The sequence below is a fragment of the Pristiophorus japonicus genome, chromosome 11 (genome assembly GCF_044704955.1).
Source record: "Pristiophorus japonicus isolate sPriJap1 chromosome 11, sPriJap1.hap1, whole genome shotgun sequence".
NCBI classification, from domain to species: domain Eukaryota; kingdom Metazoa; phylum Chordata; class Chondrichthyes; family Pristiophoridae; genus Pristiophorus; species Pristiophorus japonicus.
In genome coordinates, this window is record NC_091987.1 from 159,881,568 (window position 1) to 159,953,656 (window position 72,089).

Here is a 72,089-nt window from a genome sequence, read left to right on the forward strand (position 1 = left end):
TTATCCTCAGATTGTGACCCCTGGTTCTGGACTTCCCCAACATTGGGAACATTCTTCCTGCATCTAACCTGTCTAAACCCGTCAGAATTTTTATCGTTTCCATGAGGTCCCCTCTCATTCTTCTGAGTTCCAGAGAATACAAGCCCAGTTGATCCAGTCTTTCTTGATAGGTCAGTCCCGCCATCCCGGGAATCAGTCTGGTGAATCTTCGCTGCACTCCCTCAATAGCAAGGATGTCCTTTCTCAAGTTAGGAGACCAAAACTGTACACAATACTCCAGGTGTGGCCTCACCAAGGCCCTGTACAACTGTAGCAACACCTCCCTGCCCCTGTATTCAAATCCACTCGCTATGAAGGCCAACATGCCATTTGCTTTCTTAACCGCCTGCTGGACCTGCATGCTAACCTTCAATGACTGATGTACAATGACACCCAGGTCTCGTTGCACCTTCCCTTTTCCTAATCTGTCACCATTCAGATACTAGTCTGTCTCTCTGTTTTTACCACCAAAGTGGATAACCTCACATTTATCCACATTATACTTCATCTGCCATGCATTTGCCCACTCACCTAACCTATCCAAGTCACTCTGCAGCCGAACAGCATCCTCCTCGCAGCTCACACTGCCACCCAACTTAGTGTCATCCGCAAATTTGGAGATACTGCATTTAATCCCCTCGTCTAAATCATTAATGTACAATGTAAACAGCTGGGGCCCCAGCACAGAACCTTGCGGTACCCCACTAGTCACTGCCTGCCATTCTGAAAAGTACTCGTTTACTCCTACTCTTTGCTTCCTGTCTGACAACCAGTTCTCAATCCACGTCAGCACACTACCCCCAATCCCATGTGCTTTAACTTTGCACATTAATCTCTTGTGTGGGACCTTGTCGAAAGCCTTCTGAAAGTCCAAATATACCACATCAACTGGTTCTCCTTTGTCCACTTGACTGGAAGCATCCTCAAAAAATTCCAGAAGATTTGTCAAGCATGATTTCCCTTTCACAAATCCATGCTGACTTGGACCTATGTCACCATTTTCCATATGCATTGCTATGACATCCTTAATAATTGATTCCATCATTTTACCCACTACTGCGGTCAGGCTGACCGGTCTATAATTCCGTTTTCTCTCTCCCTCCTTTTTTAAAAAGTGGGGTTACATTGGCTACCCTCCACTCCATCGGAACTGATCCAGAGTCAATTGAATGTTGGAAAATGACTGTCAATGCATCCGCTATTTCCCAGGCCACCTCCTTAAGTACTCTGGGATGCAGTCCATCAGGCCCTGGGGATTTATCGGCCTTCAATCCCATCAATTACCCCAACACAATTTCCCGACTAATAAAGATTTCCCTCAGTTCCCTCTCCTTACTAGACCCTCTGACCCCTTTTATATCCGGAAGGTTGTTTGTATCCTCCTTAATGAATACCCGAACCAAAGTACTTGTTCAATTGGTCTGCCATTTCTTTGTTCCCCGTTATGACTTCCTCTGATTCTGACTGCAGGGGACCTACGTTTGTCTTTACAAACCTTTTTCTCTTTACATACCTATAGAAACTTTTGCAATCCGCCTTAATGTTCCCTGAAAGTTTCATTCTACACTTCATTCTACACTTCATTGTGCACTTTATTCTGCACTTCATTCTATACTTCATTCTACACCTCATTCTACACTTCATTCTACAATTCATTCTACACTTCATGATACACTTTATTCTACACTTCATTCTGCACTTCATTGGAAACTTAATTCCACACTTCATTCTACACTTCATTCTGCACTTCTTCATTTTACACTTCATTCCCAATTCATTGTACACTTCATTCTACTCTTCATACTGCACTGCATTCTGCACTTCATTCTACACTTCATTCTACACTTCATTCCACACTACATTGTACACATCATTGTACACTTCATTCTCCAATTCATTCTGCGCTTCATTGCAAACTTTAGTACGCACTTTATTCTAAACTTCATTCTACACTTCATTTAATACTTCATTCTACACTTCTTTCCACACTTCATTCTACACTTCATTCTACACTTCATTCTACACTTCATTCTAGACTTCATTCTACACTTCATTCTACACTTCATTGCAAACTTCATTCCACACTTCATTCTACACTTCATTGCAAACTTCTTTCTACACTTCATTGCAAAATTCACTCTACACTTCATTCTGCACTTCATTTGCCCATTATGTACACTTCTTCATTCATTCTACACTTCATACGACACTCCATTGAAAACATCATTCTGCACTTCATTGTGCACTTCATTCTGAACCTCATTCTACACGACATACTACACTTAATTCTACACTTCATTCTACACTGCATTCTACACTTCATTCTACACTTCATTTTACATTTCATTCTACACTTCATGCTACATTTCTTTCTACACTTCATTCTACACTTCATTCTACACTTCATTCTAGACTTCATTCTACACTTCATTCTGCACTTCATTGCAAACTTCATTCCACACTTCATTCTACACTTCATTGCAAACTTCATTCGATACTACATTGCAAACTTCATTTTACACTTCACTCTACACTTTATTTCCCCTTCATGCTACATTTCTTCATTCTACACTTCATTCTACACTTCATTCTACACTCCATTGCAAACTTAATTCTACACTTAATTCTACACTTCATTCGACACTTCATTCTACACTTCATTCTACACTTCATTCTAGACTTCATTCTACACTTCATTCTACACTTCATTGCAAACTTCATTCCACACTTCATTCTGCACTTCATTGCAAACTTCTTTCTACACTTCATTGCAAAATTCACTCTACACTTCATTCTGCACTTCATTTGCCCATTATGTACACTTCTTCATTCATTCTACACTTCATACGACACTCCATTGAAAACATCATTCTGCACTTCATTGTGCACTTCATTCTGAACCTCATTCTACACGACATACTACACTTCATTCTACACTTCATTCTACACTGCATTCTACACTTCATTGTACAGTTCATTGTACATTTCATTCTACACTTCATGCTACATTTCTTTCTACATTTCTTTCTACACTTCATTCTACACTTCATTCTACACTTCATTCTAGACTTCATTCTACACTTCATTCTGCACTTCATTGCAAACTTCATTCCACACTTCATTCTACACTTCATTGCAAACTTCATTCGATACTACATTGCAAACTTCATTCTACACTTCACTCTACACTTTATTTCCCCTTCATGCTACATTTCTTCATTCTACACTTCATTCTACACTTCATTCTACACTCCATTGCAAACTTCATTCGACACTTCATTCTACACTTCATTCGACACTTCATTCGACACTTCATTCTTCACTTCATTGTGCATTTCTTCATTCTATACTTCATTCTACACTTCATTCGACACTTCATTCTTCACTTCATTGTGCATTTCATTCGACACTTCTTCATTCTATACTTCGTTCTACACTTCATTCTACACTTCATTCTACAATTCTTTCTACACTTCATTCTACACTTCATTATAGACTTCATTCTACATTTCATTCTACACTTCATTGCAAACTTCATTCTACACTTAATTGGAAACTGCATTCTACACTTCATTCTGCACTCCATTCTACACTTCCTCATTCTACATTGCATTCTAGACTTCATTCTACAATTCATTCTACACTTCATTCTACACTTCATTCTACACCTCATTCCAGACTTAATTCTACACTTCGTTCTGCACTAAATTTTACACTTCATTGTACACTTCATTCTACACTTCTTCATTCAACACTTCATTCTGCACTTCATTCTACACTTCATTCTACACTTCATTGTGCACTTCATTCTACACTTCATTCTACACTTCATTCTGCACTTTATTCTACACTTCATTCTGCACTTCATTCTAGACGTCATTCTACATTTCTTTCTAAACATCATTCTACACTTCATTCTACACTTCATTCTACAATTAATCCGACACTTCATTCTACACTTCATTCTACACATCATTCTACACTTCATTCGACATTTCATTCTTCACTTCATTGTGCACTTCATCCGACACTTCTTCATTCTATACTTCATTCTGCACTTCATTCAACACTTCATTCTACACTTCTTTCTGTGCTCCATTCTACACTTCATTCTACACTTCATTCTACACTTCATTATAGACTTCATTCTACACTTCATTCTACACTTCATTGCAAACTTCATTCCACACTTCATTCTACACTTCATTGCAAACTTCATTCTACACTTAATTGGAAACTTCATTCTACACTTCATTCTGCACTCCATTCTACACTTCCTCATTCTACATTGCATTCTGACTTCATTCTACACTTCATTCTACACTTCATTCTACACTTCATTCTACACTTCATTCGACACCTCCTCATTCTACATTTCATTCGACACTTCATTCTACACTTCATTCTGCACTTCATTCTACACTTCATTCTACACTTCATTGAGAACTTCATTCTACCCTTCATTCTACACTTCATTCTGAACTTTATTATACACATCATTCCACACTTCATTCTACACTTCATTGTACAATTTATCCGACACTTCTTTCTACACTTCATTCTACACTTCATTCTACACTTCATTCTAGATTTCATTCTAAACTTCATACTACACTTCAATCTACACTTCATTCTATACTTCATTCTACACTTCATTGTGCACTTCATTCTACACTTCATTCTACACTTAATTCTGCACTTTATTCTACACTTCATTCTAGACGTCATTCTACATTTCTTTCTACACATCAATCTGCACTTCATTCTACACAACATTCTACAATACATTATACACTTCATTCTACAATTTATCCGACACTTCATTTTACACTTCATTCTACACAACATTCTACACGTCATTGTACACTTCTTTCTGCACTTCATTGTACACTTCAATGTGCACTTCATTCTACACTTCATTGTACACTTTATTGTCCACTTCATTCTACACTATATTGTGCACTTCATTCTACACTTCTTCATTCTACACTCCATTGCTAACTGCATTCTACACTTCATTCTACACTTCATTCTACACTCCTTCATTCTACACTTCAGTCTACACTTCATTCTACACTTCTTCTTTCTGCACTTCATTGTACACTTCACTTTACACTTTATTCTGCACTGCTTCATGTTACACTTCATTCTAGATTTAATTCTACACTTCATTCTACACTTCATTCTGCACTTCATTCTGCACTTCTTCATTCTACACTTCATTCCATACTTCATTATACACGTCATTCCACTCTTCATTCTACACTTCATTCTACAGTTCATTTTGCACTTCATTCTACACTTCTTTATTCTACTCTTCATTCTACACTTCATTCTACACTTCATTCAACACTTCCTTCTACACGACATTGTACACTTCATTGTACATTTTATTCTACGCTACATTTTACACTTCATTGCACACTTCATTCTCCAATTCATTCTGCAATTCATTGCAAACTTTTGTCTGCACTTTATTCTAAACTTCATTCTACACTTCATTTTATACTTCATTCTAAACTTCATTCTACACTTCATTTTACACTTCAATGTACACTTCATTCTACACTTCATTGCAAACTTCATTTGATACTTCATTGCAAACTTCATTCTACACTTCACTCTACACTTTATTTCCCCTTCATGCTACATTTCTTCATTCTACACTTCATTCTACACTTCATTTTATACTTCATTGCAAACTTCATTCTACACTTCATTCTACACTTCATTCGACATTTCATTCTTCACTTCATTGTGCATTTCATTCGACACTTCTTCATTCTATACTTCATTCTACAGTTCAATTTGCACTTCATTCTACACTTCTTCATTCTACACTTCATTCTACACTTCATTCTGCACTTCATTCAACACTTTATTCTACACGTCATTCTACACTTCATTGCACACTTCATTCTCCAATTCATTCTGCACTTCATTGTAAACTTTAGACCGCACTTTATTCTAAACTTCATTCTACACTTCATTTTATACTTCATTCTAAACTTCATTCGACACTACATTCTACACTTCATTCTACACTTCATTCTACACCTCATTCCAGACTTAATTCTACACTTCGTTCTGCACTAAATTTTACACTTCATTGTACACTTCATTCTACACTTCTTCATTCTACACTTCATTCTACACTTCATTCTACACTTCATTCTACACTTCATTGTGCACTTCATTCTACACTTCATTATATACTTCATTCTACACCTCATTCTACACTTCATTCTACACTTCATTCTACACTTTATTCTAACTTTATTCTACACTTCATTCTACGCTTCATTCTGCACTTCATTGTATACTTCATTCCTCACTTCATTCGACAGTTCATTTTAAACTCCATTCTACACTTCACCATTCTACACTTTATTCTACACTTTATGCTACACTTCATGCTACACTTCTTTCTACACTTCATTCTTCACTTCATTCTACACTTCATTCTAGACTTCATTCTGCACTTCAGTCTGCACTTCATTGCAAACTTCATTCCACACTTCATTCTACACTTCATTGCAAACTTCATTCGACACTTCATTGCAAACGTCATTCTACACTTCAATCTACACTTCATTTCCCCTTCATGCTACACTTCTTCATTCTACACTTCATTCTACACTTCGTTCTACACTCTATTGCAAACTTCATTCTACACTTCATTCTACACTTCATTCGATACTTCATTCTTCACTTTATTGTGCACTTCATTCGACACTTCTTCATTCTATACTTCATTCTACAATTCATTCTACACTTCATTCTACACTTATTTCCGTGCTTCATTCTACACTTAATTCTACACTTCATTCTACACTTAATTCTACACTTCATTCTACACTTCATTCTAAACTTCATTCTACACTTCATTCTACACTTCATTGCAACCTTCATTCCACACTTCATTCTGCACTTCATTGCAACCTTCATTCCACAGATCATTCTACGCTTCATTGCAAACTTCATTCGATACTTCATTGCAAACTTCATTCTACACTTCACTCTGCACTTCATTTCCCCTTCATGCTACATTTCTCCATTCTACACTTCATTCTACACTTCATTCTACACTCCATTGCAAACTCCATTCTACACTTCATTCTACACTTCATTCGACACTTCATTCTTCACTTCATTGTCCAATTCATTCGACACTTTTTCATTCTATACTTCATTCTACACTTCATTCTACACTTCATTCTACACTTCTTTCTGCGCTTCATTCTACACTTCATTCTACACTTCATTCTACACTTCATTATAGACTTCATTCTACACTTCATTCTACACTTCATTGCAAACTTAATTCCACACTTCATTCTACACTTCATTGCAAACTTCTTTCTACACTTAATTGGAAACTTAATTCTACACTTCATTCTGCACTCCATTCTACACTTCCTCATTCTACATTGCATTCTAGACTTCATTCTACACTTCATTCTACACTTCATTCTACACTTCATTCGACACTTCCTCATTCTACATTTCATTCTACACTTCATTCTACACTTCATTCCACACCTCATTCCACACTTCATTCCACATTTCGTCATTCTACACTTCATTCCGCACTTCTTCATTCAACACTTCATTCTGCACTTCATTCTACACTTCATTCTACACTTCATTCTGCACTTCATTCTACACTTCATTCTACACTTCATTCTGCACTTTATTCTACACTTCATTCTACACTTCATTCTAGTCGTCATTCTATATTTATTTCTACACCTCATTCTACACTTCATTCTACACTTCATTCTACAATTAATCCGACACTTCATTCTACACTTCTTTCTACACATCATTCTACACTTCATTCCAGACTTCATTCTTCACTTCATTGTGCACTTCATCCGACACTTCTTCATTCTATGCTTCATTCTGCACTTCATTCTACACTTCATTCTACACTTATTTCTGCGCTTCATTCTACACTTCATTCTGCACTTCATTCTACACTTAATTGGAAACTTCATTCTACACTTCATTCTGCACTCCATTCTACACTTCCCCATTCTACATTTCATTCTAAACTTCATTCCACACTTCATTCTACCCTTCCTTCGACACTTCCTCATTCTACATTTCATTCCAGACTTCATTCGACACTTCATTCTCCAGCTCATTCTACACTTCATTCGACACCTCTTCATTCTGTACTTCATTCTAAACTTCATGCCACACTTCATTCTACACTTCATTCTACACTTCATTCTACACTTCATTCTGCACTTTATTCTACCATTCATTCAACACTTCAATCTAGACGTCGTTCTACATTTCTTTCTACACATCATTCTACACTTCATTCGACACTTCATTCTACAATTAATCCGACACTTCATTCTACACTTCATTCTACACTTCATTCTAAACTTCATTCTAGATTTCATTCGAAACTTAATATTACATTTCATTCTATACTTCATTCTCTAGTTCATTCTACACTTCATTCTACACTTCATTCGACACTTCATTCTTCACTTCATTGTGCAATTCATTCGACACTTCTTCATTCTATACTTCATTCTACACTTCATTCTACACTTCATTGCAAACTTCATTCTACACTTAATTGGAAACTTCATTGCAAACTTCATTCCACACTTCATTCTACACTTCATTGCAAACTTCATTCTACACTTAATTGGAAACTTCATTCTACACTTCATTCTGCACTTCATTCTACACTTCCTCATTCTACATTGCATTCTAGACTTCATTCTACACTTCATTCTACACTTCATTCTACACTTCATTCTGCACTTCATTCTACACTTCATTCGACACTTCCTCATTCTACATTTCATTCTACACTTCATTCTACACTTCATTCTCCATTCATTCTGCACTTCATTCCACATTTCGTCATTCTACACTTCATTCTGCACTTCTTCATTCAACGCTTCATTCTGCACTTCATTCTACACTTCATTCTACACTTCATTCTACACTTCATTCTGCACTTTATTCTACACTTCATTCCACACTTCATTCGAGACGTAATTCTACATTTATTTCGACACATCATTCTGCACTTCATTCTACACTACATTCTACAGTACATTCTACACTTCATTCTACAATTAATCCGACATTTCATTTTACACTTCATTCTACACATCATTCTACACGTCATTGTACACTTCTTTCTGCACTTCATTGTACACTTCATTGTGCACTTCATTCTACACTATATTGTGCACTTCATTCTACACGTCTTCATTCTCCACTTCATTCTACACTTCATTCTACACTCCATTGCTAACTGCATTCTACACTTCATTCTACACTTCTTTCTACACTCCTTCATTCTACACTTCAGTCTACACTTCATTCTACACTTCTTCATTCTGCACTTAATTGTACACTTCATTTTACATTTTATTCTGCACTGTTTCATGCTACACTTCATTCTACATTTAATTCTACACTTCATTCTACACTTCATTCTGCACTTCCTTCTGCACTTCTTCATTCTACACTTCATTCTACACTTCATTATACACTTCATTCCACTCTTCATTCTACAATTCATTCTACAGTTCATTTTGCACTTCATTCTACACTTCTTCATTCTACACTTCATTCTGCACTTCATTCTACACTTCATTCAACACTTCATTCTACACCACATTGTACACTTCATTGCACACTTCATTCTCCAATTCATTCTGCACTTCATTGCAAACTTTTGTCTGCACTTTATTCTAAACTTCATTCTACTATTCATTTTATACTTCATTCTAAACTTCATTCTACACTTCATGTTACACTTCATTGTACACTTCATGATACACTTCATTATACACTTCATTGTAAACTTCATTGTACACTTCATTCTACATTTCATTCTACACTTCATCCTACACTTCATTCTACACTTCATTCTGCACTTTATTCTACACTTTATTCTACACTTCATTCTGCACTTCATTCTGCATTCTTCATTCGACAATTCATTCTAAACTTCATTGTACACTTCATTCTACGCTTCATTCGACAGTTCATTTTAAACTCCATTCTACACTTCATCATTCTACACTTTATTCTACACTTCATTCTTCACTTCATGCTGCACTTCTTTCTACACTTCATTCTACACTTCATTCTACACTTCCTTCTGCACTTGATTGCAAACTTCATTCCACACTTCATTCTACACTTCATTGCAAACTTCATTCTACACTTCATTGCAAACTTCATTCGACACTTCATTCTACACTTCATTTGCCCGTCATGCTGCACTTCTTCATTCATTCTACACTTTATTCGACACTTCATTATCCACTTCATTGTGCACTTCATTCTACATTCCTTCATTCTACACTTCATTCTATACTTCATTCTGCACCTCATTCTACACTACATACTACACTTCATTCTACACTTCATTCTGCACTTTTTTCTACACTTAATCCGACACTTCATTCTACACTTCATTCTATACATCATTGTACACTTCATTCTACACTTCATTCTACACTTCATTCTACACTTCATTCTAAAATATATTGTCCACTTCATTGTACATTTCCATCTACACTACATTGTCCACTTCATTGTACACTTCATTCTACACTTTATTCTACACTTCATCCTACACTTCATTCTACACTTCATTCTGCACTTTATTCTACACTTTATTCTACACTTCATTCTACACTTCATTCTGCACTTCATTCTGCATTCTTCATTCGACAATTCATTCTACACTTCATTGTACACTTCATTCTACGCTTCATTCGACAGTTCATTTTACACTCCATTCTACACTTCATCATTCTACACTTTATTCCATACTTCATTCTACACTTCATGCTGCACTTCTTTCTACACTTCAGTCTGCACTTCATTTGACACTTCATTCTACACTTCATTCCACACTTCAGTCGACAGTTCATTTTACATTCCATTCGACACTTCATCATTCTACACTTTATTCTACACTTCATTCTACACTTCATGCTACACTTCTTTCTACACTTCATTCTACACTTCATTCTACACTTCATTCTACACTACATTCTAGACTTCATTCTACACTTCATTCTACACTTCCTTCTGCACTTGATTGCAAACTTAATTCCACACTTCATTCTACACTTCATTGCAAACTTCATTCTACACTTCATTGCAAACTTCATTCGACACATCATTCTACACTTCATTTGCCCTTCATGCTGCACTTCTTCATTCATTCTACACTTTATTCGACACTTCATTCTCCACTTCATTGTGCACTTCATTCTACATTCCTTCATTCTACACTTCAATCTATACTTCATTGTGCACCTCATTCTACACTGCATACTACACTTCATTCTACACTTCGTTCTGCACTTTTTTTCTACACTTAATCCGACACTTCATTCTACACTTCATTCTATACATCATTGCACACTTCATTCTACACTTCATTCTACACTTCATTCTACACTTTATTCTAAAATATATTGTCCACTTCATTGTACATTTCCATCTACACTACATTGTCCACTTCATTGTACACTTCATTCTACACTTTATTCTACACTTCATGCTATACTTCTTTCTACACTTCATTCTACACTTCATTCTGCACTTCAGTCTAGACATCATTCTACACTTCATTGCAAACTTCATTTCAACTTCATTCTAAACTTCATTGCAAACTTCATTCGACACTTCATTGCAAACTTCATTCTGCACTTCATTCAATACGTCATTTCCCCTTCATGCTACATTTTTTCATTCTACACTTCATTCTACACTTCATTCTACACTTCATTCTACACTTATTTCTACACTTCATTCTACACTTCATTCTACACTTGATTCCGCACTTTCTTCTACACTTCATTGCAAACTTCATTCCACACTTCATTCAACACTTCATTCGACACTTCATTCTACACTTCATTGCAAACTTCATTCGACACTTCATTCTGCACTTCATTTGCCCTTCATGCGACACTTCTTCATTCATTCCACACATCATACTGCACTCCATTGCAAACTTCATTCTACACTTTACTCGACACTTCATTCTCCACTTCATTGTGCACTACATTCTACACTACTTCATTCTACACTTCATTCTATACTTCATTCTGCACCTCATACTACACTACATACTACACTTCATTCGACACTTCATTCTACACTACATTCTACACTTCATTCTACACTTCTTTCTACACTTCATTCTACACTTCATTCTACACTTCATTCTGCACTTCCTTCTACACTTCATTGCAAACTTAATTCCACACTTCATTCTACACTTCATTCGACACTTCATTCTGCACTTCATTGCAAACTTCATTCGACACTTCATTCTACACTTCATTTGCCATTCATGCGACACTTCTTCATTCATTCCACACATCATACTGCACTCCATTGCAAACTTCATTCTACACTTTACTCGACACTTCATTCTCCACTTCATTGTGCACTGCATTCTACACTACTTCATTCTGCACTTCATTCTATACTTCATTCTGCACCTCATACTACACTACATACTACACTTCATTCGACACTTCATTCTACACTGCATTCTACACTTCATTCTACACTTCATTTTACACTTCATTCTACACTTCATTCTAGACTTCATTCTACACTTCATTCTACACTTCTTCCTAAACTTAATTCTACACTTCATTCTATACTTCATTCTATACTTCATTCTACACTTCATTCTACACTTCATTCTACACTTCCTCATTCCACATTTCATTCTAGACTTCATTCTACACTTCATTCTACACTTCATTCTAAACTTCATTCTGCACCTCTTTATTCTATACTCCATTCTAAACTTCATTCCTCACTTCATTCGACACTTCATTCCGCACTTCGGCATTCTACACTTCATTCTGCACTTTACTCTACACTTCATTTTGCACTTCATTCTGCACTTTATTCTACACTTCATTCTACACTTCATTCTGCACTTCATTCTAGACATCATTCTACATTTCTTTCTACACAACGTTCTAGACTTCATTCCACACTACATTCTACACTACATTCTACACTTCATTCTACAATTAACCGGACACTTCATTCTACACTTCATTCTAGCTTTCATTCTGCACTTCATTCTACACTTCATTCTGTACTTCATTCTACACTTCATTCTACACTTCATTCTGCACCTCATTCTACACTACATTGTCCACTTCATTGTACACTTCATTCCACACTTCATTCTACACTTCATTCTACACTTCATTCTACACTTCATTTTAAACTTCATTCTACACTTCATTCTACACTTCATTCTACACTGCATTCTACACTACATTCTACACTTCATTTTACACTTCATTCTAGACTTGTTTCTACACTTCATTCAACACTTCATTCTACACTTCATTCTGCACTTTTTTCTACACTTAATCCGACACTTCATTCTGCACCTCATTTTACACTTCATTCTACACGTCATTCTACACTTCATTCTACACTTCATTCTACATTTCCATCTACAGTACATTGTCCACTTCATTGTACACTTCATTCCACACTTCATTCTACACTTCATTCTCCACTTCATTCTGCACTTCATTGCAAACATCATTCCAACTTCATTCTGCACTTCATTCTACACTTATTTCTACACTTCATTCTACACTTCATTCTACACTTCATTCCGCACTTTCTTCTACACTTCATTGCAAACTTCATTCCACACTTCATTCTACACTTCATTCGGCACTTCATTCTACACTTCATTGCAAACTTCATTCGACACTTCATTCTACACTTCATTTGCCCTTCATGCGACACTTCTTCATTCATTCCACACATCATACTGCACTCCATTGCAAACTTCATTCTACACTTTACTCGACACTTCATTCTCCACTTCATTGTGCACTACATTCTACACTACTTCATTCTACACTTCATTCTATACATCATTCTGCACCTCATACTACACTACATGCTACACTTCATTCGACACTTCATTCTACACTTCATTCTACACTTCATTCTACACTTATTTCTACACTTCATTCTACACTTCATTCTACACTTCATTCTGCACTTCCTTCTACACTTCATTGCAAACTTAATTCCACACTTCATTCTACACTTCATTCGACACTTCATTCTGCACTTCATTGCAAACTTCATTCGACACTTCATTCTACACTTCATTTGCCATTCATGCGACACTTCTTCATTCATTCCACACATCATACTGCACTCCATTGCAAACTTTATTCTACACTTTACTCGACACTTCATTCTCCACTTCATTGTGCACTGCATTCTACACTACTTCATTCTACACTTCATTCTATACTTCATTCTGCACCTCATACTACACTACATACTACACTTCATTCGACACTTCATTCTACACTGCATTCTACACTTCATTCTACACTTCATTTTACACTTCATTCTACACTTCATTCTAGACTTCATTCTACACTTCATTCTACACTTCTTCCTAAACTTCATTCTACACTTCATTCTATACTTCATTCTATACTTCATTCTACACTTCATTCTACACTTCATTCTACACTTCCTCATTCCACATTTCATTCTAGACTTCATTCTACACTTCATTCTAAACGTCATTCTGCACCTCTTTATTCTATAATCCATTCTAAACTTCATTCCTCACTTCATTCGACACTTCATTCCACACTTCGGCATTCTACACTTCATTCTGCACTTTACTCTACACTTCATTTTGCACTTCATTCTGCACTTTATTCTACACTTCATTCTACACTTCATTCTGCACTTCATTCTAGACATCATTCTACATTTCTTTCTACACATCGTTCTAGACTTCATTCCACACTACATTCTACACTACATTCTACACTTCATTCTACAATTAACCGGACACTTCATTCTACACTTCATTCTAGCTTTCATTCTACACTTCATTCTACACTTCATTCTGTACTTCATTCTACACTTCATTCTACACTTCATTCTGCACCTCATTCTACACTACATTGTCCACTTCATTGTACACTTCATTCCACACTTCATTCTACACTTCATTCTACACTTCATTCTACACTTCATTCTAAACTTCATTCTACACTTCATTGTACACTTCATTCTACACTGCATTCTACACTACATTCTACACTTCATTTTACACTTCATTCTAGACTTGTTTCTACACTTCATTTAACACTTCATTCTACACTTCATTCTGCACTTTTTTCTACACTTAATCCGACACTTCATTCTGCACCTCATTTTACACTTCATTCTACACGTCATTCTACACTTCATTCTACACTTCATTCTACATTTCCATCTACAGTACATTGTCCACTTCATTGTACACTTCATTCCACACTTCATTCTACACTTCATTCTCCACTTCATTCTGCACTTCATTGCAAACATCATTCCAACTTCATTCTGCACTTCATTGCAAACTTCATTCGACACTTCATTGCAAACTTCATTCTACACTTCATTCTACACTTCATTTCCCCTTCATGATACATTTCTTCATTCTACACTTCATTCTACATTTCATTCTACACTTCATTCTACACTTCTTTCTGCACTTCATTCTAGACTTCATTCTACACTTCATTCTACACTTCCTTCTACAATTCATTGCAAACTTCAATCCTCACTTCATTCTACACTTCATTGCAAACTTCATTCTACACTTCATTGCAAACTTCATTCGGCACTTCATTCTACACTTCATTTGCCCTTCATGCTACACTTCTTTATTCGTTCCACACATCATATTACACTCCATTGCAAACTTCACTCCACACTTTGTTCGACACTTCATTCTCCACTTCATTATACACTTCATTATACACTTCATTGTACACTTCATTGTGCACTTCATTGTACACTTAATTCTACATTTCATTCTACACTTCATTCTACACTTCATTCTGGACTTAATACTACACTTCATTCTACACGACATTTTACACTTCATTGTACACTTCATTCTACACTTCTTCACTCTACACTTCATTCTACACTTCATTCTACACTTCATTGTGCACTTCATTCTACACTTCATCATATACTTTATTCTACACTTCATTCTACACTTCATTCTACACTTCATTCTACATTCTTCGTTCGATACTTCATTGTACACTTCATTCTACACTTCATTCTACACTTCATTCTATACTTCATTCTGCACCTCATACTACACTACATACTACACTTCGTTGTACACTTCATTCTACACTGCATTCTACACTTCATTCTGCACTTCATTTTACACTTCATTCCACACTTCATTCTACACTTCATTCTACACTGCATTCTACACTTCATTCTGCACTTCATTTTACACTTCATTCTACACTTCATTCTAGACTTCATTCTACACTTCATTCTACACTTCTTCCTAAACTTCATTCTACACTTCATTCTATACTTCATTCTACACTTCATTCTACACTTCATTCTACACTTCATTCTACACTTCCTCATTCCACATTTCATTCTAGACTTCATTCTACACTTCATTCTACACTTCATTCTACACTTCATTCTGCACCTCTTTATTCTATACTTCATTCTAAACTTCATTCCTCACTTCATTCCACACTTCATTCCACACTTCGTCATTCTACACTTCATTCTAAACTTCTTCATTCTACACTTCATTCTGCACTTTACTCTATACTTCATTTTGCACTTCATTCTACACTTCATTCTACACTTCATTCTGCACTTTATTCTACACTTCATTCTGCACTTCATTCTGCACTTCATTCTAGACATCATTCTACATTTCGTTCTACACATCATTCTAGACTTCATTCCACACTACATTCTACACTACATTCTACACTTCATTCTACTATTAATCGGACACTTCATTCTACACTTCATTCTACACATCATTCTACACTACATTCTACACTTCATTCTACCTTTCATTCTACACTTCATTCTATACTTCATTCTACACTTCATTCTGTACTTCATTCTACACTTCATTCTACACTTCATTCTGCACCTCTTTCTACACGACATACTACACTTCATTCTACACTTCATTCTACACTGCATTCTACACTTCATTCTACACTTCATTTTACACTTCATTCTAGACTTGATTCAACACTTCTTCTACACTTCTTCCTAAACTTCATTCCACACTTCATTCTACACTTCATTCTACACTTCATTCTACACTTCATTTTAAACTTCATTCTACACTTCATTGTACACTTCATTCTACACTGCATTCTACACTACATTCTACACTTCATTTTACACTTCATTCTAGACTTGTTTCTACACTTCATTCAACACTTCATTCTACACTTCATTCTGCACTTTTTTCTACACTTAATCCGACACTTCATTCTGCACCTCATTTTACACTTCATTCTACACGTCATTCTACACTTCATTCTACACTTCATTCTACATTTCCATCTACAGTACATTGTCCACTTCATTGTACACTTCATTCCACACTTCATTCTACACTTCATTCTACATTCTTCGTTCGATACTTCATTGTACACTTCATTCTACACTTCATTCTACACTTCATTCTATACTTCATTCTGCACCTCATACTACACTACATACTACACTTCATTGTACACTTCATTCTACACTGCATTCTACACTTCATTCTGCACTTCATTTTACACTTCATTCCACACTTCATTCTACACTTCATTCTGCACTGCATTCTACACTTCATTCTGCACTTCATTTTACACTTCATTCTACACTTCATTCTAGACTTCATTCTACACTTCATTCTACACTTCTTCCTAAACTTCATTCTACACTTCATTCTATACTTCATTCTACACTTCATTCTACACTTCATTCTACACTTCATTCTACACTTCCTCATTCCACATTTCATTCTAGACTTCATTCTACACTTCATTCTACACTTCATTCTACACTTCATTCTGCACCTCGTTATTCTATACTTCATTCTAAACTTCATTCCTCACTTCATTCCACACTTCATTCCACACTTCGTCATTCTACACTTCATTCTAAACTTCTTCATTCTACACTTCATTCTGCACTTTACTCTATACTTCATTTTGCACTTCATTCTACACTTCATTCTACACTTCATTCTGCACTTTATTCTACACTTCATTCTGCACTTCATTCTGCACTTCATTCTAGACATCATTCTACATTTCGTTCTACACATCATTCTAGACTTCATTCCACACTACATTCTACACTACATTCTACACTTCATTCTACAATTAATCGGACACTTCATTCTACACTTCATTCTACACATCATTCTACACTACATTCTACACTTCATTCTACCTTTCATTCTACACTTCATTCTATACTTCATTCTACACTTCATTCTGTACTTCATTCTACACTTCATTCTACACTTCATTCTGCACCTCTTTCTACACGACATACTACACTTCATTCTACACTTCATTCTACACTGCATTCTACACTTCATTCTACACTTCATTTTACACTTCATTCTAGACTTGATTCAACATTTCTTCTACACTTCTTCCTAAACTTCATTCCACACTTCATTCTACACTTCATTCTACACTTCATTCTACACTTCATTTTAAACTTCATTCTACACTTCATTGTACACTTCATTCTACACTGCATTCTACACTACATTCTACACTTCATTTTACACTTCATTCTAGACTTGTTTCTACACTTCATTCAACACTTCATTCTACACTTCATTCTGCACTTTTTTCTACACTTAATCCGACACTTCATTCTGCACCTCATTTTACACTTCATTCTACACGTCATTCTACACTTCATTCTACACTTCATTCTACATTTCCATCTACAGTACATTGTCCACTTCATTGTACACTTCATTCCACACTTCATTCTACACTTCATTCTCCACTTCATTCTTCACTTCATTGCAAACATCATTCCAACTTCATTCTGCACTTCATTGCAAACTTCATTCGACACTTCATTGCAAACTTCATTCTACATTTCATTCTACACTTCATTTCCCCTTCATGATACATTTCTTCATTCTACACTTCATTCTACATTTCATTCTACACTTCATTCTACACTTCTTTCTACACTTCATTCTAGACTTCATTCTACACTTCATTCTACACTTCCTTCTACACTTCATTGCAAACTTCAATCCTCACTTCATTCTACACTTCATTGCAAACTTCATTCTACACTTCATTGCAAACTTCATTCGACACTTCATTCTACACTTCATTTGCCCTTCATGCTACACTTCTTTATTCGTTCCACACATCATATTACACTCCATTGCAAACTTCACTCCACACTTTGTTCGACACTTCATTCTCCACTTCATTATACACTTCATTATACAATTCATTGTACACTTCATTGTGCACTTCATTGTACACTTAATTCTACATTTCATTCTACACTTCATTCTACACTTCATTCTGGACTTAATACTACACTTCATTTTACACGACATTTTACACTTCATTGTACACTTCATTCTACACTTCTTCACTCTACACTTCATTCTACACTTCATTCTACACTTCATTGTGCACTTCATTCTACACTTCATTATATACTTTATTCTACACTTCATTCTACACTTCATTCTACACTTCATTCTACATTCTTCGTTCGATACTTCATTGTACACTTCATTCTACACTTCATTCTACACTTCATTCTATACTTCATTCTGCACCTCATACTACACTACATACTACACTTCATTCTACACTTCATTCTACACTGCATTCTACACTTCATTCTGCACTTCATTTTACACTTCATTCCACACTTCATTCTACACTTCATTCTACACTGCATTCTACACTTCATTCTGCACTTCATTTTACACTTCATTCTACACTTCATTCTAGACTTCATTCTACTCTTCATTCTACACTTCTTCCTAAACTTCATTCTGCACTTCATTCTATACTTCATTCTACACTTCATTCTACACTTCATTCTACACTTCATTCTACACTTCCTCATTCCACATTTCATTCTAGACTTCATTCTACACTTCATTCTACACTTCATTCTACACTTCATTCTGCACCTCTTTATTCTATACTTCATTCTAAACTTCATTCCTCACTTCATTCCACACTTCATTCCACACTTCGTCATTCTACACTTCATTCTAAACTTCTTCATTCTACACTTCATTCTGCACTTTACTCTATACTTCATTTTGCACTTCATTCTACACTTCATTCTACACTTCATTCTGCACTTTATTCTACACTTCATTCTGCACTTCATTCTGCACTTCATTCTAGACATCATTCTACATTTCGTTCTACACATCATTCTAGACTTCATTCCACACTACATTCTACACTACATTCTACACTTCATTCTACAATTAATCGGACACTTCATTCTACACTTCATTCTACACATCATTCTACACTACATTCTACACTTCATTCTACCTTTCATTCTACACTTCATTCTATACTTCATTCTACACTTCATTCTGTACTTCATTCTACACTTCATTCTACACTTCATTCTGCACCTCTTTCTACACGACATACTACACTTCATTCTACACTTCATTCTACACTGCATTCTACACTTCATTCTACACTTCATTTTACACTTCATTCTAGACTTGATTCAACACTTCTTCTACACTTCATCCTAAACTTCATTCTACACTTCATTCGACACTTCATTCTACACTTCATTCTGCACTTTTTTCTACACTGCATTCTACACTTCATTCTGCACCGCATTTTACACTTCATTCTACACGTCATTCTACACTTCATTCTACACTTCATTCTACATTTCCATCTACACTACATTGTCCACTTCATTGTACACTTCATTCCACACTTCATTCTACACTTCATGCTACACTTCTTTCTACACTTCATTCTACACTTCATTCTAGACTTCATTCTACATTTCATTCTGCACTTCATTGCAAACAACATTCCAACTTCATTCTGCACTTCATTGCAAACTTCATTCGACACTTCATTGCAAACTTCATTCTACACTTCATTCTACACTTCATTTCCCCTTCTTGCTACAGTTCTTCATTCTACACTTCATTCTACACTTCATTCTACACTTCATTCTACACTTCATTCTACACTTCTTTCTACACTTCATTCTACACTTCATTGTACACTTCATTCTACACTTCATTCTACACTTCATTGTGCACTTCATTCTATACTTCATTCTGCACTTCATTTCACGCTCCATACTACACTTCATTTCACGCTCCATACTACACTTCATCATTCGACACTTTATTCGACACTTCATTCCACACTTCATGCTACACTTATTTCTACACTTCATTCTACACTTCATTCTAAACTTCATTCTACACTTCATTCTAGACTTCATTCTACACTTCATTCTGCACTTCATTGCAAACTTCATTCGACATTTCATTGCAAACTTCATTCTACGCTTCAATCTACACTTAATTTCCCCTTCATGCTACACTTCTTCATTCTACACTTCATTCTACACTTCATTCTACACTCCATTGCAGACTTCATTCTACACTTCATTCGACACTTCATTCACCACTTCATTGTGCACCTCATTCTATACTTCTTCATTCTACACTTCATTATATACTTCATTCTGCACCTCATTCTACACGACATACTACACTTCATTCGACACTTCATTCTACACTGCATTCAACACTTCATTCTACCATTCATTTTACACTTCATTCTAAACTTCATTCTACACTTCATTCTATACTTCATCCTAAACTTCATTCTACACTTCATTCTACGCTTCATTCTACACTTCATTCTACCCTTCATTCTACACTTCATTCTTCATTCTTCATTCTACACTTCATTCTACACTTCATTCCACACTTCATTCTACACTTCATTCTAGATTTCATTCTACACTTAATTCTGCACTTCATTGCAAACTTCATTCCACACTTCATTCTACACTTCATTGCAAACTTAATTCTACACTTCATTCGACACTTCATTTGCCCTTCATGGTACACTTCTTCATTCTGCACGTCATTCTACACTTCATACTACACTTAATTCTAAATGTCATTCTAGACTTCATTCTGCACTTCATTCTACACTTCATTCTACACTTCATTGCAAACTTAATTCTACACTTCATTCTACACTTCATTTGCCCTTCATGCTACACTTCTTCATTCATTCTACACTTCATAATACACTCCATTGCAAACTTCATTCTACACTGCATTCTACACTTCATTCTACACTTCATTTTACACATCATTCTACACTTTATTCTAGATTTCATTCTACACTTCATTCGACACTTCTTCATTCGACAGTTCATTCTACACTTCATTGCACGCTTCAATCTACACTTCATTCCTACACTTCATTCTACAGTTCATTTTACACTTCATTCTACACTTCATTGCAAACTTCATTCTACACTTCATTCTACACTTCATTTGCCCTTTATAATACACTTCTTCATTCATTCTACACTTCATACTACACTCCATTGCAAACTTCATTTGACACTTCATTCGACACTTCATTCTCCACTTCATTGTGCACTTCATTCTAAACTTCTTCTTTCTACACTTCATTCTCCACTTCATTGTGCACTTCATTCTAAACTTCTTCTTTCTACACTTCATTCTACACTTCATTCTACACTTCATACTAGACTTCATTCTACACTTAATTCTGCACTTCATTGCAAACTTAATTCCACACTTCATTCTACACTTCATTGCAAACTTCATTCTACACTTCATTGCAAACTTCATTCTACACTTCATTCTACACTTCATTTGCCCTTCATGCTACACTTCTTCATTATACACTTCATTCTACACTTCATACTGCACTTCATTCTAAACATCATTCTAGACTTCATTCTACACTTCATTCTAAACTTCATTGCAAACTTCATTCCACAATTCATTCCAAACTTCATTGCAAACTTCATTCTACACTTCATTGTAAACTTCATTCCACACTTCATTCTACACTTCACTTGCTCTTCATGCTACACTTCTTCATTCATTCTAGACTTCATAAAACACTCCATTGCAAACTTCATTCTACACTTCTTTCGACACTTCATTCTCCACTTCATTGTGCACTTCATTCTACACTTCTTCATTCTACACTTTATTCTATACTTCATTCTGCACCTCATTCTACACTACATACTGCACTTCATTCTACACTTCATTTTACACATCATTCTACACTTCATCCTAGATTCCATTCTACACTTCATTCAACACTTCTTCATTCGACAGTTCATTCTACACTTCATTGTACGCTTCAATCTATACTTCATTCCTACACTTCATTCTACAGTTCATTTTACACTTCATTCGACACTTCTTCATTCTACACTTCATTCTGGACTTAATTCTGCACTTCATTGCAAACTTCATTTCAACTTCATTCTACACTTCATTGCAAACTTCATTCGACACTTCATTGCAAACTTCATTCTGCACTTCATTCAACACGTCATTTCGCTTTCATGCTACATTTTTTCATTCTACACTTCATTCTACACTTCATTCTACACTTCATTGCAAACTTCATTCGACACTTCATTCTACACTTCATTTGCCCTTCATGCGACACTTCTTCATTCATTCCACACATCATACTGCACTCCATTGCAAACTTCATTCTACACTTTACTCGACACTTCATTCTCCACTTCATTGTGCACCACATTCTACACTACTTCATTCTACACTTCATTCTATACTTCATTCTGCACCTCATACTACACTACATACTACACTTCATTCGACACTTCATTCTACACTTCATTCTACACTTCATACTACACTTCTTTCTACACTTCATTCTACACTTCATTCTACACTTCATTCTGCACTTCCTTCTACACTTCATTGCAAACTTAATTCCACACTTCATTCTACACTGCATTCGACACTTCATTCTGCACTTCATTGCAAACTTCATTCGACACTTCATTCTACACTTCATTTGCCATTCATGCGACACTTCTTCATTCATTCCACACATCATACTGCACTCCATTGCAAACTTCATTCTACACTTTACTCGACACTTCATTCTCCACTTCATTGTGCACTGCATTCTACACTACTTCATTCTACACTTCATTCTATACTTCATTCTGCACCTCATACTACACTACATACTACACTTCATTCGACACTTCATTCTACACTGCATTCTACACTTCATTCTACACTTCATTTTACACTTCATTCTACACTTCATTCTAGACTTCATTCTACACTTCATTCTACACTTCTTCCTAAACTTCATTCTACACTTCATTCTATACTTCATTCTATACTTCATTCTACACTTCATTCTACACTTCATTCTACACTTCATTCTACACTTCCTCATTCCACATTTCATTCTAGACTTCATTCTTCACTTCATTCTACACTTCATTCTAAACTTCATTCTGCACCTCTTTATTCTATAATCCATTCTAAACTTCATTCCTCACTTCATTCGACACTTCATTCCACACTTCGGCATTCTACACTTCATGCTGCACTTTACTCTACACTTCATTTTGCACTTCATTCTGCACTTTATTCTACACTTCATTCTACACTTCATTCTGCACTTCATTCTAGACATCAGTCTACATTTCTTTCTACACATCGTTCTAGATTTCATTCCACCCTACATTCTACACTACATTCTACACTTCATTCTACAATTAACCGGACACTTCATTCTACACTTCATTCTAGCTTTCATTCTACACTTCATTCTACACTTCATTCTGTACTTCATTCTACACTTCATTCTACACTTCATTCTGCATCTCATTCTACACTACATTGTCCACTTCATTGTACACTTCATTCCACACTTCATTCTACACTTCATTCTACACTTCATTCTACACTTCATTTTCAACTTCATTCTACACTTCATTCTACACTTCATTTTACACTGCATTCTACACTACATTCTACACTTCATTTTACACTTCATTCTAGACTTGATTCTACACTTCATTCAACACTTCATTCTACACTTCATTCTGCACTTTTTTCTACACTTAATCCGACACTTCATTCTGCACCTCATTTTACACTTCATTCTACACGTCATTCTACACTTCATTCTACACTTCATTCTACATTTCCATCTACAGTACATTGTCCACTTCATTGTACACTTCATTCCACACTTCATTCTACACTTCATTCTCCACTTCATTCTGCACTTCATTGCAAACATCATTCCAACTTCATTCTGCACTTCATTGCAAACTTCATTCGGCACTTCATTGCAAACTTCATTCTACACTTCATTCTACACTTCATTTCCCCTTCATGATACATTTCTTCATTCTACACTTCATTCTACATTTCATTCTACACTTCATTCTACACTTCTTTCTACACTTCATTCTAGACTTCATTCTACACTTCATTCTACACTTCCTTCTACACTTCATTGCAAACTTCAATCCTCACTTCATTCTACACTTCATTGCAAACTTCACTCTACACTTCATTGCAAACTTCATTCGACACTTCATTCTACACTTCATTTGCCCTTCATGCTACACTTCTTTATTCGTTCCACACATCATATTACACTCCATTGCAAACTTCACTCCACACTTTGTTCGACACTTCATTCTCCACTTCATTATACACTTCCTTCTACACTTCATTGCAAACTTAATTCCACACTTCATTCTACACTGCATTCGACACTTCATTCTGCACTTCATTGCAAACTTCATTCGACACTTCATTCTACACTTCATTTGCCATTCATGCGACACTTCTTCATTCATTCCACACATCATACTGCACTCCATTGCAAACTTCATTCTACACTTTACTCGACACTTCATTCTCCACTTCATTGTGCACTGCATTCTACACTACTTCATTCTACACTTCATTCTATACTTCATTCTGCACCTCATACTACACTACATACTACACTTCATTCGACACTTCATTCTACACTGCATTCTACACTTCATTCTACACTTCATTTTACACTTCATTCTACACTTCATTCTAGACTTCATTCTACACTTCATTCTACACTTCTTCCTAAACTTCATTCTACACTTCATTCTATACTTCATTCTATACTTCATTCTACACTTCATTCTACACTTCATTCTACACTTCATTCTACACTTCCTCATTCCACATTTCATTCTAGACTTCATTCTATACTTCATTCTACACTTCATTCTAAACTTCATTCTGCACCTCTTTATTCTATAATCCATTCTAAACTTCATTCCTCACTTCATTCGACACTTCATTCCACACTTCGGCATTCTACACTTCATGCTGCACTTTACTCTACACTTCATTTTGCACTTCATTCTGCACTTTATTCTACACTTCATTCTACACTTCATTCTGCACTTCATTCTAGACATCAGTCTACATTTCTTTCTACACATCGTTCTAGATTTCATTCCACCCTACATTCTACACTACATTCTACACTTCATTCTACAATTAACCGGACACTTCATTCTACACTTCATTCTAGCTTTCATTCTACACTTCATTCTACACTTCATTCTGTACTTCATTCTACACTTCATTCTACACTTCATTCTGCATCTCATTCTACACTACATTGTCCACTTCATTGTACACTTCATTCCACACTTCATTCTACACTTCATTCTACACTTCATTCTACACTTCATTTTCAACTTCATTCTACACTTCATTCTACACTTCATTTTACACTGCATTCTACACTACATTCTACACTTCATTTTACACTTCATTCTAGACTTGATTCTACACTTCATTCAACACTTCATTCTACACTTCATTCTGCACTTTTTTCTACACTTAATCCGACACTTCATTCTGCACCTCATTTTACACTTCATTCTACACGTCATTCTACACTTCATTCTACACTTCATTCTACATTTCCATCTACAGTACATTGTCCACTTCATTGTACACTTCATTCCACACTTCATTCTACACTTCATTCTCCACTTCATTCTGCACTTCATTGCAAACATCATTCCAACTTCATTCTGCACTTCATTGCAAACTTCATTCGGCACTTCATTGCAAACTTCATTCTACACTTCATTCTACACTTCATTTCCCCTTCATGATACATTTCTTCATTCTACACTTCATTCTACATTTCATTCTACACTTCATTCTACACTTCTTTCTACACTTCATTCTAGACTTCATTCTACACTTCATTCTACACTTCCTTCTACACTTCATTGCAAACTTCAATCCTCACTTCATTCTACACTTCATTGCAAACTTCACTCTACACTTCATTGCAAACTTCATTCGACACTTCATTCTACACTTCATTTGCCCTTCATGCTACACTTCTTTATTCGTTCCACACATCATATTACACTCCATTGCAAACTTCACTCCACACTTTGTTCGACACTTCATTCTCCACTTCATCATACACTTCATTATACACTTCATTGTACACTTCATTGTGCACTTCATTGTACACTTAATTCTACATTTCATTCTACACTTCATTCTACACTTCATTCTGGACTTAATACTACACTTCATTCTACACGACATTTTACACTTCATTGTACACTTCATTCTACACTTCTTCACTCTACACTTCATTCTACACTTCATTCTACACTTCATTGTGCACTTCATTCTACACTTCATTATATACTTTATTCTACACTTCATTCTACACTTCATTCTACACTTCATTCTACATTCTTCGTTCGATACTTCATTGTACACTTCATTCTACACTTCATTCTACACTTCATTCTATACTTCATTCTGCACCTCATACTACACTACATACTACACTTCATTCTACACTTCATTCTACACTGCATTCTACACTTCATTCTGCACTTCATTTTACACTTCATTCTACACTTCATTGTACACTTCATTCTACACTGCATTCCTTACTTCATTCTGCACTTCATTTTACACTTCATTCTACACTTCATTCTAGACTTCATTCTACAATTAATTCTACACTTCTTCCTAAACTTCATTCTACACTTCATTCTATACATCATTCTACACTTCATTCTACACTTCATTCTACACTTCATTCTGCACTTCCTCATTCCACATTTCATTCTAGACTTCATTCTACACTTCATTCTACACTTCATTCTACACTTCATTCTGCACCTCTTTATTCTATACTTCATTCTAAACTTCATTCCTCACTTCATTCCACACTTCATTCCACACTTCATCATTCTACACTTCATTCTAAACTTCTTCATTCTACACTTCATTCTGCACTTTACTCTATACTTCATTTTGCACTTCGTTCTACACTTCATTCTACACTTCATTCTGCACTTTATTCTACACTCCATTCTGCACTTCATTCTGCACTTCATTCTAGACATCATTCTACATTTCGTTCTACACATAATTCTAGACATCATTCCACACTACATTCTACACTACATTCTACACTTCATTCTACAATTAATCGGACACTTCATTCTACACTTCATTCTACACATCATTCTACACTTCATTCTACACTTCATTCTAGCTTTCATTCTACACTTCATTCTATACTTCATTCTACACTTCATTCTGTACTTCATTCTACACTTCATTCTACACTTCATTCTGCACCTATTTCTACACGACATACTACACTTCATTCTACACTTCATTCTACACTGCATTCTACACTTCATTCTACACTTCATTTTACACTTCATTCTAGACTTGATTCAACACTTCTTCTACACTTCATCCTAAACTTCATTCTACACTTCATTCGACACTTCATTCTACACTTCATTCTGCACTTTTTTCTACACGGCATTCTACACTTCATTCTGCACCGCATTTTACACTTCATTCTACACGTCATTCTACATTCATTCTACACTTCATTCTACATTTCCATCTACACTACATTGTCCACTTCATTGTACACTTCATTCCACACTTCATTCTACACTTCATGCTACACTTCTTTCTACACTTCATTCTAAACTTCATTCTAGACTTCATTCTACATTTAATTCTGCACTTCATTGCAAACAGCATTCCAACTTCATTCTGCACTTCATTGCAAACTTCATTCGACACTTCATTGCAAACTTCATTCTACACTTCATTCTACACTTCATTTCCCCTTCTTGCTACAGTTCTTCATTCTACACTTCATTCTACACTTCATTCTACACTTCATTCTACACTTCATTCTACACTTCTTTCTACACTTCATTCTACACTTCATTGTACACTTCATTCTACACTTCATTCTACACTTCATTGTGCACTTCATTCTATACTTCATTCTGCACTTCATTTCACGCTCCATACTACACTTCATTTCACGCTCCATACTACACTTCATCATTCGACAATTTATTCGACACTTCATTCCACACTTCATGCTACACTTATTTCTACACTTCATTCTACACTTCATTCTAAACTTCATTCTACACTTCATTCTAGACTTCATTCTACACTTCATTCTGCACTTCATTGCAAACTTCATTCGACATTTCATTGCAAACTTCATTCTACGCTTCAATCTACACTTAATTTCCCCTTCATGCTACACTTCTTCATTCTACACTTCATTCTACACTTCATTCTACACTCCATTGCAGACTTCATTCTACACTTCATTCGACACTTCATTCACCACTTCATTGTGCACCTCATTCTATACTTCTTCATTCTACACTTCATTATATACTTCATTCTGCACCTCATTCTACACGACATACTACACTTCATTCGACACTTCATTCTACACTGCATTCAACACTTCATTCTACCATTCATTTTACACTTCATTCTAAACTTCATTCTACACTTCATTCTATACTTCATCCTAAACTTCATTCTACACTTCATTCTGCGCTTCATTCTACACTTCATTCTACCCTTCATTCTACACTTCATTCTTCATTCTTCATTCTACACTTCATTCTACACTTCATTCCACACTTCATTCTACACTTCATTCTAGATTTCATTCCACACTTAATTCTGCACTTCATTGCAAACTTCATTCCACACTTCATTCTACACTTCATTGCAAACTTAATTCTACACTTCATTCGACACTTCATTTGCCCTTCATGGTACACTTCTTCATTCTACACTTCATTCTACACTTCATACTACACTTAATTCTAAATGTCATTCTAGACTTCATTCTGCACTTCATTCTACACTTCATTCTACACTTCATTGCAAACTTAATTCTACACTTCATTCTACACTTCATTTGCCCTTCATGCTACACTTCTTCATTCATTCTACACTTCATAAAACACTCCATTGCAAACTTCATTCTACACTGCATTCTACACTTCATTCTACACTTCATTTTACACATCATTCTACACTTCATTCTAGATTTCATTCTACACTTCATTCGACACATCTTCATTCGACAGTTCATTCTACACTTCATTGCACGCTTCAATCTACACTTCATTCCTACACTTCATTCTACAGTTCATTTTACACTTCATTCTACACTTCATTGCAAACTTCATTCTACACTTCATTGCAAACTTCATTCTACACTTCATTCTACACTTCATTTGCCCTTCATAATACACTTATTCATTCATTCTACACTTCATACTACACTCCATTGCAAACTTCATTCGACACTTCATTCGACACTTCATTCTCCACTTCATTGTGCACTTCATTCTAAACTTCTTCTTTCTACACTTCATTCTACACTTCATTCTACACTTCATTCTAGACTTCATTCTACACTTAATTCTGCACTTCATTGCAAACTTAATTCCACACTTCATTCTACACTTCTTTGCAAACTTCATTCTACACTTCATTGCAAACTTCATTCTACACTTCATTCTACACTTCATTTGCCCTTCATGCTACACTTCTTCATTATACACTTCATTCTACACTTCATACTGCACTTCATTCTAAACATCATTCTAGACTCCATTCTACACTTCATTCTAAACTTCATTGCAAACTTCATTCCACAATTCATTCCAAACTTCATTGCAAACTTCATTCTACACTTCATTGTAAACTTCATTCCACACTTCATTCTACACTTCACTTGCTCTTCATGCTACACTTCTTCATTCATTCTACACTTCATAAAACACTCCATTGCAAACTTCATTCTGCACTTCTTTCGACACTTCATTCTCCACTTCATTGTGCACTTCATTCTACACTTCTTCATTCTACACTTTATTCTATACTTCATTCTGCACCTCATTCTACACTACATACTGCACTTCATTCTACACTTCATTTTACACTTCATTCTACACTTCATCCTAGATTCCATTCTACACTTCATTCAACACTTCTTCATTCGACAGTTCATTCTACACTTCATTGTACGCTTCAATCTATACTTCATTCCTACACTTCATTCTACAGTTCATTTTACACTTCATTCGACACTTCTTCATTCTACACTTCATTCTACACTTCATTCTAGACTTAATTCTGCACTTCATTGCAAACTTCATTCCACACTTCTTTCTACTCTTCATTGCAAATTTACTTCTACACTTCATTGCAAACTTCATTCTCCACTTCAATCCAAACGTCATTCTGCACTTCATTCGACACTTCATTCTACACTTCATTCTATACTTCATGATAGACTTCATTCTACACTACATTTACACTTCATTCTGCACTTCATTCCAAACTTCATTCTACACTTCATTCTGGACATCATTCTACACTTCTTCAATCTACATTTCATGCTACACTTCATTCGACACTTCATTCTACACTTCATTGTGCACTTCATTCTACACTTCATTCTCTACTTCATTCTACACCTACTCTACACTTCTTTCCACACTTCATTCTGCACCTCATTCTACACGACATACTACACTTCATTCTACACTTCATTCTACACTGCATTCTACACTTCATTCTACACTTCATTTTACACTTCATTCGACACTTCATTATACACTTCATTTTACACTTCATTCTACACTTCATTCTAGATTTCATTCTACACTTCATTCGACACTTCTTCATTGGACAGTTCAGTCTACACTTCATTGCACGTTTCAATCTACACTTCATTCCTACACTTCATTTTACACTTAATTCTACACTTCTTCATTCTACACTTCATTCTACACTTCATTCTAGACTTCATTCTACACTTCATTGCAAACTTCGTTCTACACTTCATTGCAAACTTCATTCTGCACTTCATTGCAAATGTCATTCTGCACTTCATTCTACACTTTATTTGCCCTTCATGCTACACTTCTTCATTCATTCTACACTTCATACTACACTCCATTGCAAACTTCATTCTCCACTTCATTCGACACTTCATTCTCCACTTCATTGTGCACTTCATTCTACACTTATTCATTCTACACTTCATTCTATACTTTATTCTGCCCCTCATTGTACACTACATACTGCACTTCATTCTACACTTCATTCTACACGGCATTCTGCACTTCATTCTATACTTCATTCTACACTTCATTCCACACTTCATTCTACACTTCTTCATTCTACACTTCATTCTACACTATAATCTACACTTCACTCTGCACTTCATTGTGCACTTCATTCTACACTTCATTCTATACTTCATTCTACACTTCATTCTACACTTCATGATAGACTTCATTCTACACTTCATTCTGCACTTCATTGCGCACTTCATTCTACACCTCATTCTCGACTTCATTCTACACTTCTTCATTTGACACTTCATACTACACTTCATTCTACACCTCATTCTACACTTCATTCTCCACTTCATTCTACACTTCATTATACACTGCATTATACACTTCATTGTACACTTCATTGTACACTTCATTCTACATTTCATTCTACACTTCATTCTACACTTCAATCTACACTTCATTCTGCACTTTATTCTACACTTCATTCTACACTTAATTGTACACTCCATTGCAAACTTCATTCTACACTTCATTCTACACTTCATTCACCACTTCATGATACACTTCATTCTCCCCTTCATTCTGCACTTCATTGCAAACTTCATTCCACACTTCATTCTACACTTCATTCTACACTTCATTTTACACTTCATTCTACATTTCATTCTACACTTCCTGATTCTCTACTTCATTCTCAACTTCATTCTACACTTCATGCTACACTTCGTTCTGCACGTCATTGTACACTTCATTCTACACTTCATTTTACACTTCATTGTAGGCTTCATCCTCCACTTCATTCAACAGTTCATTTTACACTACATTCTGCACTTCATGATTCTGCACTTCATTCTATACTTCATTCTACACTTCATTATACACTTCATTCTACACTTCCTTCTCCACTTCATTCTGCACTTCATTCTGCACTTCTTAATTCCACACTTCATTCTACACTTCATTCCAGACATCATTCTACACTACATTCTACACTTCGTTCTGCACTTCATTGCAAACTTCATTCCACACTTCATTCTAAACTTCATTCCGCACTTCATTTTACACTTCATTTTGCACTTCATTCTTTACTTCCTTCTACACTTCATTCTACACTTCATTCTGCACTCCATTGCAAACTTAATTCTACACTTCATTCTACATTTCATGCTACACCACATTGCATACTTCATTGTATACTCCATTGTACACTTAATTGTACACTTCTTTCTACACTTCATTCACCACTTCATTCTACTCTTCATTGCACACTTCTGTATTCTACACTTCATACTACACATCATTCTACACATCATTCTACACTTCATTCTGCACTTCAATCTACACTTCATTCTACACTTCGTTCAACACTTCATTGTACACTTCATTCAGCACTTAATTGTACACTACATTGTACACTTCATTCTACACTGCATTCTACACTTCATTCTACTCTTCATTCTACACGTCATTCTACACTTAATTCTACACTTAATTGTACACTCCATTGCAAACTTCATTCTACACTTCATTATACACTTCTTCATTCTACATTTCATACTACACTTCATTCTCCACTTCATGATACACTTCATTCTACACTTCATTCTGCACTTCATTGCAAACTTCATTCCACACTTCATTCTACACTTCATTCTACACTTCATTTCACACTTCATTCTACACTTCATTCTACACTTCCTCATTCTCTACTTCATTCTCAACTTCATTCTACACTTCATTCTACACTTCGTTCTGCACGTCATTGTACACTTCACTCTACACTTCATTGTACACTTCATTCTAGGCTTCATTCTACACTTCATTCAACAGTTCATTTTACACTTCATTCTGCACTTCTTAATTCTGCACTTCATTCTACACTTCATTCTACACTTCATTCTACACTTCATTCTACACTTCTTTCTCCACTTCATTCTGCACTTCATTCTGCACTTCTTCATTCCACACTTCATTCTACACTTCATTCCAGACTTCATTCTACACTACATTCTACACTTCATTCTGCACTTCATTGCAAACTTCATTCCACACTTCATTCTAAACTTCATTCTACATTTCATTTTACTCTTCATTTTGCACTTCATTCTTTACTTCCTTCTACACTTCATTCTACACGTTATTCTACACTTCATTCTACACTTCATTCTGCACTCCATTTCAAGCTTAATTCTACACTTCATTCTACATTTCATGCCACACTTAAGTCTACACTTCTTCATTCTACACTTCATGCAACACCTCTTTGCATACTTAATTGTATACTCCATTGTACACTTAATTGTACACTTCTTTCTACACTTCATTCACCACTTCATTCTCCTCTTCATTGCACACTTCTGTATTCTACACATCATTCTACACTTCATTCTGCACTTCAATCTATACTTCATTCGATACTTCGTTCTACACATCATTCTACACTTCATTCTGCACTTAATTGTACACTTCATTGTACACTTCATTCTACACTTCATTCTACACTTCTTTCTACTCTTCATTCTACACTTCTTCTCTCGACACTTCATTGTAAACTTCATTCTACACTTCATTGTACACTTCATTGTGCAATTCATTCTACACTTCATTCTACACTTCTTTCTACTCTTCATTCTACACTTCTTCTCTCGACACTTCATTGTAAACTTCATTCTGTACTTCATTGTAACTTCATTGTTCACTTCATTCTACACTTCATTATACACCTCATTTTATACTTCATTCTACACTTCACTTTAAACTTAATTCTACTCTTCATTCTACACATCATTTTACACTTCATTCTACACTTCATTGTACACTTCATTCTACACTTCATTCTCCACGTCATTTTACACGTCATTGCACATTTCATTTTACACTTCATTCTACACATCATTCTACACGTCATTGTAAACTTCATTCTACACTTCATTGTACAGTTCATTGTGCACTTCATTCTACACTTCATTGTACACTTCATTGCAGACTTCATTCCACACTCTATTGTGCACCTCATTCTACACTTCTTTCTACACTTCATTGTGCACTTCATTCTACACTTCATTCTACACTTCATTGTACACTTCACTCTGCACTTCATTCTATACTTCGTTCTACACTTCATTCTACACTTCAATCTACACTTCATTCGACACTTCGTTCAACACTTCATTCTACAATTCTTTCTACACTTCCTCATTCTCCACTTCATTCTCCACTTCATTCTCCACGTCATTCTACACTTCATTCTACACATCATTCTACTCTTCATTCCACACTTCTTCACTCGACACTTCATTGTAAACTTCAATGTACACTTCATTGCACAATTCATTCTACACTTCATTCCACATTTCATTCTATACGTCATTCTACGCTTCATTCTGTACTTCATTGTAACTTCATTGTGCACTCCAATGTACAATTCATTCTACACCTCATTGTACACTTCATTCGACACTCCATTGTACACTTCATTCTACTCTCCATTCCACACATCATTTTGCACTTCATTCTAGACTTCTGTTTATGCTTCATTGTACACTTCATTTTAAACTTCATTGCACACTTCATTGCACACTTCATACTACATTTCATGCGACACTTAAATCTACACTTCATTCTACACTTCTTCATTCTACACTTCATGCTACACCTCATTGCATACTTCATTGTACACTGCATTGTACATTTCATTGTACACTTCTTTCTCCACTTCATTCACCACTTAATTCTACTCTTCATTCCACACTTCTGTATTCTACACTTCATACTACACATCATTCTACACTTCATTCTACACTTCATTCGACACTTCATTGTACACTTCACTCTACACTTCACTCTTCACTTCGTTCTACACTTCTTTCTATACGTCATTCTACACTTCATTCGACACTTCGTTCAACACTTCATTCTACAATTCTTTCTACACTTCCTTATTCTCCACTTCATTCTCCACTTCATTCTACACTTCATTCTACACTTCATTCTACACTTCTTCACTCGACATTTCATTGTACACTTAATTGTAACTGCATTCTACACTTCATTCCACACTTCTTTATTCTACACTTCATACTACACATCATTCTACACTTCATTCTACACTTCATTCGACACTTCATTGTACACTTCACTCTACACTTCATTCTACAATTCGTTCTACACTTCATTCTATGCGTCAATCTACACTTCATTCGACACTTCGTTCAACACTTCATTCTACAATTCTTTCTACACTTCCTCATTCTCCACTTCATTCTACACTTCATTCAACACTTCATTCTACACTTCTTCACTCGACATTTCATTGTACACTTAATTGTAACTGCATTCTACACTTCATTCTACTCTTCATTCTACACTTCTTCACTCGACACTTCATTGTAAACTTCATTCTACACTTCATTCTACACTTCATTGTACACTTCACTCTACACTTCATTCTACACTTCGTTCTACACTTCATTCTATACTTCAATCTACACTTCTTTCGACACTTCGTTCAACACTTCATTCTACAATTCTTTCTACACTTCCTCATTCTCCACTTCATTCTCCACTTCATTCTCCACTTCATTTTACACTTCATTCTACACTTCTTCACTCGACATTTCATTGTACACTTAATTGTACACTTCATTCTACACTTCATTCTACTCTTCATTCTACACTTCTTCACTCGACACTTCATTGTAAACTTCATTCTACACTTCATTCTACGCATCATTGTACAATTCATTCCACACTTAATTCCACATTTCATTCTATACGTGATTCTACACTTCATTCTGTACTTCATTGTAACTTCATTATATAGTTCATTCAACACTTCATTCTACACCTAATTGTATACTTCATTCTACACTTCATTGTACACTTCATTCTAATCTTCATTCTGCACCTCATTTTACACTTTATTCTACACGTCATTCTACAATTCATTCTACACTTCATTCTACACTTCATTGCATACTTCATTCTAAACTCCATTGTACACTTCATTCTACACTTCATTCTGCACTTCATTGCAAACTTCATTCCAAACTTCATTCTGCACTTCATTCTACACTTCATTTTACACTTCATTCTACACTTCATTCTACACTTCCTCATTCTCTACTTCATTCTCAACGTCATTCTACACTTCATTCTGCACTTCGTTCTGTACGTCATTGTGCACTTCATTCTACACTTCATTGTACACTTCATTCTAGGCTTCATTCTACACTTTATTCAACAGTTCATTTTACACTTCATTCTGCACTTCTTGATTCTGCACTTCATTCTCCACTTCATTCTACACTTCATTCTACACTTCATTCTACACTTCTTTCTCCACTTCATTCTGCACTTCATTCTGCACTTCTTCATTCCACACTTCATTCTACACTTCATTCCAGACTTCATTCTACACTACATTCTACACTTCATTCTGCACTTCATTGCAAACTTCATTCCACACTTCATTCTAAACTTCATTCTGCAATTAATTTTACACTTCATTTTGCACTTCATTCTCTACTTCCTTCTACACTTCATTCTACACTTCATTCTGCACTCCATTGCAAACTTCATTCCACACTTCATTCTACATTTCATGCTACACCTCATTGCATACTTCATTGTATACTCCATTGTACACTTAATTGTACACTTCTTTCGACACTTCATTCACCACTTCATTCTACTCTTCATTGCACACTTCTGTATTCTACACTTCATACTACACATCATTCTACACATCATTCTACACTTCATTCTGCACTTCAATCTACACTTCATTCTACACTTCGTTCAACACTTCATTGTACACGTCATTCTGCACTTAATTGTACACTTCATTGTACACTTCATTCTACACTGCATTCTACACTTCATTCTACTCTTCATTCTACACGTCATTCTACACTTCATTCTGCACTTAATTGTACACTCCATTGCAAACTTCATTCTACACTTCATTATACACTTCTTCATTCTACATTTCATACTACACTTCATTCTACACTTCATTCTCCACTTCATTCCACACTTCATTCTACACTTCATTCTACACTTCATTTCACACTTCATTCTACACTTCATTCTACACTTCCTCATTCTCTACTTCATTCTCAACTTCATTCTACACTTCATTCTACACTTCGTTCTGCACGTCATTGTACACTTCACTCTACACTTCATTGTACACTTCATTCTAGGCTTCATTCTACACTTCATTCAACAGTTCATTTTACACTTCATTCTGCAGTTCTTAATTCTGCACTTCATTCTACACATCATTCTACACTTCATTCTACACTTCATTCTACACTTCTTTCTCCACTTCATTCTGCACTTCATTCTGCACTTCTTCATTCCACACTTCATTCTACACTTCATTCCAGACTTCATTCTACACTACATTCTACACTTCATTCTGCACTTCATTGCAAACTTCATTCCACACTTCATTCTAAACTTCATTCTACATTTCATTTTACACTTCATTTTGCACTCCATTCTTTACTTCCTTCTACACTTCATTCTACACGTTATTCTACACTTCATTCTACACTTCATTCTGCACTCCATTTAAAGCTTAATTCTACACTTCATTCTACATTTCATGCCACACTTAATTCTACACTTCTTCATTCTACACTTCATGCAACACCTCATTGCATACTTAATTGTATACTCCATTGTACACTTAATTGTACACTTCTTTCTACACTTCATTCACCACTTCATTCTCCTCTTCATTGCACACTTCTGTATTCTACACATCATTCTACACTTCATTCTGCACTTCAATCTATACTTCATTCGATACTTCGTTCTACACTTCATTCTACACTTCATTCTGCACTTAATTGTACACTTCATTGTACACTTCATTCTACACTACATTCTACACTTCTTTCTACTCTTCATTCTACACTTCTTCTCTCGACACTTCATTGTAAACTTCATTCTACACTTCATTGTAACTTCATTGTTCACTTCATTCTACACTTCATTATGCACCTCATTGTATACTTCATTCTACACTTCACTTTAAACTTAATTCTACTCTTCATTCTACACATCATTTTACACTTCATTCTACACTTCATTGTACACTTCATTCTACATTTCATTCTCCACGTCATTTTACACGTCATTGCACATTTCATTTTACACTTCATTGTAAACTTAATTCTACACTTCATTGTACAGTTCATTGTGCACTTCATTCTACACTTCATTGTACACTTCATTGCACACTTCATTCCACACTATATTGTGCACTTCATTCTACACTTCTTTCTACACTTCATTGTGCACTTCATTCTACACTTCATTCTACACTTCATTGTACACTTCACTCTGCACTTCATTCTATACTTCGTTCTACACTTCATTCTACACTTCAATCTACACTTCATTCGACACTTCGTTCAACACTTCATTCTACAATTCTTTCTACACTTCCTCATTCTCCACTTCATTCTCCACTCCATTCTACACTTCATTCTACACATCATTCTACTCTTCAATCTACACTTCTTCACTCGACACTTCATTTTAAACTTCAATGTACACTTCATTGCACAATTCATTCTACACTTCATTCCACATTTCATTCTATACGTCATTCTACGCTTCATTCTGTACTTCATTGTAACTTCATTGTACACTTCAATGTACAATTCATTCTACACCTCATTGTACACTTCATTCGACACTCCATTGTACACTTCATTCTACTCTCCATTCCACACATCATTTTGCACTTCATTCTAGACTTCTGTTTATGCTTCATTGTACACTTCATTTTAAACTTCATTGTACACTTCATTGTACACTTCATACTACATTTCATGCGACACTTAATTCTACACTTCATTCTACACTTCTTCATTCTACACTTCATGCTACACCTCATTGCATACTTCATTGTACACTGCATTGTACATTTCATTGTACACATCTTTCTCCACTTCATTCACCACTTAATTCTACTCTTCATTCCACACTTCTGTATTCTACACTTCATACTACACTTCACTCTACACTTCATTCTACACTTCGTTCTACACTTCATTCTATACGTCAATCTACACTTCATTCGACATTTCGTTCAACACTTCATTCTACAATTCTTTCTACACTTCCTCATTCTCCACTTCATTCTCCACTTCATTCTACACTTCATTCTACACTTCATTCTATACTTCTTCACTCGACATTTCATTGTACACTTAATTGTAACTGCATTCTACACTTCATTCCACACTTCTGTATTCTACACTTCATACTACACATCATTCTACACTTCATTCTACACTTCATTCGACACTTCATTGTACACTTCACTCTACACTTCATTCTACACTTCGTTCTACACTTCATTCTATGCGTCAATCTACACTTCATTCGACACTTCGTTCAACACTTCATTCTACAATTCTTTCTACACTTCCTCATTCTCCACTTCATTCTCCACTTCATTCTACACTTCATTCTACACTTCTTCACTCGACATTTCATTGTACACTTAATTGTAACTGCATTCTACACTTCATTCTACTCTTCATTCTACACTTCTTCACTCGACACTTCATTGTAAACTTCATTCTACACTTCATTCTACACTTCATTGTACACTTCACTCTACACTTCATTCTACACTTCGTTCTACACTTCATTCTATACTTCAATCTACACTTCTTTCGACACTTCGTTCAACACTTCATTCTACAATTCTTTCTACACTTCCTCATTCTCCACTTCATTCTCCACTTCATTCTCCACTTCATTTTACACTTCATTCTACACTTCTTCACTCGACATTTCATTGTACACTTAATTGTACACTTCATTCTACACTTCATTCTACTCTTCATTCTACACTTCTTCACTCGACACTTCATTGTAAACTTCATTCTACACTTCATTCTACGCATCATTGTACAATTCATTCCACACTTAATTCCACATTTCATTCTATACGTGATTCTACACTTTATTCTGTACTTCATTGTAACTTCATTATATAGTTCATTCAACACTTCATTCTACACCTAATTGTATACTTCATTCTACACTTCATTGTACACTTCATTCTAATCTTCATTCTGCACCTCATTTTACACTTCATTCTACACGTCATTCTACAATTCATTCTACACTTCATTCTACACTTCATTGCATACTTCATTCTAAACTCCATTGTACACTTCATTCTACACTTCATTCTGCACTTCATTGCAAACTTCATTCCAAACTTCATTCTACACTTCATTCTACACTTCATTTTACACTTCATTCTACACTTCATTCTGCACTTCCTCATTCTCTACTTCATTCTCAACGTCATTCTACACTTCATTCCACACTTCGTTCTGTACGTCATTGTGCACTTCATTCTACACTTCATTGTACAATTCATTCTAGGCTTCATTCTACACTTTATTCAACAGTTCATTTTACACTTCATTCTGCACTTCTTGATTCTGCACTTCATTCTCCACTTCATTCTACACTTCATTCTACACTTCATTCTACACTTCTTTCTCCACTTCATTCTGCACTTCATTCTGCACTTCTTCATTCCACACTTCATTCTACACTTCATTCCAGACTTCATTCTACACTACATTCTACACTTCATTCTGCACTTCATTGCAAACTTCATTCCACACTTCATTCTAAACTTCATTCTGCAATTAATTTTACACTTCATTTTGCACTTAATTCTCTACTTCCTTCTACACTTCATTCTACACTTCATTCTGCACTCCATTGCAAACTTAATTCTACATTTCATTCTACATTTCATGCTAAACATAATTCTACACTTCTTCATTCTACACTTCATGCTACACCTCATTGCATACTTCATTTTATACTCCATTGTACACTTAATTGTACACTTCTTTATACACTTCATTCACCACTTCATTCTACTCTTCATTGCACACTTCTGTATTCTACACTTCATACTACACATCATTCTACACATCATTCTACACTTCATTCTGCACTTCAATCTATACTTCATTCTACACTTCGTTCTCCACTTCATTTTACACTTCATTCTACACTTCTTCACTCGACATTTCATTCTACACTTAATTGTACACTTCATTCTACACTTCGTTCTACTCTTCATTCTACACTTCTTCACTCGACACTTCATTGTAAACTTCATTCTACACTTCATTCTACGCATCATTGTACAATTCATTCCACACTTAATTCCACATTTCATTCTATACGTGATTCTACACTTCATTCTGTACTTCATTGTAACTTCATTATATACTTCATTCAACACTTCATTCTACACCTAATTGTATACTTCATTCTACACTTCATTGTACACTTCATTCTAATCTTCATTCTGCACCTCATTTTACACTTCATTCTACACGTCATTCTACAATTCATTCTACACTTCATTCTACACTTCATTGCATACTTCATTCTAAACTCCATTGTACACTTCATTCTACACTTCATTCTGCACTTCATTGCAAACTTCATTCCAAACTTCATTCTACACTTCATTCTACACTTCATTTTACACTTCATTCTACACTTCATTCTACACTTCCTCATTCTCTACTTCATTCTCAACGTCATTCTACACTTCATTCTACACTTCGTTCTGCACGTCATTGTACACTTCATTCTACACTTCATTGTACACTTCATTCTAGGCTTCATTCTACACTTTATTCAACAGTTCATTTTACACTTCATTCTGCACTTCTTGATTCTGCACTTCATTCTCCACTTCATTCTACACTTCATTCTACACTTCATTCTACACTTCTTTCTCCACTTCATTCTGCACTTCATTCTGCACTTCTTCATTCCACACTTCATTCTACACTTCATTCCAGACTTCATTCTACACTACATTCTACACTTCATTCTGCACTTCATTGCAAACTTCATTCCACACTTCATTCTAAACTTCATTCTGCAATTAATTTTACACTTCATTTTGCACTTCATTCTCTACTTCCTTCTACACTTCATTCTACACTTCATTCTGCACTCCATTGCAAACTTAATTCTACACTTCATTCTACATTTCATGCTAAACATAATTCTACACTTCTTCATTCTACACTTCATGCTACACCTCATTGCATACTTCATTTTATACTCCATTGTACACTTAATTGTAGACTTCTTTATACACTTCATTCACCACTTCATTCTACTCTTCATTGCACACTTCTGTATTCTACACTTCATTCTACACATCATTCTACACTTCATTCTGCACCTCAATCTATACTTCATTCTACACTTCGTTCTGCACTTCATTGTACACTTCATTCTGCACGTAATTGTACACTTCATTGTACACTTCAGTCTACTCGTCATTCTACACGTCATTCTACACTTCATTCTGCACTTTATTCTACACTTCATTCTACACATAATTGTACACTCCATTGCAAACTTCATTCTACACTACTTTGTACACTTCATTCACCACTTCATTCTCCACTTCATTCTACACTTCATTCTACACTTCATTCTACACTTCATTGTACACAACTTTCTACACTTCATTCTGCACTTCATTCTGCGCTTCATTCTACATTTCATTCGACACTACATTGGACACTGCATTGTACATTTCATTCTACACTTCATTCTACACTACATTTTATACTTCATTGTACACTTCATTCTCCAATTCATTCTCCACTTCATTCTGCACTTGAGTCTACACTTCATTTTAAACTTCGTTCAACACTTCTTCATTCCAAACTTCATTCTAAACTTCATTCCACACTTCGTTCCACACTTCGTTCTACACTTCATTGTACACTTCATTATACACTTCATTATACACTTCATTGTACACTTCTCTCTACACTTCAGTCTACACTTAATCCGACACTACATTCTACACTTCATTCTGCACGTCATTCTTCACTTCATTCTACACTTCATTCTAGATTTCATTCTACAGTTTATTCTGCACTTCATTCTACACTTCATTCTATTGTTGTAGGAGGTAGGCACCTTTAGAATATACCAGAATACTAGGCATTAGGCACCTGCTAGATATATCAAAACTCACATAAGCTTAAAATGGACACACACATAAAATGGCTGCCCAGGCATGATGGGAAATCAGGTAGTCAAGCTGTGAACTGTTCAACGTTCAATGACCAAGCAATAACCCTGTGAGGCCCACTGTAGAAATGCCTGGGATGCGGGAAGACAGAGATATGAAGGAAACCATCTCCTGTGAACAAGGTCATAAACCAATTAATTCCCCAGGAAGAAAGATAAGAGGGAACCCATCTCCTGTAAACAAGGTTATAAACCAATTATTTCTCCCAGATGAAAGAACTAGGGAGAGAACCTATAAAGTCATCGATCAGCCCAAGCTGACAATAACCAAACATATGGTTCCCTGGATACTAGGGGAATTCTATTGGGTTAAAAGAACCTATATGTAATCTATAATCGTTGTGATTGGCTTGTGTCCAGCCGTGATGGGCTGTGTAGCTGTAGTAAACTGTTTTGTAACTGTTGTGAAACATATAAAGGTGCATGTAACCCTTTGTTCTGTGGAGAGAAACCTGGATACGGTCCTGAGTTTTTCCTCCCCGCTGAGCGTAATAAAAGCCACATCAGCATTGGAACCGACTCTGAGTGTTGAGTGATTCTTCTAAGAAAACACTAACGCTAACAATGGCGTAGTCGGCAGGATTTCCCGGAGTCGCTGGACGCCCTTGGAAAAAACCCGGGTGAGTATAAAAAACAATTTTTAAGTATAAAGGGTGCGGAAGGTGGAAGCTGGTTGATCGACATGAGGAGACGGTCTAATATCTCAAACGCCTAGCATGAGCCTGAATTAAGAGGACTTTTGTCCCACGTGACGGCCAGGAACCAAGTAGGCGTAGGGAACACACTTAGACCGTGGGATCGTGATACCGAGAGACATCTTCCGGACCCAGTAGTGTAATTTGAAATACCCCGGGGTAGAACCAAGCGGTGTACAGCGGCTAACAGAATCCAAACCTGTGAACAGGGTCGGACCAACTGGCTGAGTGGTGGTAGGTAGTCGTTAAGGATACGTAGAGCACTGCGGGAATTGCTTAAACGCGTTTTTAAGAATTGTATAAGTTTGTGTAACAGCAGAACTTGTGACTTGACAGTAGCCAAGAGACAGTTTACTACAAGTCGCGCTAAAAAGAAAGCAGACCTCTGAGAGTAGATTCCTAACGGTACTAGTCCTACCCAGGAATGGACATGAAAACAAGTAAACTCGAGTGGGGACCAGAAGGGTCGCTTACCCGCCACCTGGCGGAAAAACAAAAGAAGCTAATTGAAAAAATGATTAAAGAAGGGTGGAATCCTCAGGAATTAGTTATGTGAGGAATTATTTAGATAAAACTACGAATTCCCTGAAAGGTCATGGATCCAAAAATAGAGCCGGCCAAAACAAGAAGAGAGACTCTTGTAAATGTCTGATCGTTGAGTGAGAAGTGTCTGTGTGATTTTTGACTGCAGAATGAGTTTTTTTATGTTTTCATGTTCCGAAAGCCTGGTGGAAGAGGAATGCAAGTGTCTGTTTATTTTAGAAACAGAGTAAAAGTCTTTTTTTAACCCTTTGTAATGTTGTCCTGTATGTGGGAAGTTTTAAGAAATTTAAGTTAGAAACGCAGGTGTGGATTTATTCGGATGATAAGTTACGGAGCTAGGAAAATAAACAAATAAAGAATAGGTTTGTTGAGCAAAATATTTATTTGACATGCTCACTTACTTGCCGAAAGAAAACATGCAATGATTGATTGGGTTGAAAGACATAAATTTAGTCTCGGAATGAGATAAAGAATGCTTTAAAAAAAAAAGAGCTTCTAAAAAAAAAGTTTTAAATAAAGATTGAAATTACAACGTTTGAATTGGGATTTTGAGATATTCAGAGAAGGCACAGGAAATACTGAGGTGGATTTAAAAAAAAAGAAAAAGATTAAATTAAATCTGATCAGGTCAAACTCCTGGGCAAGTGGCGAGCTATCTGCGAAGGTGTAAAGGGAACTTTTGGAAAATGTTAAAAAAACAGCAAGCTTTAGTAACGACTTTGAAACTGGAGCATTTTAAGATAACGAAAGGCAGCACTCAAACTCTCAAAGCTGGACTCCATTCCAGTTATGGAGAAAAAGAAAAAGATAAAGACGCCACTTTGAAAGTAAACAAATGATTTTAAATTAACAACTTTATGGAGTTACGAACCCTCCGTGTAAAATACAAAACCTAATTTGAAGAAAGGAAAAAAAGATGTAACGGACTAAATGGAAAAAGACATAACTTACTAAATACTAGTTGATGTTTGCTGTGAAAAAGATATTGGTTTAATTAGAAGAGAAATAAAAATTGGAATAAGTAAAAAACACTCTACATGGATTCGAATTTTCAATTATGAAAAAGTTTCAATGCAGTTTGAAAAGATTTCCAAAATGGACAGTGTTTATCAAAAATGTCCCGAACAGTCTAAACAAGCAGGAGGGTTTTGAAGATAACGAGGAGAAAGAGAGAAATAAAAAAAAAACAGAATTGAATTTCAGTAAACAAAATTGCTATTGTATGTGTGGTCTTGTTTTAAAACAATTTAAAAAAAATTATTTGGCAAGTACTTGAATTAGAAGTTAAGAAAACATTGGAGTTTACTCTAATGATTTATGCTGTTTTTAACGGATTCCTAATTTCGAAGCCAGTTTTGAAGGCACAAAGACTTTTTTTTTCAGATGATTACATGAAGTCACGTAATGACATCAGGTCTTCTTACAAACCTGGAAAGGAGTTAACCCTTTCCATTGACAGCCGTTTTATACTGAACATTATTAATTTGGATTTCTTAATAGGAAAAAAAAAAGACTCACCTAACAGAGGAAACAAAAATAAAAACAGAACTAGCTTATGTAATAATACTTGCCTGATACAATAAAGAAATAGATACTCAATAAAACAAATTGAAGAGTTAAAAGCTAAGATAAACAGGCTGGAAGAGATAACAGGACTAGACGGATAGTGCAGTGCGCAGCCATAGCACCATCACCTCTGGCAATAGAGCCAATGTACCCCACGGTGGGTAGGTGTAGTCCACAAACCCAACCTAATGGTAAAGCAGACAGCGATGTTCGGAGGAATAGCTTTGGCCTTGGTCATAGGAGTTTGGGTAATATTTAAGTGGGTAAAGACACGGGCGCACGCCCTACAGATTCAGCTCGAAATGGTTCGATTATAACCTTGTCCTTCTGATTTTGCAGGGTGACAGGGACACTCGTAGAGCAAAAAACTTAACCCCTGGTGACGACCAGGCCGTCTGTTTAAAATTACAGATAATACTTAACGGAATGGGAATACGAAAGGCGCTACTCGTAATATGGATAGCCCTGCGACATGCACGTACCCTGGGCAACACCGACGGACAGCAGAGCACGCTGGAAATAAACAACTATATGAACTATGGAGTCTTGTTTAATTTAACGGACGGAATGTGCATCCCAGCAGCCAAGGACTGGAGCAAGGACAGGACTTATTTTAATGCATGGTTACAAGTGAATCCTAATAAGAATCCGAATAAGAATAAGAGTATGTGTACAGTGCTCCACGGGTATAAGGAGCAGATGCATTAAACGGAGGGATGTCAAAGGGCCTGATGAATGTACTTTCGGCATAATTTGCGCGCCTCCAGGACAATCCCAGCAATCAGTCATCCGCAAGAAGGGAATGGGGCTGTGTGGGTATTACGAGGAGGCGGGGGCGGCTGCAATATCATTGTATGTATGTTTCTCATCCCCTCCGACACCGCGCCCCATGAGAATCACTACATTGCCCGAGGAACTGCCTTACCCCATAACTACGAAGGGACCAGAGAATGGGATTGTAATGTACAGCGAGGGGGAACTGTTGTATGATAATGTTAGACATGAAATTGTGCCTGTTCTGATCAATATTTCAGGCATCCAGATGCCGGAATACTGTACAGAACAGTCAAGGAAGATGTACAACGTATTAAGTAAAGTTGTAATGCAGCAGGCTGCCGATGCAATGGGTGCCAGTAGGTTCCGGGGACAGCGGTTAGCCCCCAGGATGAAGAGGGAAATAATTAATGATGTTGCTACCGTTTTCAATACAGGGATCTCCGTAGTGAACTCGATAGACATACAAGGATTAAATGAGAGGGTGGAACAGCTTAGAGGGGTGATGAAGGGGTTATTGGAGAGGGTGGAGCAAAACCAGGAAGACCAAGCCAACCTAGGAAAGGAGGGTGCCAAAATCCAGCTGGATGGCATCTCAGTCCTGGAAGCTCACGCCAGAACCATCAATCACCTCATTGATAGAGAACAGGAAGATTTAGCTCAGTTGGCTAACCAAAGGGGGACACTGGATAATTGTACTCTGAAGGGACTGACCAGAGTATACCCAGCAATTCCAGATTGCCAGATGGGTAGGACTACCGGGATAGGGACAGTCCTGATGATCCCTATAGTCATGCCAGACTCAGGGCCGTTCCCCCTATACCAACGAGAGAATATCGGAATAATACGGGAAAATGTCTCCATACGCTACTACCTGACCACCACCTCTGCCGTTCGTCGAAACAACATACTTACCGGGATTTCCCTAGCAGATTGCAAGCAAAAGGGGGAAATCACAGTATGTCCTCACCCGGTGGGCAGAGGGGAGCGAGACGAGTGCGGGTTTAACCGAACCGACGGGTGTGTACTAGAAATAGTGCCCGCACACATGCACTTCGCGAGGGCAGGATACGGAGGGAGGGGAAGATACTGCGTCTCTACCACAGAGCGTTCATACCGGTATAATGACCTGCAGTGCCCTATACCACAGCCAAACTTTTGCTTTACACCACTACGACCTGTCGTGATCGGGCAAGCGCATATCACCCAGGTTAGGCGCCGGAAGTCCGAAGTTATCGAGGTAACCGATCAGCTCCATGATCATTTACAGGATTATGACGAGCCAGAGCAGGTCCCTATCCCACATCTAACCGAAGTATTACGAGAGTTGAGGCTCAGAGTGGGTCAATCTGTAAAACTATATCACCAACTGCAAACTAAAATCAAAGTACTGGAAGAAGATACCGAGGTAGACTTACAAAGTCAGAGTTGGTGGAGAAAGGTCTGGGACTGGGGAATAAATGTGAACATCCACCCATGGATTCGAATAATTTCACATATACTGGTCGGGATACAATTGATCTTAGCATTAACATGGGGCGTAATGGCCTGCAAGGCATGCAGACACCACGCACAACGAAGACGGACACATCACCATTCCCCGGATACTAAACAAGCCTGTTTTATAAGGGGGCAGGAGGATTTGGCCTTTGTCAATTCGAATTAAGCAACCGGGACTCCTGAAACCGCGTGACTGGCCAGCACGTTGAGGCAGGGAGTACCGGGCCGTGCACAAAATCTAATAAAGGTCGAATGGTCGGTTAAAAGGGGACTAGGACTAGTCCCTTTACCGAAAGGGGGAGTTGTTGTAGGAGGTAGGCACCTTTAGAATATACCAGAATACTAGGCATTAGGCATCTGCTAGATATATCAAAACTCACATAAGCTTAAAATGGACACACACATAAAATGGCTGCCCAGGCATGATGGGAAATCAGGTAGTCAAGCTGTGAACTGTTGAACGTTCAATGACCAAGCAATAACCCTGTGAGGCCCACTTCAGGAATGCCTGGGATGCGGGAAAACAGAGATAAGAAGGAAACCATCTCCTGTGAACAAGGTCATAGACCAATTAATTCCCCAGGAAGAAAGATAAGAGGGAACCCATCTCCTGTAAACAAGGTTATAAACCAATTATTTCTCCCAGATGAAAGAACTAGGGAGAGAACCTATAAAGTCATCGATCAGCCCAAGCTGACAATAACCAAACATATGGTTCCCTGGATACTAGGGGAATTCTATTGGGTTAAAATAACCTATATGTAATCTATAATCGTTGTGATTGGCTTGTGTCCAGCCGTGATGGGCTATGTAGCTGTCGTAAACTGTTTTGTAACTGTTGTGAAACATATAAAGGTGCATGTAACCCGTTGTTCTGTGGAGAGAAACCTGGATACGGTCCTGAGCTTTTCCTCACCGCTGAGCGTAATAAAAGCCACATCATCATTGGAACCGACTCTGAGTGTTGAGTGATTCTTCTAAGAAAACACTAACGCTAACACTATACTTCATTCTACACTTCATTCTACAGTTCATTCTGCACTTCTACATTCTACAATTCATTCTACACTTCATTCTCCACTTCATTCTACAATTCATTCTACACTTCATTTTGCACTTCATTCTACACTTCTTCATTCTGCACTTCATTCTGCACTTCATTCTGCACTTCATTCTACACTTCATTCTACACAACTTTCTACACTTCATTCTACTCTTCATTCTGCACTTCATTGCAAACTTTAGTCCGCACTTTATTCTAAACTTCATTCTACACTTAATTTTATACTTCATTGTAAACTTCATTCTACACTTCCTCATCCAACACTTCATTCTACACTTCATTCTACACGTCATTCTACACTTCATTGTTCACATCATTCTAAACTTCATTCTATACTTCATTCTACACCACATTCTACACTTCATTCTACACTTCATTCTACACTTCATTCTACATTCTTCATTCTACCCTTCATTGTACACTTCATTCGACACGTCATTCTGCACTTCATTCGACAGTTCGTTTTGCACACCATTCGACACGTCATCATTCTACACTTTATTCTAAACTTCATTCTACACTTCATGTTACACTTCTTTCTACACTTCATTCTACACTTCATTCTACACTTCATTCTATACTTCATTCTGCACTTCATTGCAATCTTCATTCCACACTTCATTCTACACTTCATTGCAAACGTCATTATACACCTCATTGCAAACTTCATTCCACACTTCATTCTACACTTCATCTCCATTTCATTCCACACTTCATTCTACACGACATTGTCCACTTCATTGTACATTTCATTCTAAACTTCATTCTACACTTCACTCTACACTTCATTCTGCACTTAATCCGACACTTCATTCTACACATCATTCTACATATCATTCTACACTTCATTCTACACTTCATTCTACACTTCATTCTACACTTCATTGTACACTACATTGTACACTTCATTCTGCACTTCATTCTACACTTCATTCTACACCTCATGCTAGACTTAATTCTACACTTCATTCTACACTACATTTTACACTTCATTCGACAGTTCATTTTACACACCATTCTAGACTTCATTCTGCACTTCATTCTGCACTTCATTGCAAACTTCATTCCACACTTCATTCTACACTTCATTGCAAACTTCATTCTACACTTCATTGCAAACTTCATTTTACACTTCATTCTGCACTTCATTTTCCCTTCATGCTACACTTCTTCATTCTACACTTCATTCTACACTTCATTCTACACTTCATTGCAAACATTATTCTACATTCATTCTACACTCCATTCTACACTTCATTCGACACTGCATTCTCCATTTCATTGTGCACTTCATTCTACAATTCTTCATTCTACACTTCATTGCACACTTCATTCTACACTTCATTCTACACTTAGAAACATAGAAACATAGAAAATTGGTGCAGGAGTAGGCCATTCGGCCCTTCTAGCCTGCACCGCCATTCAATGAGTTCATGGCTGAACATGCAACTTCAGTACCCCATTCCCGCTTTCTCACCATACCCCTTGATTCCCCTAGTAATAAGGACTTCATCTAACTCCTTTCTGAATATATTTAGTGAATTGGCCTCAACAACTTTCTGTGGTAGAGAATTCCACAGGTTCACCACTCTCTGGGTGAAGAGATTCCTCCTCATCTCGGTCCTAAATGGCTTCCCCCTTATCCTTAGACTGTGTCCCCTGGTTCTGGACTTCCCCAACTTCATTGCAAACTTCATTCTACACTTCATTGCAAACTTTTTACACACTTCATTCTACACTTCATTTGCCCTTCATGCTACACTTCTTCATTCATTCTACACTTAATACTACACTCCAATGCAAACTTAATTCTCCACTTCATTCGACACTTCATTATGCACTTCATTGTGCACTTCATTCTACACTTCTTCATTCTACATTTCATTCTGCACTTTATTCTACACTTTATTCTACACTTCATTCTACACTTCATTCTACACTTCATTTTGCACAACATTCTACACGTCATCATTCTACACTTTATTCTAAACTTAATTCTACACTTCATGTTACACTCCTATCTACACTTCATTCTACACTTCATTTCTGAATTCATTCTAAACTTCATTCTGAACTTCATTGCAAACTTCATTCCACACTTCATTCTACACTTCATTGCAAACTTCATTCTACACTTCATTGCAAACTTCATTTTACACTTCATTCTGCACTTCATTTTCCCTTCATGCTACACTTCTTCATTCTACACTTCATTCTACACTTCATTCTACACTTCATTGCAAACATTATTCTACATTCATTCTACACTCCATTCTACACTTCATTCGACACTGCATTCTCCATTTCATTGTGCACTTCATTCTACAATTCTTCATTCTACACTTCATTGCACACTTCATTCTACACTTCATTCTACACTTAGAAACATAGAAACATAGAAAATTGGTGCAGGAGTAGGCCATTCGGCCCTTCTAGCCTGCACCGCCATTCAATGAGTTCATGGCTGAACATGCAACTTCAGTACCCCATTCCCGCTTTCTCACCATACCCCTTGATTCCCCTAGTAGTAAGGACTTCATCTAACTCCTTTCTGAATATATTTAGTGAATTGGCCTCAACAACTTTCTGTGGTAGAGAATTCCACAGGTTCACCACTCTCTGGGTGAAGAGATTCCTCCTCATCTCGGTCCTAAATGGCTTCCCCCTTATCCTTAGACTGTGTCCCCTGGTTCTGGACTTCCCCAACTTCATTGCAAACTTCATTCTACACTTCATTGCAAACTTTTTACACACTTCATTCTACACTTCATTTGCCCTTCATGCTACACTTCTTCATTCATTCTACACTTAATACTACACTCCAATGCAAACTTAATTCTCCACTTCATTCGACACTTCATTATGCACTTCATTGTGCACTTCATTCTACACTTCTTCATTCTACATTTCATTCTGCACTTTATTCTACACTTTATTCTACACTTCATTCTACACTTCATTCTACACTTCATTTTGCACAACATTCTACACGTCATCATTCTACACTTTATTCTAAACTTAATTCTACACTTCATGTTACACTCCTATCTACACTTCATTCTACACTTCATTTCTGAATTCATTCTAAACTTCATTCTGAACTTCATTGCAAACTTCATTCCACACTTCATTCTACACTTCATTGCAAACTTCATTCTACACTTCATTGCAAACTGCATTCTACAGTTCATTCTACACTTCATTTCTCCTTCATGCTGCACTTCTTCATTCTACACTTCATTCTGCACTTCATTGTACTCTTCATTATACACTTCATTGCAAACTTCCTTCCATACCTCATTCTACACTTCATTCTACACTTCATTCTACACTTCATTTTGCACTTCATTCTACACTTTTTCATTCGACACTTCATTCTACACTTCTTTCTACACCTCATTCTACACTTCATTTTGCACTTCATTCTACACTTTTTCATTCGACACTTCATTCTACACTTCATTCTACACTACTTTGTGCACTTCATTGTACATTTCATGCTACACTTCATTCTACAGCATTGTACGCTTCATTGTACACTTCATTCTCCAATTCATTCTGCACTTCATTGCAAAAATTAGTCCGCATTTTATTCTAAACTTCATTCTACACTTTCTTTTGATACTTCATTCTAAACTTCATTCTACACTTCATTCTGCACTTCATTGTACACTTCATTGTACACTTCATTATACACTTCATTATACACTTCATTTTACAGTTCATTGTACACTTCAATCGACATTTCATTCTACACGTCATTCTACACTTCATTCTACACCTCATTCTGGACTTAATTCTACACTTCATTCTACACTACATTTTACACTTCATTGTACACTTCATTCTACACTTCCTCATCCTACACTTCATTCTACACTTCATTCTACACGTCATTCTACACTTCATTGTGCACTTCATTCTACACTTCATTCTATACTTAATTCTACACCATATTCTACACTTCATTCTACACTTCATTCTGCACTTTATTCTACACTTTATTCTGCACTGCTTCATTCTATACTTCACTCTGCACCTCATTGTGCACTTCATTCCACACTTCATTCTACACTTAATTCTGCACTTCATTCTATACTTCATTCTCCACCTCATTGTGCACTTCATTCTACACTTCATTCTACACTTCATTCTGCACTTCATTCTCGACTTCATTCTACACTTCATTCTGCAATTCATTGCAAACATCATTCCACACTTCATTCTACACTTCATTGCAAACTTCATTCTACACTTCATTGCAAACTCCATTCTACACTTCATTCTACACTTCATTCTACACTTCATTGTGCACTTCATTCTACACTTCATTCTATACTTCATTCTACACCATATTCTACACTTCATTCTATACTTCATTCTGCACTTTATTCTACACTTTATTCTACACTGCTTCATTCTATACTTCATTCTGCACCTCATTGTGCACTTCATTCCACACTTCATTCTACACTTAATTCTGCACTTCATTCTATACTTCATTCTCCACCTCATTGTGCACTTCATTCTACACTTCATTCTACACTTCATTCTACACTTCATTCTCGACTTCATTCTACACTTCATTCTGCAATTCATTGAAAACATCATTCCACACTTCATTCTACACTTCATTGCAAACTTCATTCTACACTTCATTGCAAACTCCACTCTACACTTCATTCTACACTTCATTTCTCCTTCATGCTGCACTTCTTCATTCTACACTTCATTCTGCACTTCATTGTACAATTCATTATTCACTTTATTGCAAACTTCCTTCCACACTTCATTCTACACTTCATTCTCCATTTCATTCTACACATCATTCTACACTACATTGTACACGTCATTTTACATTTCATTCTATACTGAATTCTGCACTTCACTCTACACTTCATTCTAAACTTCATTCTGCACTTCATTCTACACTTCATTCTACACAACTTTCTACACTTCATTCTACTGTTCATTCTGCACTTCATTGCAAACTTTAGTCCGCACTTTATTCTACACTTCATTCTACACTTCATTGTACACTTCATTCCACACTTTATTGCACACTTCATTCTAAACGACATTGTACACTACATTCTGCACTTCATGCTACACTTCATACTACACGTCATTCTAGATTAATTCTACACATCATTCTACACTACATTTTACACCTTTTTGTACACTTCATTCTACACTTCTTCATTCTACAGCTCATTCGACACTTCATTCTACACTTCATTCTACATTCTTCATTCTACACTGCATTCTACACTTCATTGTACACTTCATTCTACACTTCATACGACAATTAATTTTACAATCCATTCGACACTTCATAATTCTGCACTTTATTCTACACTTTATTCTACACTTCATGTTACACTTCTTTCGACACGTCATTCTGCACTTCATTCTACACTTCATTCTACACTTCATTCTGCACTTCATTGCAAACTTCATTCTGCACTTAATTCTACACTTCATTCTACACTTCATTCTCCATTCCTCATTCTACACTTCATTCTACACTTCATTGTACACTTCATTCTGCACTTCATCCGACAGTTCATTTTGCACACCATTCTACACGTCATCATTCTACACTTTATTCTAAACTTCATTCTACACTACATTGTACACTTCATTGTACATTTCATTCTATACTTCATTCTGCACTTCACTCTACACATCATTCTACCCTTCATTCTACAAAACTTTCGACACTTCCTTCTACTCTTCGTTCTGCACTTCATTGCAAACTTCATTCCACACTTCATTCGACACTTCATTGCAAATTCATTCTACACTTCATTGCAAACTGCATTCTACACTTCATTCTACACTTCATTTCTCCTTCATGATGCAATTGTTCATTCTACACTTCCTTCTCCAATTCTTTATTCCACTCTTCATTCTGCAATTCATTCTACACTTTATTCTACACTTCATTGTGCACTTCATGCTACACTTCGTTAGGCACATCATTCTACACTTCATTCTACACTTAATGCGACACTTCATTCCACACTTCATTCTACACATCATTCTACAATTCATTCTGCACTTCATTCTAGATTTCATTCTACACTTCATTCTACACTTTATTCTACACTTAATCCGACACTTCATTCTACACTTCATTCTACACTTAATTCTACACTTCATTCTCCACAACGTTCTACACTTCATTCTACTCTTCATTCTGCACTTCATTGCAAACTTTAGTCCGCATTTTATTCTAATCTTCATTCCACACTTCATTTTATACTTCATTGAATCTTGATTCTACACTTCATTGTACACTTCATTCTACACTTTATTGTACACTTCATTCTACACTTCATTCTACACTTCATTCTACATTTCATTCTACACTTCATTCTACACTACATTGCACACTTCATTGTACCTTTCATTCTACACTTCATTCTACACAACATTGTACAGTTCATTGTACACTTCATTCACCACGACATTCTCCACTTCATGCTCCACTTCATTCTACACTTCATTGCACACAACTTTCTACACTTCATTCTACACTTCATTCTGCACTTCATTCTGCACTTCATTCTCGACTTCATTCGACACTTCATTCTAAACTTCATTCTACACTACATTGGACACTTCATTGTACATTTCATTCTACACTTCATTCGGCACTACATTCTACACTTCATTGTACACTTCATTCTCCAATTCATTCTCCACTTCATTCTACATTTCATTCTACAGTTCATTTTAAACTTCAGTCTACACTTCTTCATTCCACACTTCATTCTAAACTTCATTCTACACTTCGTTCTACAGTTCATTCGACACTACATTCTACAATTCATTGTACACTTCATTCTCCAATTCATTCTCCCCTTCATTCTACACTTCATTCTACAGTTCATTTTAAACTTCATTCTACACTTCTTCATTCCACACTTCATTCTAAACTTCATTCTACACTTCGTTCTACACTTCATTCTACACTTCCTTCTACACTTCATCCTAAACTTCATTCTACACTTCATTCTCTCCTTCAAACTACACTTCATTCTACATTTCATTCTAGACTTCATACTACACTTCATTCTACAATTCATTCTCCTGTTCATTCTACACTTCATTCTACACCTCTTCATTCTATACTTCATTCTCAACTTCATTCCACACTTCATTCTAAACTTCATTCCACACTTCGTCATTCTACACTTCCTTCTCCACTTCTTCATTCCACAATTAATTCTGCAATTCATTCTACACTTTATTCTACACTTCATTGTGCACTTCATGCTACACTTCATTCTGCACATCATTCTGCACTTCATTCTACACTTAATCCGACATTTGATTCGACACTTCATTCTACACTTCATTCTACACTTCATTCTGCACTTCATTTTAAACTTAATCCGACACTTCATTCTACATTTCATTCCACACATCATTCGACAATTCATTCTGCACTTCATTCTAGATTTCATTCTACACTTCATTATACACTTCATTCTACACTTAATCCGACACTTCTTTCTACACTTCATTCTACACAACGTTCTACACTTCATTCTACTCTTCATTCTCCACTTCATTGCAAACTTTAGTCCGCACTGTATTCTAAACTTCATTCTGCACTTAATTTTATACTTCATTGAAACTTCATTCTACACTTAATTCTCCACTTCATTCTACATTTCATTCTACACTACATTGTACACTTCTTCATGCTACAATTAATTCGACACTTCATTCTACACTTAATTCTACAATTCATTATACATTTCATTTTGCACTTCATTCTACACTTCTACATTCTAAACTTCATTCTCCATTTCATTCCACACTTCATTCTACACTACATTGCACACTTCATTGTACATTTCATTCTACACTTCATTCTGCACTTCATTCTGCACATCATTCTACACTTCATTCTACACTTAATCCGACACTTCATTCTAAACTTCATTCTACACTTCATTCTACACTTCATTCTACACTCCATTATACACTTCATTATGTACTTCATTGTACAGTTTATTCTCCACTTCATTCTACATTTCATTCTACACTTCATTCTGCACTTCATTCTACACAACATTGTACACTTCATTCTGCACTTCATTCTACACTTCATTCTACACCTCATGCTAGACTTAATTCTACACTTCATTCTACACTACATTCTACACTTCATTCCACACTTCATTCTACACTTCATTGCAAACTTCATTCTACACCTCATTGCAAACTTCATTTTACACTTCATTCTGCACTTCATTTCACCTTCATGCTACACTTCTCCATTCTACACTTCATTCTACACTTCATTGTGCACTTCATTATACACTTCATTGCAAACATTATTCTACATTCATTGTACACTTCATTCGACACTTCATTCGATACTGCATTCTGCACTTCATTGTGCACTTCATTCTACAATTCTTCATTCTACACTTCATTGTACACTTCATTCTGCACTTAATCCGACACTTCATTCTACACTTCATTCTACACATCATTCTACTCTTCATTCTACAATTAATCCGACACTTCATTCTACACTTCATTCTAAACCTCATTCTACAATTCATTCTGCACTTCATTCTAGATTTCATTCTACACTTCATTCTACGCTTCATTCTACATTTCATTTTAAACTTCATTCTACACTTCATTCTCCTGTTCATTCTACACTTCATTCTACACCTCTTCATTCTATACTTCATTCTCAACTTCATTCCACACTTCATTCTAAACTTCATTCCACACTTCGTCATTCTACACTTCTTTCTCCACTTCTTCATTCCACAGTTCATTCTGCAATTTATTCTACACTTTATTCTACACTTCATTGTGCACTTCATGCTACACTTCATTCTGCACATCATTCTACACTTCATTCTACACTTAATCCGACATTTCATTCCACACTTCATTCTACACATCATTCTACACTTCATTCTACACTGAATCCGACACTTCATTCTACACTTCATTCTACACATCATTCTACATTTCATTCTGCACTTCATTCTAGATTTCATTCTACTTTTCATTCTACACTTCATTCTACACTTCATTATGCACTTCATTTTAAACTTAATCCGACACTTCATTCTACACTTCATTCAACACATCATTCTACAATTCATTCTGCACTTCATTCTAGATTTCATTCGACACTTCATTCTACACTTCATTCTACACTTAATCCGACACTTCATTCTACACTTCGTTCTGCACAACGTTCTACACTTCATCCTACTCTTCATTCTCCACTTCATTGCAAACTTTAGTCCGCACTGTATTCTAAACTTCATTCTACACTGAATTTTATACTTCATTGAAACTTCATTCTACACTTAATTCTACACTTCAAACTACATTTCATTCTACACTACATTGTACACTTCTTAATTCTACACTTCATTCTCCATTTCATTCCACACTTCATTCTACACTACATTGCACTCTTCATTGTACATTTCATTCTACACTTCATTCTGCACTTCATTCAACACATCATTCCACACTTCATTCTACACTTAATCCGACACTTCATTCTAAACTTCATTCTACACTTCATTCTACACTTCATTCTACACTGCATTCTACACTTTATTTTACGCTTCATTATACACTTCATTATGTACTTAATTGTACAGTTCATTCTCCACTTCATTCTACATTTCATTCTACACTTCATTCTACACTTCATTCCACACTACATTGTACACTTCATTCTGCACTTCATTCTACACTTCATTCTACACCTCATGCTAGACTTAATTCTACACTTCATTCTACACTACATTCTACACTTCATTGCAAACTTTAGTCCGCACTGTATTCTAAACTTCATTCTACAATTAATTTTACACTTCATTGAAACTTCATTCTACACTTCATTCTCCACTTCATTCTACATTTCATTCTACACTACATTGTACACTTCTTCATTCTACAATTCATTCGACACTTCATTCTACACTTCATTCTACAATTCATTATATATTTCATTTTGCACTTCATTCTACACTTCTACATTCTAAACTTCATTCTCCATTTCATTCCACACTTCATTCTACACTACATTGCACACTTCATTGTACATTTCATTCTACACTTCATTCTGCACTTCATTCTGCACATCATTCTACACTTCATTCTACACTTAATCCGACACTTCATTCTAAACTTCATTCTACACTTCATTCTACACTTCATTCGACACAACATTCGACAATTCATTGTACACTTCATTCTCCAATTCATTCTCCACTTCATTCTACACTTCATTCTACAGTTAATTTTAAACTTCATTCTACACTTCATTCTCCTGTTCATTCGACACTTCATTCTACACCTCTTCATTCTATACTTCTTTCTCAACTTCATTCCACACTTCATTCTAAACTTCATTCCACACTTCGTCATTCTACACTTCCTTCTCCACTTCTTCATTCCACAGTTCATTCTGCAATTCATTCTACACTTTATTCTACACTTCATTGTGCACTTCATGCTACACTTCATTCTGCACATCATTCTACACTTCATTCTACACTTAATCCGACATTTCATTCCGCACTTCATTCTACACATCATTCTACACTTCATTCTACACTTAATCCGACACTTCATTCTACACTTCATTCTACACATCATTCTACACTTCAATCTACACTTCATTCTGCACTTCATTTTAAACTTAATCCGACACTTCATTCTACACTTCATTCGACACATCATTCTACAATTCATTCTGCACTTCATTCTAGATTTCATTCGACACTTCATTCTACACTTCATTCTACACTTAATCCGACACTTCATTCCACACTTCGTTCTGCACAACGTTCTACACTTCATCCTACTCTTCATTCTCCACTTCATTGCAAACTTTAGTCCGCACTGTATTCTAAACTTCATTCTACACTGAATTTTATACTTCATTGAAACTTCATTCTACACTTAATTCTACACTTCATACTACATTTAATTCTACTCTACATTGTACACTTCTTAATTCTACACTTCATTCTCCATTTCATTCCACACTTCATTCTACACTACATTGCACTCTTCATTGTACATTTCATTCTACACTTCATTCTGCACTTCATTCTACACATCATTCTACACTTCATCCTACACTTAATCCGACACTTCATTCTAAACTTCATTCTACACTTCATTCTACACTTCATTCTACACTTCATTCTACACTTCATTTTACACTTCATTATACACTTCATTATATACTTCATTGTACAGTTCATTCTCCACTTCATTCTACATTTAATTCTACACTTCATTCTACACTTCATTCTACACTACATTGTACACTTCATTCTGCACTTCATTCTACACTTCATTCTACACCTCATGCTAGAATTAATTCTACACTTCATTCTACACTTCATTCTACACCTCATGCTAGAATTAATTCTACACTTCATTCTACACGACATTCTACACTTCATTGCAAACTTTAGTCCGCACTGTATTCTAAACTTCATTCTACACTTAATTTTATACTTCATTTAAACTTCATTCTACACTTCATTGTACACTTCATTATACACTTCATTCTACACTTCATTCTGCACTTAATCCGACACTTCATTCTACACTTCATTCTACACATCATTCTACACTTCAGTCTACACTTAATCCGACACTTCATTCTACACTTCATTCTAAACCTCATTCTACAATTCATTCTACACTTCATTCTAGATTTCATTCTACACTTCATTCTACACTTCTTTCTACACTTAATCCTACAATTCATTCTACACTTCATTCTACACTTCATTCTACACTTCATTATACACAACGTTCTACTCTTCATTCTACTCTTCATTCTGCACTTCATTGCAAACTTTAGTCCGCACTGTATTCTAAACTTCATTCTACACTTAATTTTATACTTCATTGAAACTTCATTCTACACTTAATTCTACACTTCATTCCACATTTCATTCTACACTACATTGTACACTTCTTCATTCTACAATTCATTCGACACTTCATTCTACACTTCATTCTACAATTCATTATACACTTCATTTTGCACTTCAGTCTACACTTCTACATTCTGCACTTCATTCTACACTTCATTCTACACTGCATTCGACACTTCATTCTACACAACGTTCTACACTTCATTCTACTCTTCATTCTGCACTTCATTGCAAACTTTAGACCGCACTTTATTCTAAACTTCATTCTACACTTCACTTCATTTTATACTTCATTGAAACTGCATTCGACACTTCATTCTACACTTCATTCCACATTTCATTCTACACTTCATTCTACACTTTATTGTACACTTCCTTCTACACTTCATTCTACACTACATTCTACATTTCATTCTACACTTCATTCTACAGTACATTGCACACTTCATTGTATCTTTCATTCTACACTTCATTCTACACTACATTGTGCACTTCATTGTACACTTCATTCACCACGACATTCTCCACTTCATTCTACACTTCATTCTACACTTCATTGCGCACAACTTTCTACACTTCATTCTACACTTCATTCTGCACTTCATTCTCGACTTCATTCGACACTTCATTCTAAACTTCATTCTACACTACATTGGACACTTCATTGTACATTTCATTCTCCAATTCATTCTCCACTTCATTCTACACTTCATTCTACAGTTCATTTTAAACTTCATTCGACACTTCTTCATTCCACACTTCATTCTAAACTTCATTCTACACTTCATTCTACAGTTCATTCGACACTACATTCGACAATTCATTGTACACTTCATTCTCCAATTCATTCTCCACTTCAATCTACACTTCATTCTACAGTTAATTTTAAACTTCATTCTACACTTCATTCTCCTGTTCATTCGACACCTCATTCTACACCTCTTCATTCGATACTTCTTTCTCAACTTCATTCCACACTTCATTCTAAACTTCATTCCACACTTCGTCATTCTACACTTCCTTCTCCACTTCTTCATTCCACAGTTCATTCTGCAATTCATTCTACACTTTATTCTACACTTCATTGTGCACTTCATACTACACTTCATTCTGCACATCATTCTACACTTCATTCTACACTTCATCCGACATTTCATTCCACACTTCATTCTACACATCATTCTACACTTCATTCTACACTTAATCCGACACTTCATTCTACACTTCATTCTACACATCATTCTACATTTCATTCTGCACTTCATTCTAGATTTCATTCTACTTTTCATTCTACACTTCATTCTGCACTTCATTATGCACTTCATTTTAAACTTAATCCGACACTTCATTCTACACTTCATTCGACACATCATTCTACAATTCATTCTGCACTTCATTCTAGATTTCATTCGACACTTCATTCTACACTTCATTCTACACTTAATCCGACACTTCATTCTACACTTCGTTCTACACAACGTTCTACACTTCATTCTACTCTTCATTCTCCACTTCATTGCAAACTTTAGTCCGCACTGTATTCTAAACTTCATTCTACACTTAATTTTATACTTCATTGAAACTTCATTCTACACTTAATTCTACACTTCATACCACATTTCATTCTACACTACATTGTACACTTCTTAATTCTACAATTCATTCGACACTTCATTCTACACTTCATTCTACAATTCATTATACACTTCATTTTGCACTTCATTCTACACTTCTACATTCTACACTTCATTCTCCATTTCATTCCACACTTCATTCTACACTACATTGCACACTTCATTGTACATTTCATTCTACACTTCATTCTGCACTTCATTCTACACGTCATTCTACACTTCATTCTACACTTAATCCGACACTTCATTCTAAACTTCATTCTACACTTCATTCTACACTTCATTCTACACTTCATTCTACACTTTATTTTACACTTCATTATACACTTCATTATATACTTCATTGTACAGTTCATTCTCCACTTCATTCTACATTTCATTCTACACTTCATTCTACACTTCATTCTACACTACATTGTACACTTCATTCTGCACTTCATTCTACGCTTCATTCTACACCTCATGCTAGACTTAATTCTACACTTCATTCTACACTACATTCGACACTTCATTGCAAACTTTAGTCCGCACTGTATTCTCAACTTCATTCTACACTTAATTTTATACTTCATTGAAACTTCATTCTAAACTTAATTCTACACTTCATTCTACATTTCATTCTACACTACATTGTACACTTCTTCATTCTACAATTCATTCGACACTTCGTTCTACACTTCTTCATTCTACACTTCATTCTACACTTCATTCTACACTGCATTCTACCCTTCTTTCTACACTTCATTTTACACTTCATTCTACACTTCATTCTAGATTTAATTCTACAGTTCATTCCACACTTCATCCTATACTTCATTCTATACTTCATTCTCTCCTTCATTCTACTCTTCATACTACACTTCCTCATTCTACATTTGATTCTAGACTTCATACTACACTTCATTCTACACTTCATTCTCCAGTTCATTCTACACTTCATTCTACACCTCTTTATTCTACACTTCATTCTACACTTCATTCTACACTTCATTCTGCACTTAATCCGACACTTAATTCTACACTTCATTCGACACATCATTCTACACTTCATTCTACACTTAATCCGACACTTCATTCTACAATTCATTCTGCACTTCATCCTAGATTTCATTCTACACTTTATTCTACACTTCCTTCTACACTTCCTTCTACACTTAATCCGACAATTCATTCTACACTTCATTCTACTCTTCATTCTGCACTTCATTGCAAATTTTAGTCCGCACTGTATTCTAAACTTCATTCTGCACTTCATTTTATACTTCATTGAAACTTCATTCTACACTTAATTCTACACTTCATTCTACATTTCATTCTACACTACATTGTACACTTCTTCATTCTACAATTCATTCGACACTTCATTCTACACTTCATTCTACAATTCATTATACACTTCATTTTGCACTTCATTCTACACTTCTACGTTCTGCACTTCATTCTACACTTCATTCTACACTTCATTCGACACTTCTTTCTACACAACGTTCTACACTTCATTCTACTCTTCATTCTGCACTTCAATTGCACACTTTAGACCGCACTTTATTCTAAACTTCATTCTACACTTCATTTTAGACTTCATTGAAACTTCAATCGACACTTCATTCTACACTTCATTCCACATTTCATTCTACACTTCATTCTACACTTTATTGTACACTTCATTCTACACTTCATTCTACACTGCATTCTACATTTCATTCTACACTTCATTCTACACTACATTGCACACTTCATTGTACCTTTCATTCTACACTTCATTCTACACTACTTTGTGCACTTCATTGTACACTTCATTCACCACGACATTCTCCACTTCATTCTACACTTCATTGCGCACAACTTTCTACACTTCATTCTACACTTCATTCTGCACTTCATTCTGCACTTCATTCTCGACTTCATTCGACATTTCATTCTAAACTTCATTCGACACTACATTGGACACTTCATTGTACTTTTCATTCTACACTTCATTCGACACTACATTCTACACTTCATTCTCCAATTCATTCTCCACTTCATTCTACACTTCATTCTACAGTTCATTTTAAACTTCATTCTACACATCTTCATTCCACACTTCATTCTAAACTTCATTCTACACTTCGTTCTACACTTCATTCGACACTACATTCGACAATTCATTGTACACTTCATTCTCCAATTCATTCTCCACTTCATTCTACACTTCATTCTACAGTTCATTTTAAACTTCATTCTACACTTCTTCATTCCACACTTCATTCTAAACTTCATTCTACACTTCGTCCTACACTTCATTCGATACGACATTCTACAATTCATTGTACACTTCATTCTCCAATTCATTCTCCCCTTCATTCTACACTTCATTCTACAGTTCATTTTAAAGTTCATTCTACACTTCTTCATTCCACACTTCATTCTAAACTACATTCTACACTTCTTCCTAAACTTCATTCTACACTTCATTCTCTCCTTCATACCACACGTCATTCTACATTTCATTCTTGACTTCCTACTACACTTCATTCTACACTTCATTCTCCAGTTCATTCTACACTTCGTCATTCTACACTTCCTTCTCCAATTCTTCATTCCACACTTCATTCTGCAATTCATTCTACACTATATTCTACACTTCATTGTGCACTTCATGCTACACTTCATTCTACACTTAATCCGACATTTCATTCTACACTTCATTCTACACATAATTCTACACTTCATTCTACACTTAATCCGACACTACATTCTACACTTCATTCTACACTTCATTCGACACTACATTGCACACTTCATTGTACCTTTCATTCTACACTTCATTCTACACTACATTGTACACTTCATTCTACAGTTCATTTTAAACTTCATTCTACACTTCTCCATTCCACACTTCATTCTAAACTTCATTCTACACTTCGTTCTACACTTCATTCGACACTACATTCTACAATTCATTGTACACTTCATTCTCCAATTCATTCTCCCCTTCATTCTACACTTCATTCTGCAGTTCATTTTAAACTTCATTCGACACTTCTTCATTCCACACTTCATTCTCAACTTCATTCTACACTTCGTTCTGCACTTCATTCTACACTTCATTCTACACTACATCCTAAACATCATTCTACACTTCATTCTCTCCTTCATACTACACTTCATTCTACATTTCATTCTAGACTTCATACTACACTTCATTCGACACTTCATTCTCCAGTTCATTCTACACTTCATTATACACCTCTTCATTCTACATTTCATAATCAACTTCATTCCACACTTCATTCTACACTTCATTCCACACTTCGTCATTCTACACTTCCTTCTCCACTTCTTCATTCCACACTTCATTCTGCAATTCATTCTACACTTTATTCTACACTTCATTGTGCACTTCATGCTACACTTCATTCTGCACATCATTCTACACTTCATTCTACACTTAATCCGAAATTTCATTCTACACTTTAGTCAACACATCATTCTACAATTCATTCTGCACTTCATTCTAGATTTCATTCTACACTTCATTCTACACTTCTTTCTATACATCATTCTACACTTCATTCTGCACTTCTTCATTCTGCACTTAATTGTACACTTCATTCTACACAACGTTCTACACTTCATTCTACTCTTCATTCTGCACTTCATTGCAAACTTTAGTCCGCACTTTATTCTGAACTTCATTCTAGATTTCATTCTACACTTCATTCTACACTTCTTTCTATACATCATTCTACACTTCATTCTGCACTTCTTCATTCTGCACTTAATTGTACACTTCATTCTACACTTCATTCTACACAACGTTCTACACTTCATTCTACACTTCATTCTATACTTCATTCTACAATTCATTCTTCATTTCATTCTACACTTCATTCTACACTACATTCTACACTTCAGTGTACACTTCATTGTACACTTCATTCTCCATTTCATTGTACACTTCATTATACACTTCATTGCAAACTTCATTGCACACTGCATTCTACACTTCATTCTCCATTTCATTCTACACTTCATTCTACACTACATTGTACCCTTCATTGTACATTTCATTCTACACTTCATTCTACACTTCACTCTACACATCATTCTGCACTTCATTCCACACTTCATTATACACTTCATTATACACTTCATTGTACAGTTCATTGTCTACTTCATTCTACATTTCATTCTGCACTTCATTCTACACTTCATTCTGCACTTCATTCTACACTTCATTCTACACCTCATTCTAGACCTCATTCGACAGTTCATTTTACACACCATTCTAGACTTCATTCTACACTTCATTCTGCACTTCAATGCAAACTTCATTCCACACATCATTCTACACTTCATTGCAAACTTCATTCTACACCTCATTGCAAACTTCATTCTGCACTTCATTCTGCTTTTCATTGTACACTTCATTATACACTTCATTGCAAACATTATTCTACATTCATTCTACACTTCATTCGACACTTCATTCGACACTGCATTCTCCACTCCATTGTGCACTTCATTCTACAATTCTTCATTCTACACTTCATTCTACACTTCATTCTACACTTCATTCCAGACTTCATTCTACACTTCATTCGACACTTCATTCTCCACTTCATTGTGCACTTCATTCTACACTTCTTCATTCTACACATCATTTTACACTTCATTCTACATTTAATTCTACAGTTCATTCTGCACTTCATCCTAAACTTCATTCTACACTTCATTCTCTCCTTCATTCTACTCTTCATTCTACACTTCGTCATTCTACACTTCATTCCCCACTTCTTCATTCCACACTTAATTCTGCAATTCATTCTGCACTTTATTCTACTCTTCATTGTGCACTTCATTCTACACTTCATTCTGCACTTCATTCTACACTTCATTCTACACTTCATTCTACACTTCATTCTGCACTTAATCCGACACTTCATTCTACACTTCATTCTACACTTCATTCTACACATCATTCTACAAGTCATTCTGCACTTCATTCCAGTTTTCATTCTACACTTCATTCTACACTTAATCCGACACTTCATTCTACACTTCATTCTACATTTCATTCTACACTTCATTCGACACTTCATTCGACACAACGTTCTACACTTCATTCTACTCTTCATTCTGCACTGCATTGCAAACTTTAGTCCGCACTGTATTCTAAACTTCATTCTACACTTCATTTTATACTTCATTGAAACTTCATTCTACACTTAAATCTACATTTCATTCAACATTTCATTCTACACTACATTGTACACTTCTTCATTTTACAATTCATTCGACACTTCATTCTACACTTCATTCTACAATTTATTATACACTTCACTTTGCACTTCATTCTACACTTCTACATTCTGCACTTCATTCTACACTTCATTCGACACTTCATTCTACACAACGTTCTACACTTCATTCTACTCTTCATTCTGCACTTCATTGCAAACTTTAGTCCGCACTTTATTCTAAACTTCATTCTACACTTCATTTTATACTTCATTGAAACTTGATTCTACACTTCATTGTACACTTCATTCTACACTTCATTCTACATTTCATTCTACGCTTCACTCTACACTACATTGCACACTTCATTATACCTTTCATTCTACACTTCATTCTAAACTACATTGTACACTTCATTGTACACTTCATTCACCACGACATTCTCCACTTTATTCTGCACTTCATTCTAAACTTCATTCTACACCTCTTTCTACACTTCATTCTACACTTCATTCTAGACTTCATTCTACACTTCATTCTGCACTTCATTGCAAACTTCATTCCACACTTCATTCTACACTTCATTGCAAACTTCATTATACACGTCATTGCAAACTTTATTCTGCACATCATTCTACACTTCATTTCTCCTTCATGCTGCACTTCTTCATTCGACACTTCATTCTATATTTCATTTTGCACTTCATTCTCCATTTCATTCTACACTTCATTCTACACTACATTGTACACTTCATTGTACATTTCATTCTACACTTCATTCTACACTTCACTCTGCACTTCATTCTGCACTTAATCCGACACTTCATTCTACACTTCATTCTACACATCATTCTACACTTCATTCTGCACTTCATTGCAAACTTAATTCCACACTTCATTCTACACTTCACTGCAAACTTCATTCTACACTTCATTGCAAACTTAATTTTACACTTCCTTCTGCACTACATTGTACACTTCATTCTGCACTTCATTCTACACTTCTTTCTATACATCATTCTACACTTCATTCTGCACTTCTTCATTCTGCACTTAATTGTACACTTCATTCTACACAACGTTCTACACTTCATTCTACTCTTCATTCTGCACTTCATTGCAAACTTTAGTCCGCACTTTATTCTGAACTTCATTCTAGATTTCATTCTACACTTCATTCTACACTTCTTTCTATACATCATTCTACACTTCATTCTGCACTTCTTCATTCTGCACTTAATTGTACACTTCATTCTACACTTCATTCTACACAACGTTCTGCACTTCATTCTACACTTCATTCTATACTTCATTCTACAATTCATTCTTCATTTCATTCTACACTTCATTCTACACTACATTCTACACTTCAGTGTACACTTCATTGTACACTTCATTCTCCATTTCATTGTACACTTCATTATACACTTCATTGCAAACTTCATTGCACACTGCATTCTACACTTCATTCTCCATTTCATTCTACACTTCATTCTACACTACATTGTACCCTTCATTGTACATTTCATTCTACACTTCATTCTACACTTCACTCTACACATCATTCTGCACTTCATTGCACACTTCATTATACACTTCATGATACACTTCATTGTACAGTTCATTGTCTACTTCATTCTACATTTCATTCTGCACTTCATTCTACACTTCATTCTGCACTTCATTCTACACTTCATTCTACACCTCATTCTAGACCTCATTCGACAGTTCATTTTACACACCATTCTAGACTTCATTCTACACTTCATTCTGCACTTCAATGCAAACTTCATTCCACACATAATTCTACACTTCATTGCAAACTTCATTCTACACCTCATTGCAAACTTCATTCTGCACTTCATTCTGCTTTTCATTGTACACTTCATTATACACTTCATTGCAAACATTATTCTACATTCATTCTACACTTCATTCGACACTTCATTCGACACTGCATTCTCCACTCCATTGTGCACTTCATTCTACAATTCTTCATTCTACACTTCATTCTACACTTCATTCTGCACTTCATTCCAGACTTCATTCTACACTTCATTCGACACTTCATTCTCCACTTCATTGTGCACTTCATTCTACACTTCTTCATTCTACACATCATTTTACAATTCATTCTACATTTAATTCTACAGTTCATTCTGCACTTCATCCTAAACTTCATTCTACACTTCATTCTCTCCTTCATTCTACTCTTCATTCTACACTTCGTCATTCTACACTTCATTCCCCACTTCTTCATTCCACACTTAATTCTGCAATTCATTCTGCACTTTATTCTACTCTTCATTGTGCACTTCATTCTACACTTCATTCTGCACTTCATTCTACACTTCATTCTACACTTCATTCTACACTTCATTCTGCACTTAATCTGACACTTCATTCTACACTTCATTCTACACTTCATTCTACACATCATTCTGCAAGTCATTCTGCACTTCATTCCAGTTTTCATTCTACACTTCATTCTACACTTCATCCG